The following is a 72,089-nucleotide window of genomic DNA, read 5'->3' as shown; positions in this document are numbered from 1 at the left end:
TGTGAGTGACAGAATTTTGAGTTAAGACTATACCTCTGGGTAATTGAGCATCTAGAGTGGACAGATTATATTGCCCTGGAGTGATGACAATTTTTTGATCACCAACTGCAATTTTGTTGTTGTGGTGTGTAATATTAGGGATCAAGTACATGCCATAAAATGCTCTGAGAGCTATTGTTTTGGGATACACTATATCATCATGTAATTTGAGTTTCAATATTGAATTTTGGCTGGTGAGATGGAATACCCCCATGATGTTTTAAATACCACAAGGCCCTTTGAAAATTTTCAATTGATGGTTTATTTATTTGAGACATATATCTGAGAACAGATAAACACAAATGTCCACAATTAACATCTTTGAAATTTTGAACATGGGCATTATTGTAATAACGATTAGCTGATTTTAGATATTTTACTAAATTTTCAGGTGGAACACCTCCAAATGAATCAAACACAAATGCCTCATCTTTTAAATATTTAAGATAACAAATCCAGTGAGTGCCCTGATTTTTGTACTTATCCAAATTAACAATGCCACACTCTTTGTTGAGTGGTTGTTCTGGTAAAGAATCAGACATGTACACACCTCTAAAATTTTTGATGCCCAGTGGCTTGATTAAAGCTTCAATATCTTGGTTTGTAAGCGGATCTTGGTTTTTTAAACTTATTCATGGCTCTCTTAACACCTTTGCCTTGTTTCTCCATGGCCAGGTTATGGCGCTTCAATTCATCTAATTCTGCTCTATTTTTCTTGGCATCTATTACTGTTTTTGCTATGGCAGCTGATCCCCCAGCCAAGCTCCCAACAGCCCCAAGTGCTGCTAAGATGGCCGGGATAGTAAATATAAATCCACCTACATGTGATTTTTTTCTAGATTGTTGTAATTTTTTTAATTGGGGGTGCTAAGCAACAATTTCATACCATGGCCCTTGGCAAGAGAAGAGCTTTTTTTCTTGCGCTGCTTTTTGGTTAAAAGACTATCAATAGTTTTAAGAGATTTAAGACCTGCATAAGGTATTTGATACATAACACCCTTGGCCTTCATTCTAGGTTTATTATATATATATTCACAGCCCCCACCCCAGTTTCTGTTTGGTGTTCATAGCTATGGTGGTCCCCAATGCTGCTATTCTCTCACTCAAAGAAGCATCTTTGCTTACAAATCTACCAAATGCAGCATCTTCTAATTTTTTGTCTGCAACATGTCTCTTGTCTAGATCAGAATGTGTGTTGTATGCTATGTCATGGTCTCTGCAAGCAGCATCTAGGGGATTAACACCAGGATCACCTCTGTTTAATCTATGATCCAATTTTGTGCCTGGACCACAATACTGATAGCCTGGAATGTGTAGTTCAAATGGCAGCTTGTTTATAATGTCATTCACCAGCCCCCGACCCTCAGAAATATTCCAAAATTAGGTGGTAGAGTATGAATAATTTTTATAAGATATCCAATCCCCTTAGTGTCATTCACTATAAAATTAGACAATTTTGTGCTTATCATGTCCATAATTCCAACCTTTTCATTGTAAAAATTATGGTTGCCAGCATTTTCCTCCCCAGCTATCACCAATAACCTATCTACAAGTTTCCTGACATCATCAACCCACACAAATTCTTTAGGCAGGGTGTTGTATTGTTTGATTCCACTGCCAGTCTTGATCTGTGACCATATGGGCTTGATTAAGTTGTTATATTTTGCTCCACTGCTAGACTTGACTCTTTTTTGTGTGGGATCATTGTTCTGGTATAGAGCATCTGATTTTATTAATATTTCTTTGTAATGCTCATAATCTTGATCTGTATAGCTGCCAGGTCTTTTCCTAGTCATCAGTTCCCACAATCCAGGTGTGCCGGGATATTTAACAAAACCACCTTTTTCTCCAAGATGAGATTCTGAATATACAATTAGATCATCTCCCATAAATGTTACTCTGAAATTGCCAATTCTATGTATGATGCTACCATCACGCTCTGTGTCAGCATATAAGCCAAAGACCTCATCTTTGTTGTCTTTAGGTGTGCTTAAATATTTTTGAGCAAGAAGACCCAATTCAATAGGATCCAGAGTAGCTTCAATTCTTCGAGGAGCAACAGGACTAGGTGTATGAATACTGGAAAGTGGGGTGATTGGATAATCTAATATGTTCCTTGCAGCTACAGGTACAAGCTCTGTGATCAAATTTTGATTTTGCTCTGTAACAGTTTTGATATTTTTACCTAATTCACTAATAGCATCAATAATAGGCTGTTCTGTTTGTTTGTGTTGTTCATAAATTCCTCGGTTCTGTGATTTCCATCCCTTAAATCTTTTTACAAGATAATCTCTTAATTTAAGATCATCAATGATTGGCCTTTTCATGGTTATTTATATATGTTTCAATGTCTAGAAAATTGTTGATTTTATTTCTATATTTGCCACTATTGGGTTTTCTTGTCATATCAATTGTGACAAACCCATAACTGTTTTGATTCCAGCACCTACTGCAAAACTTGGAAAAATCATTGTAGCTCAAGTCCCCACCTACATATTCATCATGTATGTGTTTGGGGTTGGTATGATCTTGATGAAACACACATATAAAATTGCTGTTGTCTCGGATCAGCTGCTTCGGTATTTTAGAAAAAGTGTGTGCCAGGTAGAAGCAATCAATGTTTTTGTGTAGGCCCTGTGTAAAGAAATTTCTAACCTTGTTTTGATTATCCAGTATAATGACATCAAACACAACAACAGAATTATCGAGACATTCATGGAGTGGCTTAACATCTGATTCAAAAGTGGCTTTATCCAATCCATCATATAGCTTCATCAGCTGCTGATATTTTAATTGTTCCAAGCTCTTAGAGAAGACATACAAGTGCCTGTTTTTCCAATCTAACCAGTTGGGTGCCAATAAAAAATTATCAATCATTAGTGTAGTTTTACCACAAGCCGATGGCCCAACAATAAGACATCTAATATTTTCAGGCAGCAACTTGCCATTTCTCTTAATCTGCTGTTCAGGTTCTGGCAGCCTTTTTATAACATCCCAGGTGCTCATATTATCACTTTGTCTGCATCGATCCAGCTGTGTTCTGGAAGTCCTAGCCATTTGACAAATAACTTGTTGCCTTTTCTGCGGATGATTTTTTCTATGAGATATGTGTCAGGCTGTTTAGTTTTGCTGAGTTCTTCTTCATAGAATCTGCCTTTGAGAATTTCTCCTCGGTGATCTTTTATTATATATGTGTTAAGGGTCCCAGGTTTAATTTGAACCACTGTAAATAATTCAGTGCTCCAGTTTCTTGTAAAGCCTCTTTTGAATAAGTGCTTATATTTGCTGATTCTTACTTGATCACCCACCTTGTATTTGGCCTTTCTTGTTGTTGGCTGGTATCTAGGATAATAAACAGTCCTGATCAATTTTTGCTCATCAGATGAAGTTACTTCAGAGGGTTTCATGTTGATTGTGGAATGAACCGAGTTGTTATATTTATGTAGAAGTTCTGGAAGAATATTAATCCATTTATAATTACCTTGAAGTGTAAATTGTTTATACATATGATTTTTTAGGGTTTTGTTGAATCTCTCTACAATTGAGGCTTTGAGATCACTGTAACTCGAATAATGTTGTATTGACTGGCTTTTAATAAATTGTTGGAACACAGAATTATAAAATTCTTTGCCATTATCTGTTTGCAAATAGCGCGGTGATCTTCCACTCTGATTGATGATTGTCGTGAAGGCTTCTGTAACACATTTTCCAGTCTTGGATTTCAGTGGCACAGCCCAGGCAAATTTTGAAAATGTGTCTATTACAGTAAGTAGATACTTGTAGCCCTTGTTGATTTTGTCTAAGTTTTTCAGCTGTCCACTTGCCATCTCAATCAAGTCGCTCTGCCATAAATCATCTATGCCTTTTGTAACTACTGGCAGTCTCTTATAATTATGTCTGGCTTGTCTGTGTAATTCATCAACAATAATTTGTCTAGACATAATATGAAAACAAGAATATTGCAACTATGGGGTGTTCAGCAGCTGATACTACAGGATTTTCTAAATATAATTTGTCTCCTATTTGTATATGAAATTCCAGAGAGCCTTCATCTTCAGCATAAGATGTTTCTAATGTATCGGGATCTGTAAAATCTTCTAACTCTACACTGGTGATTTTTGGTTTGTTGTCAGCATTTGCTATTGATAAGGTGGGGTTATTGGTGTGCCTGTGGTTGTAGCCAATATTTGATCTTGATTGGTCTCAGTGTGCCCCCAACAAAAAATTGGTAATAAAATTGTGCAGGGGACAGCATATATATTTTGCCACCTGGTGTAAATGGTGAATCATATTCTTTGTTGGGGATGCTGTACAATTCAAGAATTACTGTATGTTTTGGATTCTCGATTATGCCGGTTATTTCTTTTTCTGCTGTAAGCAATCTGCTTGTTACAGATTCAAGGTGCTCATTGATGGTCCTAACAACATCATCATGGCCTGGCTTGATTTTTATGTCCACAACAAGTTTTTTGTATTGTTGCACAATTTCTTGTAGCTGGGTGGCAAAAACAGACAGAGAATTTGCTTGATTGGATTCCATGGTCCCTAGCTGTTGCTTGATATTAGCTACAATTTGTTGCAAATTTTCAATAACTGCCAATTTTGAATTTTGAGCAGTAAGATCATGGACCTGTCTTCTGATATCCTCAAACAGGGCATGCAGTTCATTAATATGTTGATTAGTTGGTAGAGTGGCCACTGTCTGAGTAAGTTGTTTGATCTCTGTCTGGATATTCTTGATATCTTCTGATTTCAATATGCGATTCACAGCTCTCTTAATATTTTTAAGTTCCTGTGATGTAGGCAGATTTGATACAGTATTTTGCAAAGATTGAAGTGCCAATTTCACATTATTTAATTCAGAAGCATCAGCCACATTTTGCATAGCATTTTGGAGCAGGGCTATATCTGCCTGAGTAGGTGTTGATTGTTGTAAAATTTCAAGTTTTGTTTGGATATCATTGATCAAGTGATGAAAATGAGATAGCTTAGATTCAGTGTTGAGGTTTTCAAGTTTTGTGATCTGTTGCTGGACACTGACAAGTGTGTCTACAATACCAGGCAGGCGGGATTCTAGAGATTCTTGTACATTTGTCAAATCACTTTGCACTGCTGCTATTGTACCCTCAAGATGGGTTATGGTACTTTGAATTTTTCCAAAATCTTCATATGTTTCAAGTTGCAGCTTAATGTTGGCAACACTCCGAGTTATTGCACTCAAAGCATCAGAAGATGGCAAGTTGTTCATAAAATTTTCAAGTGTCTCAATTTTTTCTTTAACCTCGGCTATGGCATTGTTCAGAGGGTCCAGATTAGGTATTTGGAGTGATTGAATCTGTTCTTTTAGAGTGGAAATCACTAGATCAAAATCATCTTGTGATTTTATGCTTTTGACAATTGTTTGGAGCTGTGTCTGGACATTATTAATCTGCTCTTCAATTGTTGTTTCAATTGCTCAGAGTTGGTGGCCTGGGTCTTAAATTTGGCTTGAAGAGCTGCTACAGCTTCTTCTAAACTTTGAAAATTATCCAATGTTGCCAGGTCAGTATATTTCTGAAGCAGCACTTTGAGTTCTGAATCAATTTTAAGAAGAGGGTCCATGCATTGTGATTGTAAATTTGTAATTTCTAGTTGGAGACTGGCATTGAGTATGGTTTGTAAAGCTTGTAAATCACTTCTTAATTTCTTGACTCTGACATCAAGCATCAGAATCTCATCACTGTGATCTTCATGCCTTGTATGGCCAAATATATCATTAGGCATTTTGTTTTAGTGGTTATTTATTATTGAATATCTGATTCTTAATTCTATAAAAAAGGTATAAGCTTGTCATATGATCCCGGGACCTCAATATATAAGCAGTCACCAGCAGAAACAGTATAAACAGTGCCAGAAATCATGTTTGAGTGCTTAATTCTATAAATATTTCTCCCTACTGAAATCTTGACATTACCCTCAGGGATTGTAATAAATTGCAATTGACCACCTACAGGTAATTGGTAATGATTTAAATTATTGTTAAATATGTACAATGTTTTTCCTGTTTCATCATCAACATCTGTAAGTATGCTGTTCAGATGAATAATTAACAAAGCACTTAGTTTAGATATCATATCAGAAGAGGGTTGTGGTGTTGGCAGGTCCATAATAGCCTGTTTTTTGAACCCAAATATGTTCATAGGCATGTTTATTTATTTCAAATCATGCTCTGTAATTGGGCATTGATTACCACTTTTCAAATCACAATGACCCCATGGTAAAGTATGTATGCCACATGATAAAATGCATCTCTTATCATCATGTGGGTCCAGAGCCACTTTTCTTACAATATTTGTAGTCAACAAGTGATCCACACTCTGAATTCTGGATTCTGATGTTCTGATTGTGCTACATGATTTGAGGCAATTTTTGTAATCTTCAAATTCAAGCTCTTTGTCTACAGTCACTCTGCCAATGCCCTTGGCCTTTTTGGCAACAGCGCCACTACATGTTTCAAAACTGTACATCTTGGCCCTTAACCCAGCAAATGTCACAATAACATCACCAAGTGTCTCATCTTTTAACTTGCCAGGCACCTTTTTGTTGTGGTGTTTAATTTTTGAATGTTCAGTGGTATCAAAATATTTAAACAATTCAGGCTGTGCTATATCTTGATAAACATCTTCTGTTTGAATATCAAGAACGAAACTATCTGTGTCCATGTACATCAGTTTTACACGATCCTTATAAAAAGGCTTCAACACATCATAATACAATTTTAACATTTGTAATTTGGCCAATTCCAATATCACAGCCCCTACATAAATAGGCTTATCAAACTTAATCTTTGTTTTTTTCATGTTGAAAAGTGCCATATTCTCATCATAAATTCTTCTGTAATTGAAGTTGGGCTTTGCAATCAATTTTTTGCTCCGGCTGGGGTCAGTAATTATTTTAACATCAATATGTATTCTGACATTTTCTATTGTTTTGCCATACACAGAATTGACCATCAATTTAAACAAGGTCTTATCAAATTGGCTCATTGCAGATGTTCGAAGCTCTGTGTTTGTATCAATATATGGCTTCAACCATCTTGAGTGCCTGAACCTCAAAACTTTTCCAACTTTGGTCACTTGAACACCATGAATCATAAGGAACTGGAGGTTTTTGTAATATATGACATAATCCTGTTTCGGCTCTAGAGTCATCATCAATTTCTTCTGTTTAGAGCCAGGTGAACACTTAACCTCGGGAATTGGTGGCAGATCAGAAAATGTGTTGTGTAAATCATCAGGAATTGTCAGATCAACCTCTAAGAACAGGCCATAGTTACTGTCATCAAAATCCTTAAGATCTTCAATATTGAAATCTTCAACCCACTCAAGCCCTGCATATGGCAATTTATCCGTCATAGCATAACCATAGAGGCTATTGGCATCTACATACAGTATATAATTTGATGGCAGTGCTGGATCATAATCAGGAATATATTTGTTATTTGCTCTGGCATATCTCTGAGAACATTGCACCATGCCTCCTCTTATACATTGTTCCATAAACAGATACATATCTTGATCCTGGATCAGATCCAATTGCATTTTAGTGTTTAAAAACATTGCAGACCATGCTAGGCCCGGAGCACTGTAAAAATACATTGGATCCAGCTTATAATTTTGCATGGAAGATTTTCTAAATGCCTGCAGTATATCAGCTAAGAGGGTCACATCAAGTTTTAAATATGCCTTGTGATAATCACCAAATGTCTGGCATTTTAAATTGTTCCACATCAACTGGGCATGGTGATAATCATCATCAGTAATTCCAGATGCTCTGATTTTGCTGTAAAACTCTTGTTGTGGTGGCAGAGAACACTCATCAAATTTAGAAAAATCTGTAACATAATCATATGGATATACACCCTTCCGCTTAATTAATTTCAGGTCCTGATTTGGAAACAAAGCACATGTGATTTTGAATTGATCATCAGATAATTGAGTGGCCAGTGTAGCCAGGCTAGCAGACAGAATTCTGTATGAATCAAGAAATCTTAAGTGAATAGGAACACCATTAACTTTAATTATTTTGCTAATGGCAATATATTCTCATTATTTTCAGCTAAAATATTTAAATTCTGCTTGTCAAACCCCTCGTACCTGATCAAATGATGAAAATCATAATTGGATGCACCATGGCAAAATATAGGGACAAATTTTGGTCTCTGGATCTTAATATTACAGCTATTACACAGGGCCATTTTGAATTTACCATCTGTATGAGAATGGTGTTTCACCTTGATATTTGTATCTGAAAATTCAGAATCACATACCGGGCATTTTTCTGCATTGTTGAAATCTTCAATCTGTTCCTCTGTTAAAGGCAACATGGGTTTTGATTTTAATAAGACATTAGATGCTATGTCATGGCACTCATTTTCTATTCTATATGCAAATTTTTTGATGGCATCTGCTCCCATGTATAAATCTCCTTTACTAACAACACCATCCTGTACAACCACATAATAAAAACTAGAAGGTTCATGTAGCTGATATGATGTAATTGAAGATTCCTCAGGATCTGGGCTACAGAATGCAAGGGGTTTGAGGTTTGATTCAAAATCACAGACTATATATGCTGGGTGTTCCAACAAGGCTTCAAATTTTTTGAATTTGGCATTTTCATTTGGGTTAGGCATAAGCATATGAACAGGTTTATGGTTGCCACAGTATTTCAGATGCTCAATTAACTTGTTTTTAGCAATTTCTGCATTCTCTTCACAAACACCATTCACCATTTTTCTACCATCAAATACAATTAAACATCTTCTACACAACTTGAATATTGTATTGGTTTTGTTTAGTTGTGTTCTGACTAAAGCTTCAAGATTATGTATCAGAGTATAATGGTGTGTATCATCTCCTTCAATTAAGAGCAGATCAATCGGAACAGCAGAATCATCATCAAATGTACTGATTCTGAGAGGTGCTATCAAGCAATTGCCACGGCCAGTAGAACAAATAAATACATTAATAGATAATTGTTTACCATTAATATCCCGGGCCTTTTTTTCAAATTTATCAATATTCTGAACAGACATTGGATATTCTAAACCCTCCATTGCTTCATCAAAATCATGTTCATGTTGTTTATAATAAGTTATTCTCTCAGGATTCCTTGAAACTGGATACAAAGCAGCTAAAATACACCACAAAAAGCATTTCTCATCATTATTTTTTATATTAACCACGGCTGTTTTGTTTTTGATATTGGCAGGTAATGGCAGATATATAGATCCTTGTAATGGGCTGAATTCAGAAATATTAATATATAACTTGTGTGGAGATCCGCATAGGCTCCATCCTGACTCTTTTGCCGCAAATTCAGAGTGTTTAATATTCAATTGATCTATCAAACTGCTTATTATTTTGTCTGAATTTGCATTTGAATATACCGGTACAGTTTCTGTTATGTGGGGCTGTGTAAATTTTGTGCCATTTGGCTTCTTATATTGTGTAAACAATTTTAGGGACAGCTTATAAGAGCCATTTTGTGCATTTAGAATTGCCTGCACATCTGGATTTATACTGTTCAAAAAATTCTTAATACCACATCTTGGCTCTGATACAAACCGGTAATCCCTTAATTGGCCAGCAAAACTGCTATGGATGGGTTCATAGCGTGGCTGCTTTGCTGGTCCAGCATTAAAAGGTGTTTCATGCTTCCTTTTCAGACCAGATGTAGATGGTTGTGGGGGCAATGTTGATGACTGTGCAGAACAAGTACCTTTATGTTTATATGTGAAGTATTCCATGCTATATTTTCTATGGCATTTAGGGCATATTTTTGTGGGAGTTCTATATTTATCTGGATTACAATTCTTTTGATGCTTAGCCCAATTGGGGCTGGATATATTCTTTTTGCATTGATTACAATGTTTTTGATTTGGCATTTTTTATTGTTGGTTTATTATATATATTTCTTGGGGTCCAAATCAAAACTTTATGCCTAATAATAAATATCAGTTGGGTTCAGCAGTGTGCTTTGTGTGTGTTGGTGTGTGTGTGTGTGTGTGTGTGTGAATATTTTTGGCTTCGGTATTTATATAAAATTTCTTGGGGTTCAAATCAAAACTCTATACTTAATAAAAAATATCAGTTGGGTTCAACAATGTGCTTTGTGTGTGTGTGTGTGTGTGTGTGTGTGTGGTGTGTGTGTGTGTGTGTGTGTGTGTGTGTGTGTGTGTGTGTGTGTGTGTGTGACTTTTTGCCTTAGTTTTTAAGTGTAGCCAAAACAATATCAAGAGGGGCATATTTTTGACAAGTTTATGGACAACAAACTGAGAGATGTAGCTTTTACACACATGGGCAAATCTGTCTGAGGGGAGTTCTGCTTTTCTACACTAGAATTCAAAATTCTTTAGATTTAAATATGTACACACATGGCCGATTGGGCTATATGCCCCCTCTTGACTTAATTTTAAGTGTGGGCAAATCGGGGCATATGAACTCTTCTTTTCTACACTAGGATTCAAAATTCTTAGAATTAAGAGCATATCACACTTGAAGAATTGGGGAATATGGGCATCTTGGCATAATTTTAAGTGTGGGCAAATCGGGCTGTTTAATCAAATGACCTCTTCTTTTCTACGCTATAAGTGCGCCAGTAGTATATACTTTTATACTACTTGTGTGGGTGTGTGTGTGAGGGTGTGTGTGTGTGTGTGTGTGTGTGTGGGTGTGTGTGTGTGTGTGGGTGGGTGGGTGGGTGTGTGTGGGTCTTGGTGGGTGTGTGTGTGTGGGGGGGCGTGGGTGTGTGTGTGTGTGTGTGTGTGTGTGTGTGGGTGTGTGTGGGTGGGGGGGTGTGGGTGTGTTAATACGTTTGGTCTAGTTTTAAGTGTAGCCAAAAACAATATCAAGAGGGGCTTATTTTTAACAAGCTTATGGACAACAATCTCACAGATGCAGCTTTTGTAAGTGTAGCCAAATCAATCTGAGGGGGGTCATACTTTCCCGGGAAATTCCCGAGGGCATTTTTACAAAAATCTTGGATTAGACGGAGTACCACACTTGAGCAAAAAGCTCATATGGGCATGTTGAGCAAGTTTTAAGTGTAGCCAAATCTGCCTGAGGGGGGTTCATACTTTATCGAAATGGTTATATCACAAATCATACTACTAGTATTGGCGAGGGTGAAAAAAATTTCCGCAAAGATGGTGCCCCGAATCTTGACAGAAACCAGGAACAACACAACAACAACACATATCATCTGATCTTTTACAAAATACAGAAATGTTTGATTGGATCATTACCGGTTTCAGACCAAAGCGGCACACGACACGGTGGGTTCATGCCGAAGTGACAAGCGACACGTGACACTGGGGTTTCACACTCAAGTAACAAAGTACAAGCTATACGGAAAAACATTCACTGCGCATGCGCTCCCAGCAGACCTAGGCGACAAGATACACACTATTGAGAAAACGTCTCAGTTCGACAAGGGGCATATGTAGCTTGTCTTGTCACTTCGGTACGAAATGGATTCTGTTTCCAAGTGACACGTGTCGCTTGCCGACTGTCATTTCAATCTGAAAGCTACCTAAGAAAAGTATCTAAGTCAGAAACTATGAAAGGGAAGACTTTATTCATACAAAATTTTAGTAGATGCCTACTTCTTGAGCATCTAGTCTAATATCATTGGTGTATATGCTCATGACGATCTGCTTCCTCACTTGTCACGCTCCGGGTACTTTACATTGATAACAAAACAATTATGATTATTCACATATGCGCCAAGAACCATAGCAGTTGGAGTCCAAGATATTTATTTATTTATTTCGTCTTCTTTTACATGGCGAAGTTAAGGCTGTGGAGCCTTTTTATCCACTTGACCATGTTTACCAAACTTTTTGAATGTGGAATATTGAAATATTGAAAGAAGAAAGAATAAACATTACAGAGAAATAAAGAAAATACAAAGAAAAATACATACAAGAATGGTAATCTAACCTATAGATACGGGCACACACACTCACACGCACACATACATATTCTTGCCCTTACACATACACACGTACAAGCAAATACATAACAAACATTACATTTATATAGAAGGGTAGACTACTGACTACTGCTGGAAATCACACTAACAACAGGATTAATTTAGTTAATATACTATATAATTGATAGTTAAAGACAAACATGTAATACGATTACATCAATGCCCCTTGCATTCATTCATTCACACTCTCACTCATGCTTCGGCATTTCAAACATAATAAGATTTTTGATTTTGATTTGATTTAGTTTATTTTACTTCGCGTTTTGTGCCTCTTGGCTAATTTGCGAAGATGGGGATGATTGATGAAATTGATGAATGGACATTCACAAACCCGACCAGGATTCGAACCCGGGACCCTTGGCGTCGCAGCGCGATGTGCTAACCACTCGGCCACAGGGTCGGGCAACATAATAAGAAATACAACTTTGACTTCGTCATTAAAGTAATTAATACAGTACCGGTTATATCTAATGCATTCGCGTTTCTTTTTACATAACTTGTAATCAGGTTGTAGGTTATGCATGGACGAAACCTTGTAGTTGCATGGTTCGTTTTGTTTTCTTTTCTTTTAGTTATTTGACACTACTCCTCTATGAAACCATAAATGCACATTACTTATGATACCATTACATTATACTCTTATAATTCAAAGATTTTATCGCAGTTATTCTGTTTATATTAGCGATTGATAGCGCCGGACAAATCTGGAAAGTTCTTTTATGCAAATATGATTTTTACTGAAATTGCTGCTATGAGTAAAGTAATAATCGTCATCTCAAGTAAGATACTAACTGTCGCAATAAGAAATGCCAATTAACGGATGATAACGAACGTATCTCAGCGAGTTCAGCGGGCAAATAACGATGGGTAAAATAAGTTTTGATACGACCCTGGGGGTACGTACTTGACTATACTATTTATACCACGGCTACAGAAATCTTAATATCGGGGGATAGGTTCTTTATTCGAGAATTCCAAATAAGAAAGCGTTTTATAGCCAAGAGGATATAGTTAAATGCTGATCTATATTCTGAAAACTGTACACAATACAGAGAAAATATATAGCGAAGCTTGTATATACATTGAAATATATATATATGTTGATTCCAAATTTACATCGGTTATATTCTTCTTATATACGTATATATGTATAATTGAAAGGAATCTTCTTCTTTTCTTTCTTCTAAATTTTGGGGGAAAGGCTTCTTCTTTTCTTCCTTCTATTTTGGGAAAAGGCTTCTTCTTCCTTTCTATCGTTGATTAGTGAAAATACTTATCCTCCTTTTCTTTCTTCTAATTTATTTTCTTTCCTTTTTAAAGCGTAATCATATATGTGCTCGTTTTCCCCTTTTTTTGCATTATACGGCAACACAAGCTATACTTATAGAAAGATTAGGGGCATCTAAACTGACAGTAGCGCTACCTCCTATGTAACGACCAAAAGAGGAATAGCCCAGGATCGCTAACAGCAAGCTCTGCCTATGGCCCAGTGCGTCTAATAAGGAGCGCAACCGTAAGTGCTTCGGGGCGTCTAATTTGACACAGCTCCACCGAGGGACGGACAACCACAAAAGCTGACGATGTTCTCCTCGTCAGAGGTATTAAATCAAATTTTCGTCACTAGGATCAAAAAGGAGATACATTTCTGAATTCATTTGCTCACTTATTAACTCTCCTAATTGTTTCATATACGAGCATATTCTTAATTATCTTAATTGGCTATTTATAACATTTTATTCACTCCTTCTATAATTTCTATACTCTTCCTTTATGTACGAGGGTGAATCAAATGAAAACTGCAATTAATCTTTTTCCATTATTTTAATGCAGGGATAATGTTTGATTGTACATTATTTTTCTATATAGTCCCCTCCCAGTTCAATGCACTTACGCCATCGGACAGGTAGTGCTTCGATACCTCGTAAGAAAAATTCTTTCGGTTGACTGTGTAGTCACTCGTGCACCGCCGATAGGACGTCTTCATCAGACTTGAACCTCTGCCCACCAAGGTGCTCCTTTAATGGACCAAAGATGTGGAAATCAGATGGTGCCAAATCTGGTAGGTATGGCGGATGTGGTGGGCACTTGAAGCGTAGGTCATCGATGGTTTTCATGGCTGCACGAGCAGAATGAGGACGGGCGTTATCATGTTGAAGCAAAACATCTGCACTCAGCAATCCCCTTCGCTTTGTGCGTATCGCTGGCCTCAAATGGTTCTTGAGAAGGTCGGTGTAGGTGGCACTAGTCACTGTCGTACGTGGGGGCATGTAGTGTTCCAGAATATTACCTTTCTTATCCCAGAATAAAGTCAACATGACTTTCCCTGCAGAGGGCTGGCTGCGAAACTTATTTGGTTTTGCCGAAGACGAATGTCGCCGTTCTTGCTTGCACGTTTCGTCTCTGGTTGAAAATGGTGCACCCAACTTTCATCCCCGGTGACAATGTGAGCTAGAAAATCCTCATCCTTCTCTTCATAACGCCTCAGCAGCTCTTGACATGCGTCAACCCGACGGACTTTCAGTTCATGCGTCAGCTGTCGAGGAACCCACCTGGCGGACACTTTTCTGTAGCAGAGTTCGTCATGCACTATGTGTTGTACTGAACCGAAGCTCATATTCAGCAAGGATTCAAGGAAGCCATTTCAGCCAGAGTGACACGCCGGTTTTTCTGAATAAGCCGATCTGCTGCGGCTATGGACTCCTCTGTCACAACTCGCTGAGCCTGACCCGGACGGGGAGCATCAGTCAATAAAGTCGTATCTTCTGCGAATTTCTTGCACCAATCGTAGACTTGCCTCTGTAACAGACAGGCGTCCCCATACTTCGTCTGCATTCTCCGATGAATATCTACCGGTTTCACACCTTCACTCCATAAAAATCGAATAACTCCACGTTGTTCCTGCTTGGTGCAACTGCGTAGTAGTGCCGCCATCTTGAATCAGCTGTTACTCACATCCAACTCCACCCACCGGCACTGCTTCTTACTACCAGCTCGGAAAAACGTCAAGGACTGTGTCTGCAAATTTCCAAACGCCTAGAAAGAAAAAAAATATTTTTAATGGCACTTTTGCGGTTTTCATTTGATTCTCACTCGTATTTTGCATGTACTATAATATATATAATCTCTCTTCTCCGCTCCTAGTTTCTACAATTAACTCTGCTCTTCTTTATATGGCGCGCTGCCATCTATCGTCGCTCTCGGGAAACATTTCTTCCTTGCATTTAGCACGTGACAGTTTCTTCAATTCAAGCACATCACTCTCGGGCCTCTCGAGCCACTCTGTGGCTTACCTTTGCCGGAACTAGTCGGCATATCCATCCTGGGCGATTACGGGTTACTTGTCGGCAGTGGCGTGCCCAAAGGGGGGTTGGTGGGGGTTATAATCCCCCCTTTTGGTTCAGTATTTCTGAAAAAAAAAAAGAACGTCAAAGGCAGGAAAAATATGGCAAAATGAGGACTGACTACTTAAAAAATGTACACATAACCCCTCCCTTTCGAAACTCCTGTGCACGCCACTGCTTGTCGGCGTCTGTCGGGCTGCTGGTGGCGTGATGAATAAAGGAGACTTCCTGTTGTTACGGCTTCACACAAATGGGCAGGCATCTTTCGAAGGTATAACCATCGTCCGATAGGTGGTGTGCTCCAATGACTGTTTCTTTCTGTGGGTATGGTAATTTTGGGCATGATTTTTTTTCCCAGTAGTCACTCATTCGTCAGCTGTTAGCAACGTGTCAATTAAGTGCCCAAGGTGTAGTAGTTTTTTCAGAATTATTAGTTTTTTGGTCGCGAGTCGGAATATGTCACGAAAATCTACAAACTGAAATAACTCGAAACCCATTGATTTCCGACTCCCGGTGCATAGGGTCAAATTTGTTGCAAATGTGTTTTAGTATTACCCCTTTCCAGGAATAGGTCGAATTTCCAATCACCCTGTATATAATATATATATATATATATATATATATATATATAGATAGATAGATAGATAGATAGATAGTGTGTGTGCGCGTGCGCGATTTGTAATTAATACACTTACAAGGGAGGTCTAAGTCTCCCCCTCCGATTTCCATGAAACTTGGCAGGTGTATAGAGGGGCCCAAATGAAAAAAATACGTGTTTTTTTTTGTTTCGGCTAAAAAACTGTTTAGGAGACAACCCCCCTCAAATGTCAAGATGAAGAGAAATTGACGCGGGGATCTGACCCCTGTGTGCCACTATGATTTCCATGAAATTTGGCAGGTGTATGGGGGGGGGGGCAAAGGAACAAGATGTGTTGCAACCCCCCCCTCAAATGTCAAGATGAGGAGAAATTGAAGTGGGGATCTGATTCCGAAACCACGTAAATATGGCATAGGAAGAAACAGGGGGCATAGGGCCCCTCTATACACCTGCCAAATTTCATGGAAATCCGAGGGGGACACTTAGATAACCTCCCTTGTTTTTTCTTACACTTTGTAAATATATAACACTACATATATTATAATGTTATTTTTTTAATTTGTAAAACTGTAACTGTAGAACAATTGTATAATTTTTGTATAACATTTCTATCTTGTTAAATGTGTTAAAGGTTTCATCCTGGAATGGAATATCTCACATTTATGTGTGTTTCCATTTCCAACACATTCGAATGAATATATATTCGTTTCAATGGCATTTACGGTACAAAATCACCTCTGACATTTTATGTTAAACAAGTAAGATTATTTTTGTGCACGAGTGTGTTAGCCGATGCGTAGCAAAGTATTTTAGGAACAACACTTGAAAAAAAAATTTGAAGGACTAACTAATGAAACATTTCTTTGTAATCGAAGATCATAATACCTTTTAAGGTGTGGTAATATTATAATGGGATTGAGATAATAAACTCTCGGATCCGGATCCGGATCCGAATCCAGATCCGGAATTTTCGTACCCGGATCCCTTTGGCCATACCTAGTCTCGTCCGCTCGCCTGCCCGCGCTTTTTCTTTTTCCAGTCAACTTGTGAATGCGGGTTCATTTCTTGCTCTCTGATTGGCTGTTGGAAAGTTACGGTGCTCTGATTGTGAGAATATCTTATTTGCGCTGTACGTTACGTTACGTTAGGTTAGGTTAGGTTAGGTTAGATTAGATTAGAAAGCAGCAATTCTTACAATCAGAGCACCGTAACTTTCCAACAGCCAAACAGAGAGCAAGAAATGAACCCGCATTCACAAGTTGACTGGAAAAAAAAATCGCCGCCTGCCCGAGCGCTCTAGGTGGTCCGTACCTTTTTCTCGGTTGATTCGCCTCCTATGAAGTTGTGCTTTGGGAATCTCGACGAGTCTGATGTGATAAAGGGCTGTTCAAATTTTCATTTAAATCTGTTCAGTGGTTCAAAAGTTGTCTGGCCTCTTAGAACGTGAAATACTTCGTTAACCGCGGTGAACAGCCTATCTCTCGGGCCTTTACTGAAGTTTAATTGCCATTGTTTACTACGATGAAATTAATTTATTAGGTTATGTAAAAACTTAATGATATCTGATTGGCTTAAGCAAGATTTGATCGTTATACACTGTACTACGGATACAAATTCCGAGGCCAAAATTCCAAAACCCTATTTTTGACGTGAACTTTTTGTTACTTCCCTGTGTGTGAGAAATGTCTGAAAAATAACTCAAAGCGTTTCTTTTCAGGACATAAAATGGTTCGAAGATGGATTCTGCTGGGCGTTCTTGCATTTGTCGATTCTTCCAATACCCCGAGCCACATCATCTTCCTATTGGCAGACGACCTGGTAGGTATATCCCTTGATAATGAACTAAAAGTACTGAAAGTACAGGGTGAGTCCAAAGTCAGAAGACACCCCAGTAGTAACTTTAGACTCACCTTGTATTTATAACAGTATATTTATTTAATTTAAGCATAGAAGCTCTATCATCAAAGGCGGAAATTTAAAGCGTTTTCGATCAAAAGCTTACCGTAGGCTGCCGGTAAAGAAACGATTTAAAGCGGAAGCTTAATCAATGCGGTACTCCCTCCACGGGAAACGAACCTCTGAACCCATGATTACTCAGATACGAAATCATGCAGCTGCCATTTTGATTGTTGTGTAATAATTAGCTTACATGCATAGGCGTAACTTGGCGGGGGCAAAGGGGCACTTGCCCATCCCCTAAATTTTCAGGTTACTAAATTTAAAAGTGAAGGATAATTTTTTTAAACCTCCTGGAATCTGTGGAGTAAAGTATTGAAGAGTATTTTCTATGATTGAACAAATGTAAGTTATTTAGCAAAATAGTCCTGGATGTTATTCTTATGGATGGAAAATATTTTTATTCTATGGAAAACTTGTCAATTCTGCCCCTGAAGTTCTAAGTTTAATTCTGCCCCCGAAATTAAGTTCCAAGTTTGATTCTGCCCCCGAAGTTAAGTCCTAAGTTTGATTCTGCCCCCAAAAGTTAAGTCCTAATTTTGATTAAGTCCTCGAAGTTAAGTTCCAAGTTTGATTCTGACCCCGAAGTTAGGTTCCAAGTTCGATTCTGTCACTGAAGTTAAGTCCCAAGTTTGATTCTGTCAACCAAGTTAAGTATCAAGTTTGATTCTGCCCTCAAAAGTTCCAACTTTGATTCTGCTCCCCCCAAAGTTAGTCCCCAAGTTACACCCATGCTACAGTAATGTCTTCCCGTTTCGCGAGTGGCTAGAAGGTGTATTTCGCAGAAAGGGGGAATTCCCGTTTCGCCGAATATTTTGAAAGGAGGGAAATTTCCCTTCAATGGAAAATTTGAGAATACTAAATGCACTACTATTTGTGTGTTGGATGACCACTTATGCAAAAGTGAGGGTTCCCAAACTAATGGAAACTTTTAATTGGTTGCTGATCGTGAACGTAGTGTTGTTTTTCGTTTGGTGCGAAATTAAAGCACAGTCTGAATCGTGCATTGGGGAAGAAGTATCTTTCGTAACTTCTAAACTTGGCGGCAACCTTATGATTCACGAGTAAAGGGTAGATCCTATTGGAACTGTAGGAATGGTTGTAAGGAGTCAGGTTAGATTTCAAACCGTCTGAAATAATAATTTAGACAAGGGCATTCAAACATTGAAGGTAAAATTTGTCTACTAGCTCTAGGATTCACGCAATATGTGGATTCTAGGTTTGCATTTTTAAATTTACATGATTGAAGTAAATATTCTAAATGATAGATATCCATTACTCCGTTTCTATAAAGAAAACAATCTTTAGATTTTGAATAGAGCTTAGGAGTTCCCAACAGGTGTATCCATTCTCCCAGCACCGGCAAGAAGGATCAAAATTCTCGGATAAGCTTTCTTCGATAAAGCATCATTATTCATTACAGACTCATAGCATGGCAATCAACCAGACTTCGTTGAAATTTCCTTTTTATTGTAGTCCATGAAATTCCATTCCTTCAAAATATTAGGGGATACGGTAATTTCCTTTGCCGAAAAGTTTGCTTATATGCAGGGGCGCCGACTTGTCAAAATTATTGGGGGGGGATTCTGATCATTGAAATAAATGAATGAATGACTCTCTCCCTCCCTTTTTTAAAAATAAAAATTACGTCTTCGTATAGCAGTTTTTAAGCAGCTATTATGTTCCTCATGCAAATGAAATGTAACATGAAAAACGTTTAGAAAATGTTTCAGTCTCTTTATGTCTTTTGTGTCTGCTCATTTTTTTTTTAGATAACAATTAACATTTTTATTGAAAAGTATGTATTAACATTAAGAGACCATGCCGGCCTCTGTAGCCGAGCGTGTTGGGTGGTCGGACTCAACTCGCTTTGATCCAGAGGTCTCGGGTTCGAGTCCCGGCAAGGGGATGGGTGTGTTTTAATGTCCGAAACAGACATGTGAAGGGTTGCAAATAACCCATAAAATAAGGAATATTTAACAGTTTTATTTAATTATTTACATAAATGCTAACACAAATCGCAGGAAAATAATTTTACTTTTTGTTCTTGCTACAATATTTTACTTTTTAAATTTAATTTTGCAATAATAAAAAATAGCATGTACACTAAGATATAAAGTGACATACACAACAAAAACATATGAACATGATTTAAAAATAAAGCGAAATATGCTCTACACAGTGGGTTATTTTTTTATGAACTCATTAACGAGCGGTCTCAGGTCCAAATTATCAAGCACAGTTTGATGTATGTGGAGTACCGCTAAGCTGCTTAGTCTCTTCTGCCTCATTGTAGATCTCAAATATGTCTTTAGTAGGCTAATAGCATTGAATGACCTTTCGGCTGTGGCTGTCGTCACTGCCACAGTGCGGAGGACCATCATGAATTTGGCTCCTGGAGGGTGCTGTCTTCCAAGAGAAACTTCCTTATGTCACGCATTGTAGTTAGAACCACTTTCTTCTGTTTGGCGATATCACCAAGCATGGACATGTGTAAGGAGAGCCTATCGGCATCCAAATCTTGGCGAAAGAATTCTCGCGTTTGCTGAAAGTTTGTTGTGCAAATGTTCACAGCTGAGATGCATTCTTTCTCTACGGCTGTTACTTTTTGTAGTCCTGTAGATTCATGTCCTTGTTTAACACATGATTTTGCTGTGTCACACACGTCAGTGTATATTGATCTATAATGCTATTTTGGAGTGTAGAACTTGTGAGTTTTGGCAGCATCAGAATTTTCAAGTCTGTTAGGGACGTGACGTTGCCGGGGCAATTCTGGCTCATCAACGAGGCTCGGTTTGTCCTCTGTACATTTCAGCCAGTACTGTTCAAAACACATTCGCTTTTCTTGAAAGATGTCAGTCAAGTATTTTAGTTTTGATTCCACTTCTGTAGCACCAATGCGTGGAAACTGAATCTTACAGTTTACCTCTTCTATTGAACCCATCACATGGCATTGAGGAAAAGAAAGAAAAATGTCTTGAAGTGAAGCATTGTCTCCAGGTATCCAGCACATTTTAATGCTGTGTCAGTAGAATCTTCTTCAGAAAATGTCTCAAGGAAATTGAGAAGGTTTTCATAGTTCCTTAAGATCTGTTGCATACTGGAGGCTCTCAACGTCCACCGACCAGGGAAAGTGGTCGCAGTCCAGTATGGCCAGCCTTCTCATTCACATCAATAATACCCCTAAATATTTGCATTCTCTTGGGGGATTCCCAAACAGTCTTTAACAAAGTCTTTGTCTAAATTCATTATTTCATTGATTAATATATGTATAATAGTAAATAAAAATTATGTACTTAGTATATAGTAATAAGTCATGTGTTTTGCTGTCTCCGGTCATAGTACCCCAAAGTTGATGGTTTAGCGGTCTCAGCCCCCTCCCCCCCAAAGTTGATGGTCTAGAACATTTCAAATGTGTATTTAAAGTTAAGTTCATGTGGCACAGAGCAAACTTTACAAGAGAAGAAAAATAATACATTAGATCATCTTAAGCAAAATTATTTTGGGGGGCTCTGCCCCCACATCATTAACATTGGGGGGGGGGGGCTCGAGCCCCCCTAATCTCCATGGAGTCGGCGCCTATGCTTATATGAGATACAGTATTTTTGTCTGGGGCATTCGGCGAAACGGGAGTAAATCCCTTACGTACTTACAGATGTTGTTTGTGGTGCTTTAAGTTTGAATATGAAGTTTTTTTTTGTTTCACCGTCAGTTTCAGAATACCCTTGTGGCGTTGTAGTCGAAGGGATCTTCTTCTTCATTTCTTGGCTCATACCACCTTTAAGTGATTTCTAGCCAAAGGTACCGAAGACTGATTTTATTACCTTTGCTCTTGTTCCAAAAGCACAGTAATCTATAGGCTTATTCATGTTCCTCAGGAAATCACAAGTCGAAGGGTTCACTTGCACAAGAGAAGGGGAAGCGAGAGGAGAAAACAAATTACCGTGCATTTCAGTTCGCGCATTTACAGGGGCACTCTTATCTCGGTTAAGCTTAGAGCTATTTCCCTTGGTGAGACATTGGTAAGATCCTTAACGGACACCTTGTATATATACCCCGTTAACATAGCCTCTTGCCACGTTCTATTCGACACGAGCCAGCTTAGCTCAGGGTAAAAACAAAAGATACCTAGGGCTATTAGGATTGAGTAATAACGTTTGTACTTGAAAGAAAACACAAGGTTCACCCACTACGGAAGGTCTAAACCGAGAATATATTCTGGAAAAACATCTATACAATTTATATGCTGAATAGTATTATTTTTATTAATAAGTGTATCCTTCCTTCTACGTTGTAATGATTCTATGTATTATGCTGCTTCTTCTCACATTCCACAGGCTTCTAATTTAGGATTTTTACAATTCTGAAAGACTTCTTCTTCTTTCAATCAATCATTGAAAATTTCTTCTTCTATTGTGAAAGGCTTCTTCTTCTCTCAATCAATAATTGGAAACTTCTTCTTCTATTGTGGAAGGTTTCTTCTTCTTTCAAGCAATCAATGGAAACTTCTTCTTATAATGTTGAAAGGCTTCTTGTTCTTTCAATCAATCATTGGAAACTTCTTCTTACAACTTTGAAATGCTTCTTCTTCTTTCAATCATTGGAAACTTCTTCTTATAATGTTGTAAGGTTGCTTCTTCTTTCAATCAATCATTGGAAACTTCTTCTTATAATCAATCATTGGAAACTTCTTCTAAATTTCTCAATCATTGGAAAATTTCTGTTATGGGCATATCACTTGCAATCATATAATCTTTATATTATCTCCTAAAGATGAGTCTCTTTTCTTCTTGGGTCTTCATCATTACTTCCTTTACTATTGTCATAAATGTCCTGTGTTGACGTCGATTCTTCTATAGCTACAAGCTTAAACTCCTCTCTCCTTGATATGTCATATTGGAGACCTAGCGGATCTCGGCTAATAACAGGAGGTTGAATCGTCTCTCCGCCTTCTTGTCGTCGGCGTTCCAATATGAATTCACGTACTCTTTTCTTTGGCATAACGACCTAGTCAAAAAACTATACTTGAAAAAGAAAATTTTAGAGGCGTCTAATCTTAGAACTAGCGCCGCCTCCTAGGCCAAACCAAAGGGAATATACCACGGATCGCTCACACTGGCCCAGTGCTACTAACAGAAAGCACAGCCGGAAAGAGCTTCGGGTCGACTAACTTATAATAGCGCCTCCGGGGACAGACAACTTTCTCTTTGCCAGAGGTAAGTAAATCGATTCTGATTCACAAATCAGAAAAGGACAAATTTTCATAATCGTTTCCTCGGTTATCAACTTTCCTCAATTTCATTCATGTTAATATATACTTTTTCTTAATAGTTTATCATGTGCAATCTGTCTATTCTTTAAGATACATAATTTTGTATTATTCATTCATTTGTTTCCTAATTACTATTATATATACAATCATCCTTCTTCTCTTCTTATCTCTACAATCTGTTTCCGCCTTCGTACTGCAGCGCGCTGACATCTATTGTCTCTCCCGCGAACTATTTCATCTTGCGACTTGATTGTGCTTGCCGTTCTGGCACGTAACAATCTAGAGAGATGAAATGAAAAGAATAAATAAGTAGTAACAAATTACTTATTTTAAAGTAGCATCCCAACAGTTGCCTTAAAAGTATGAGGAGATCAGGCAAACAACTGTCGAGATAGTCTTCGCCGGTATTTGAACCTGCAACCTTCGTAATACTTTGATAGGTCGCATAATCTTTAAGAAAAAGACAGGGAAGAATTATATAGAAGGTTCTGCATGCAATTACTGTAGATATAAGGACTAAAATATATAACACTATGAGTTACAGGTTTTTTCTACCTTGTTAACCTTGATGAAATCGTGAACGTAACATTATATAATCTTGAAAGAATGGATCACCCGTTCGTTACATACCCAAGGCTACTCACGAGAGAGAGACAGGTACATTGCATCGGCCATATGTATCATGGAAACAAAAAATAACTTAATCGAAAAAGTTCACGTGCTAACAGCTATTAAATACAGCAATAAAACTGCCGGTAGTAATTCCGTTGCAGTCGAAGATTTACAATTTAGACAAAAGAATAGCAACTTACACGGAATGAATGGTATAGGTCTGTTTAGAATGCAATTGCAATTTCAGTGCATTCGTGCAAACCAAGCATTCTCACGAACTAAGTTGGAAAGTAGTTGGAAAGTAACTCATGGCTTCCAGCACAAGAGAAGAACGATTTAAACTTCTCAATTCAGGACTATTTAAATTTCAATGAAAACAGTACCATTTCAGGAACTGGTCTTACCAGTTGGAAATAAGTATCTATCTTCCCAACTCAGGACGTCCTACTAATTGCCTCGGGGAGGACGAATTGGTGTTCCAAATAGTTGACATTAGACACACCTGTCTAACAGTCAACCTAACCTACAAGCAAATGATCTGCAAGAGGAAAGAAGAAACTCCCCGTAATAGCACTTTCTTTGCAAATGGATATGTATATATACAGGGTGTTGCAAAATACCTGTTACAACGCTTGGGAGGTGGTTCGACAAGTAAAAACGAGGAAAAAATGTCATGTGAAAAAATGTCGAAATCGGCACCGTTTTCGAGTGACAGGCGTGCGAAAATCGCCTCACACCATGCGTAAAGTACAATAACTCAAGAAGGAAGAAAGATATCAATGTCGGAATAAAAGAATACAAACAAAATCGTGCCTGACGAATACAATGGTGCAGCAATTGAGGCCCAGTGTAAATTGCGCAAGGTGACTCTCAAAGAAAGTGGGGAATCCCGATGGAAAATATAGGAAATTTACTACTATTTTCTACATAATGTTGAGATCGGAATGTAGGCAGTAAAAAATGACGACGTATGTCCACATGTCCCACTACTGCTGGGACACCGTCCCACACTCGGGAAATAGGAAATTCACTCGAAAATGACGCTATGCCGTCAAATTACGCTCAGATTGATTTCAGCTAATTGGTACAGAAAGCTCCACTAGAGGCGCTGTTAGTGTAGGTCACCTGTTACGTATTAGTGTTGGTGGATACTACGTAGAGACTGTAGTCGACCGTTGTTTTTCCTGTCTTGTTCTGCGTCTCGCAGCGTGGAGTTTAGTCTGGCGTGTGTGTATGGTTGAATTGCGCTAAGGAATACTGTACGTAGAGTACGTATTCCCGTGTTCTTTCTCGGTTTGCAACAACTGCGTGGACACCTGTGTGACATTACGTGGGTGCTAATCACGGTAGTTGTGATCCGTCACTCGGAGGGAAAGTGCCCCTGTTTCTGGGCAGTTCTCGAACAAGACAATGGTGGAGTACTCTACCCACGAGCTTGCTGATATGCATCTCGTTTATGGAGAGGCAAACCGAAACAGCCGTGAAGCACGTCGTTTGTATCACGAACGTTTTCCCAATAGGCGATTACCAGCACATGCACTCTTTCAAAGACTTGATGCTCGACTGCGTGAAACTGGATCTCTACTACCCCGTAGGTGGGATTGTGGAAGACCCCGCACTGTGCGCACTGTGCAATTTGAAGAGGACGTGTTGGACGCGATACGAGACCGTCCTGACACCAGCACACGTGTCATTGCTCGTACTCAACAAACCCACCATAGCAATGTGTTCCGCGTTCTTCGAGAGGAGGGATTGCACCCATACAAATTGCATAAGGTGCACCACATACTGCCCACGGACTTTCCCCTACGCATGGATTTCTGCCAATGGTACGTGCAACAAACTCTTTCCATTCCAGAGTTCCCAACAATAGTTTTGTGGACCGATGAGGCAATGTTCACCAGGGACGGCATGTTCAATAGCCACAACAGCCACGTCTGGGATATGGACAATCCGCATGCAATCATTGTGCGCCATCATCAACATAGGTTCGCAGTGAATGTGTGGTGTGGCGTAGTAGGTGACCACTTGATAGGCCCGTACATTTTGCCATCTACTTTGTGTGGTGGGAATTATCGGGTGTTTCTACATGACGTATTACCTGAACTTTTGGAAAACGTGCCACTGGCAGGTAGACAACGTATCTGGTTTCAACACGACGGCGCCCCCGCACATTTCGACCGGGGAGCCAGAGCCTTACTCAACGATATTTTCGGCGATCGTTGGATTGGCAGGGGTGGACCTATACCGTGGCCACCTCGTTCCCCCGACCTCACACCACTGGATTTCTTTGTGTGGGGAGAAATGAAAAGGCTCGTGTATGAAACCCCTGTGGAAAGTGCTGAGGATCTCGTTGCTCGTGTTAGTGCCGCTGCTGGGACAATTGGTGACATGCCAGAGGTATTTGCACGTACCAGACAATCAGTGCTTCGCCGATGCCATCTTTGTCTTGAAGTCATTGGCGGACATTTTCAACAACGTCTCTGAGTATACCGGTGTTTGTGTGAGCCCCTATCAGCACCACATAGTGTCCTTTAGTGAAAGGTACGAGTGAAGATGCTGGATATCGCTGTACTTCATACCGTCGATCTGCATGTGCGGAGGTTGTGCGCTTCTCAGTGGAATCCCTTCCAGATGTGCTGTGCCTGGAAATGTTACATGCCATTGTGTGCGTTTTCTCGCCATTCTCCGTCTTCATTCCTTCGAGGATTACCCACTTTCTTTGGGGAGCTCTCTTGTAGTATATGTACAGCCTAACGACATGTGGCCATTGTTTAACTTTTGTTTTTCGTACTGCAAAGTAGTGTGTCAACATTAAGGGATTGAAAACTTTTTTTTATGATTTTCCAGTATTTTTTTCCATTTGGGATGGTGTCCCAGCAGTAGTGAGACATGCGACAAATTGGTTTCTTTTCTTCGAACCGCAATGTGAACCGTGTACAACAGGAGATTTGCAGTTATTTTCCTATTTCCCGGGTGTGGGACGGTGTCCCAGCAGTAGTGGGACATGTGGACATACGTCGCCATTTTTTACTGGCTACATTCCGATCTCAACATTATGTAGAAGATAGTAGTAAATTTCTTGTATTTTCCATCAGGGGATTCCCCACTTTCTTTGAGAGTCCCCTTGCGCAATTTACACTGGGCCTCAATTGATGCACCATTGTATTCACCAGGTACGATTTTGTTTGTATTATTTTATTCCGACATTGATATATTTCTTCCTTCTTGAGTTATTGTACTTTACACATGGTGTGAGGCGATTTTCGCACGCCTGTCACTCGAAAACGGTGCCGATTTCGACATTTTTTCACATGACATTTTTTCCTTGTTTTTACTTGTAGAATCACCTCCCAAGCGTTGTAACAGGTATTTTGCAACACCCTGTATAGGCAGCAGTAGCGTATACTGGGTTCAAAACGTGTGCTATCTCATCATATTATAGTATTCGAACGGACAAATATTTGCGGAAGGGGGCTTTTCTTCGATCATTTTGGTATTTTGAAGTGATGTGACATTGTGATTATAAATAAACCAAGGATCGTATTTCAAGTATTCATGTTTATTTATAAAAAATAGGGGCCCATATTGTGAAATATTTATGTAGGTCTACATGCGAGAATAGTATATAATATACAGGGTGTCTCAAAAGTAATAGCTCAAACTGACACAGGTGAAAGTACACGATAATAGAAGCAAAAAAGTCTCAGTAAACATGGGTCTGCAAACGAGCCGTTTTCGAGATAATCGCGAATGTGTGATTACAAACCGCCACTGACTTCATTATTTGTAAACCAGTAAACGTCGTTCTACTTGGTAGAATGCTAATAATGTGTGCGAATGTGTGGGTACGAAATCTTCTGTTTGATTAGAACGCCAACCTTCGGAAATGTACTGTTTTGTAAACAAAGAGCAAACCTCGGAACGCGCAAGGAGTAAAGCACTCGGTGTTTACGAAATGCAATCAGTGACGGCTTGTAACCACACATGCGCACACATCATTAGTATTTTTACCAACTTGGACGACGTTTACAAACAATGAAGTCAGTGGCGGCTTGTAATCACACATTCGCGATTACCTAAAAACGGCTCGTTTGCAGACCCATGTTCACTGAGACTTTTTTGCTTCTATTATCGTGTACTTTCACCTATGTTAGTTTGCGCTATTACTTATGAGACACCATGTATAATAATTTTCTTACCTTTAAAACTTCATTTGAACTGGAACTCTATTCTTCTGGGTAAATTTCAGTGTCACGCCTATAAAATGTTTCTCTATATCGTTAATTGTTGCACTCATTTTAGTTCACAACACAGCACATATACCATACACAAAAGTATCCATAATTCACGTACTAACTAACCACAATACACACACACACACACACTCACCACAATAAACGCACGATCCGCCTTTTAAAAAAAAACCACACTAAGGAAATTAACTTTCTTAAACATTCCCGCCGGGACGCGATTTCCACTCGAACTGACCTACTTGGTTATTTTTAGATGCAGTCACAAACCATTTCCGGTCAACTAACAAATCTCCAGAACTCCTCGTCATGTACTCTGGTAGTTTCAGAGGTCAACGGTAAGTAGAGTAATCATATTCCTTCAAAGTAATACTTGGTACGAGGCCTATTATTTTAATTAATTTAATGTTCTTGTCGATTTTTTACTATTGCAAATCTGTGTTTTTTCACCTCATACTTGGTACGAGTGGTACGAGGCCTATTATTTTTTATTAATTTAACCACAATGGAAAACCTATTTTGATGATGTTTTTGTTGATTTTATACTATTGTAAATCTGTATTGTTTCATCTCGTACTTCGTACGAATGTCATAATTTCTTACGAGTTAAAGTACGTAACGCCCACACCCACACCCACCCACGCACACCCACACACACCTACGCCTACACCCACCTACACCTATTTACTTCCGGTCTACTTCCGGTAAACTTCCGGTCTACTTCCGGTCCACTTGACAGATGATTGTGATTTTTTGCAGTTTTTTAAGTATACACCCACGCACACCCACGCCCACCCACACAAATTTACTTCTGGTCTACTTCTGGTCTACTTGGTTGGTTATGACGTAATGCGATGACGTGTTGTTTTGTGAATGGTTGGATTATGACGTGATGCAATGACGTGTTGTTTTCTGATTGGCTCACTGTTTCTGATGTTTTCAACGCGGTCCGCGCTTAGGTTATATAAATGCGAAAGTATTACAGGTCAGTCAGTATTGTGAGAGTGTTTGAAGAGTGCGGACGTGTTGTTGCAGTGCTGCTCATAATTTTTTTGATAAAAGTTAAGTATTTAATTTATTTGAAAGCTACATAGCGCATAGTAATTTCGATCAGCTTGAGTTTTGGTGTGGTCAGATGTTACTTGTTGTCTCCGGAAACTCTGTATAAATAACATAGCTGAAAATTTTGTCGTAATAGCTAAAATTATTTGATTTTAAAGTTGGTCAAGTTGTTTTTTCACACAGATTGAATTTGTATGAATTTGTATTTGTATTGAATTTTGTATTTTTTTCGGAGAAAATTTGTATATAAATACCAGAGCTGAAAAACAATTATTATAATTATAACTACTGTGTTTTTTAAGTTACATTCTATCAATTATCGTAAGTTTAAAATTGTCTTATTGAATCTTGACTTGATTGTGCGTCTTATTGTTATTTACTTAAAGCATATTTAAAAAAAAATGTCATCTACCACTTTCATCGAATGTGTCATTTGTGGAAAATTCATCTCCAAAACTAATATTAGCAAGCATAGGGCAAGATGTTGCGAAGCAGGTTCGAAAATAAATCGTTTGTTACCTACTAGGCCTTGTACTCAATGCGAAAAAATAATTAGCATTGCTAATTTAAGTAAACACATGAAAAGTTGTAAGGCATCAACCGGACATGGAACATTGAAAAGAAAAATTGATCATCCTGAAACTGAAGCTTCTACTTCTAAACAAATTAAGATGTCTAATGACCAAAAGCCGATTAGATCTGCATTCAACAACCAACTACAGGATTTCTGTTTTACTTCGAATCCACGCTGTGATATTTCTAGTTTCTTGAGTGAAATTAAAACATCTATCATAAATATTCTGAAGAATAAACTAGAAAACAACTGCATAAAAGTATATGTTGATCTAATTTGTGAATATGAGAAACCCAATGGTACAAGAAATATTTTCTTTCACAAAACGAGAAACCAAGTTCTTTATTTGGCAGACATTGATAATTTGAACGTTTTTTATTCTAATCTTACTAGTGAATTGATTAGGAAACACGATGAATTCGAGGCTAAGGGATCAGGTTGGTCTCTATGCGGAAGTCCTCACAGGTTAATCGCTTATGTAAACAAATTTACACCTTTTTCTGCTTCGAGCTATGTTCCACTTCCGGTAGAAATTCAGCATAAGAGAGCTGTGCTGAACATTCTTAACACCGACAATAAGTGTTTCATGTGGCGCATTTTAGCAGCGCTTCACCCGGTTCATTGGATAGATAATCCGGAACGAGTTAGTCACTATAAGAAATATATCGATGAGATTGAATATGCTATGACAGGCATCGAATACCCTGTTGCTATTTCCGACATAACAAAGTTTGAAAACAGGGTACGAAGCTATAAATGTATATTCGTATAGTTCAGTTAAGTATTTTGTGCATCCTGTTAGGATAACTAAGATTGTTGATGACGAAGCCATGGAAATCAATCTGCTTCTTATTGCTGACATTAATGTTCATCATTACACGCTTATTCGCTCACTTTCTCGCGTAGTCAGAAGCCAAACAACCAAGTTTCATGCACATATCGAAGTTTGTCCAAGGTGTTTAACCGTATTCGACGATCTTGACCAACGCAATTACCAACATTACCAAAATCAAGAAATTGCCAAACAAAAACTTGCTGAACATAAAGTCTACTGTGGAGTCAACAGACCGGCTCGCATGTTGATGCCCAAAGCAAATGAATTCGAAGAATTTAAAATGCACAAGTCTTTGTTGGAACATCCGGCCATCATTATTGCGGACTTTGAGGCTTTTCTCAAACCATTGTCTTATTGCGATCCGGATCCAGAATTGTCTTCCACAACACCGTACCAGGTTCATGATCCAAATAGTTTTGGATATGTTGTTGTTTGGCAAGATAGGATAGATAAACCATATATATTGTAGAGATATGGAGACCATTAGACCGAGAAAACCTCGTCATGTTAATATTCACACTTGTTCATTTCCTGAACTTGTCCGACCAGCGAGTGATCTCAAGAATGCGCTAGCTTGTAACTTCCGTAAAACCAGGAACTGGAAAGGCAAACGCGTGGATCTAAACAGGATCTACCGCGTTTGAAAGGTTTAACAACCTTTCGACGCCTAGAATGATAAAAGCAAGCTCCTACCCGGAGCTCGCTCTCTTTTGATTCTGACACTCATCGACGCTACATGGATAACTAGTCCGATTACTCTACAACACTTTACACTGCTAACTACGACGATGGAACACGGAGTTACCGCTGCCTAAGCATGCTACAAGGCGCAAGGGATCGCTTGGCTTGGTGAACTGAGGATCGCTGGATAGAACCTTGGAACTTTCACGATTCGGTCTGCGAGAAGCATTAGGACAAGACATCACACACATCTACCAGGTATGAACAAGCGTGAATAACCTTTTACACCAACTTTCCATATCTCTACCCTCCTACGGAGCAGGTTCAGCCATCAAACATTATTAAGCTCTACCTAAAATGTTTAAATGAAACTTCCCTGTACCTCAAAGCCCAGGTAAAACGGGCTTACAACATGGTGGAGGTGCTTCAGGCCCTTTTTGCAATTAAGTACCTTCCTGTACGAATTGCTTTACATTAAATTATTCTCCCCACCCCTCCCTCCCACTTTGGGAGCATTTTTAAAGTAAATTTTTAGTAATTCCAACTCATACTCCCACAGTACGCTTAAGATGCGTCAGACCCAGTGACATTTTTGTGTATTACCCTATGGAAAACAACCCCTCTTTTTCTTTTATGCCGAGCCCCCCCCTTTTTTCAACAAAATCTAGTTCTTCTGCATAACATGTATTCAAGCATCATTCACACAGGAATGAGAACACTTGCTTATACTTATTTGACCAGCGATATATTAATGACATAAATAACTGTATACCCATACTTTCATTTGTTCTTTGGTCAGCACGACGAACCTTCGTTTATGAATACGTCACAGATAGCGTTGCACGAACACCTAGATTCCTCCCTTGACCAAATCATAGAGTTAGCAACTGCAATCACGGCAAGTCCAATAAATTCACGACCTTTAACCCCAATTCCCTCCCCTCCACTAACACGGTTAAGGTCTGCTAATAGAAATTACCCTCAATTTGTCCTTGGACTACAAACACCCAACAAAAACCAACCCCAACCCTTAGCGAGTACCCCAGCTCCCGTTTCAACTTCCTCTAACACTGTTAATAATTCTGGTAACGTAACTGTAGAAATTCCCACGACTAACATGGCTACCCCAATTCCAACTGCATTATACCCGGCACCATTTAGCGGAAATGACCCTAAGGACATTGACTTATTTTTCCTCAAGTTTCAAAACGTAGCACACGCCGCAGGATGGTCGGAAGCTAAGCGTAAAGAGATGTTACCTTTATTTTTGACGGACACCGCTTTAACTTATTTTCATGACATACAGAAACGACCCAATTTTGTAGACTTGACATACACCCATATCAAAGACGAGCTAAGTACGCTATTTAATGGATCATACCTATCAGGAGATCCTGTACAGATAATTCTCCAAAAGAAACAGATGATTAGTGAACCGATCCATACCTATGTTATTGCTAAAAAGGCATTAGTCCAGCAATACTTCCCGAACGCCACTGAAGAACAAACTCTCTCTTACATCATCACGGGACTGCGAGCCAAATACATTGGCTGTTTAACCAACAAACATTTTGCTAGAACAGAAGAATTAATTGCCCACCTACAGAATTTTGAACGCCAGCAGTCATTAATTAATTCACGTATGTTGGAGGAGAAATTGGAAATAGATCAGGCAATTGCACAGGCAAGCTTACCCCAGACATTCACCCCGTCACCACTTCACAGCTGTTCGCATGCACAGGTCTATTCCCCCCTCCCCAGTAATTCTCACACCTTGACTCAGCACTTTGTACCATACAACCAGTGTCCATCTCTTTCTCTCCCACCATTGACACATCAAGTCCAAAGTCCGGCTCTCGTAAATAGTTCCCACACAGTGTATCAAGGAATGTATCATATACCGAGTTCTGATAATGCCCGCTGCGCGGCGACACCAGCCGTACCCAGAGTAGAACACGCTCCAAATGCTACCTCTGGTGACGAAATAAACAAACTTTCGTCACAACTCTCGACCTTAGCTCTGCACTCAACCGAACAGATGAACGCAGGGTCTCTCTTCAATCTTTGCTCGAATGTGCTGGAATTTGCGAAGACGGCTAATCAAAACGCACATAACAGAGGTTTCAACAAGGGGAATAATAAGTCCTCTTTCTACAGAAATAATAATAATTCTAGAGCTAATCACAGAGGTAACTTTCGATCGAACTCAAGAGGCCAGTTCAGAAGTAATGGTAACAAGAGGTTTCAACGTCGAGATCAGGCTAATCGCGACGATGCAAATACCTCAGCCTGCAAGTTTTGTGGTCGTTATAATCACGAGAGCGACAACTGCTTTTACAAGCCACAACGAGACAGTGTTTTAAACTAAAATCGTCTTCGACTTGCAGGAACGAAATCGAAGATAATACCAGATTAGATAAAGTTCCTATAATTGAGAGAAATGGCCTATACTTTATTAATAGTAGCATACAAGGAAAACAGGTAGATTTACTTATTGACGTGGGTTCCCAAATCTCAATTTATCCTTCCCATCTTCTCCCTACTGAAAGAAAAACATACAAGGTACAATCCACAATCCAAGGTGTGTCCGGATCGAAACTGAGTGTGTCTGAAATTGTAGTTCTTCCAATCATAATTGGAAAGCGTAAATATTCGCACCCATTTAGAATAGTAGATTCAACTAACGTCCCTCCCCTTTTAGGAAATGACTTTTTACGAACGCAGAGGTGCGAAATGTCGCTAAAAGACAATACAATAACTATTTATCATTTAGGACGTACTCCTAATTATAGTATTTTAAGATCAAAGTACAAGACTCACCAGCTGTCGCATGACATATTTACCCAAATTGAGAATGTAAATGTGTATGAGGGAAAAGCTACCCTTTCAAACACAGTTCAGTTAAGTCCACGATCCAAGACTTATATCAATTTGAACATTACCACTACGACACCTAATACCCATAAGCCTGTCCTTTTTACACCATCAGCTTCCCTTATGAGCCAGCATCCAGTAGTCCTTCCCAATGCTGCAGTAAACCCGCAGTCACCTGTCATTCACATACACAACCCTACGGAAACCACAATCACTTTGGAAAGTGACACAATATTAGGCGAAATATCGACATGTGAAATTTTAACTGACGTTACTTCCGTTTGGGAACATAAAAGTGAAGATGTTGCATTTTCATACTCTTGTAATGAAAATACTACAGTAAAGCAGCAACTTAGTGAAAGTCAAAAGAAATTTGACCCCTCCCTCCTCACAGTTAACCCTGATATTCCCCGAGAAGAAAGAGAAAAAATCCTAAAGCTCGCATACACGTATGCAGATATTTTTCTCTGGCCAGGGGATAAATTGACTAAAACTAATGTTTTGGAGTATGATATCAAACTGACAGATGACACCCCAGTGTATGCCAAAACCTACCCTATTCCTTTTCATTACCGAGAACCCATGAAACAGGAAGTTCAGAAATTACTAGACCAAGGTGTTATAGAACGCTGTGAAGGGAGTCCCTATCGACACCCAGTCTTATTAGTTAAGAAACCCAATGGGACCTACCGTTTTATTTCTGATTTGCGCGCGCTTAATGAGGTAATAGCTCCGATTTCCTTACAATCCCCAGACATAAAAACCATCATGACAGAGATGGCTGGAAAGAAATATTACTCAATTTTAGATATGTCCTCTGCATTCTTTCAGGTATCATTAACAGAGCGTTCTAAGGACATTACCGCCTTTTCTATTAACAATCTGGGTAGTTTTAGGTATGCTAGGTTATGCCAGGGATTGAAAACATCGCCCGGTGTAATGAACCGCGTAAGCGAACTTGCCCTTAGCGGAATAGACAGTTCAGAACTTTCTGTTTACACTGATGATATTATTATTTACAGTTCAAATCTCCCACACATGCTTAACATACTGGACAGAGTGTTTCAAAAGTTACGAACAGCATCCCTTAAGTTATCACCCTCTAAGTGTAGGCTAGCTTTTACCGAAGTAAAAGTCCTTGGTAACTTGGTATCTCAAAAGGGAGTTAAGATTTCAGAACACATTCTTAAAGCTATTTTGGAATATCCCACCCCTACCACCAAACGCAAGCTTCGTAGTTTTCTAGGACTTGTCAATTTCATTCGACGATTTGTGCAAGGTTTTGCAGGACCAACAGAATGTTTATTTAAGCTTCTTAAAAAGAATGTTAAGTTTCAATGGACTGATGAACACCAGAAGAGCTTCGAAACACTGAAAGAAATGATTACGTCCGCCCCTATCCTCCGCCCTTATGACCCTAAACGCCCCTCATATGTATACATTGATGCGAGCGGAATTGGCATTGGAGGAGCCTTGTTACAGCCTGATGAAGAAGGAAATTTACATCCATGTGCCTATTGTTCACGAGCCTTAACAGACACAGAGAAAAGAGCTGACACATTTTCACTCGAAATTGCAGGTGCATATTATGTATTGAAAACTTTCAAATTTTTTCTTATGAATCAACATTTTGTGGTTCTCACAGACAATAAAGCCTTATCTTATCTTCGTTCAACTAAACACCATAGTTCTATTTTAGGAAGAAGAGCCCTTTATTTTCAGAATTTTGATTTCGAAATAAGGCATGTCAGCGCTAGTAAAAATGAACTTGCGGATGCACTCTCCCGTGCAAGTTTACCGCTTGACAAAACTAATCATGACAAGAAAAATGATGATGATGATGATGATGATTTATTCTTTCATCAAGTATTTCATGCACAAGCAGCAGATTTTGATATTAGTTCAGAACAACGTACAGACCCCTATTTCAGAGACATTATTGATGTATTAGAAAACAAAGATAAAGCTAGTGACCCTAAACTAGAAAAGCTTTCGTATTCTTATGTACTCAAAAATGGAGTCTTATATAGGACTAATAAAATCAAAACTGGTAATAGGGATAGACTTTGTATTCCTCATGCAGTAAGAAATCAAGTTTTCGACCTTATTCATGCACACAAAATGAATGGAAGTCATCAAGGTGCACAAAAGACATATAATTTAATGCTTATGCGCTACTTTTTCCCCAATATGAAGAAATTTGTGTACGATAAGGTTAGACATTGCATCCCTTGTCAGATTTCAAAGAAACCACAAGGTTCTAAACCGCATACGCTGCAAACATTTCAACCAGCCCAAATACCTTTCCAACGAATTCATATTGACGTATGTGGTCCTTTAGTCTCTTCAAAAACGCACAAATACAAATATTTCCTATCAGTAGTCGATAGTTGTACAAGGTATGTAATTACAGCTCCTTTGGCTAATCACGATGCACAAAACATAGCAACAGCCCTAGTTGAAAAAGTCTTTTTAGTCCATGGCATCCCAGAGACGATCTATTTAGATCGTTCAACGCCCAATTCAAGTTTACTCTTACGAGAGTTAGCCAATATTACAGGCGTACAACTAAAATATGTAGATACTTGTGCCCATTTCACGAATGGTTTAGTTGAGAGTTCATTTAGTTACTTAAAGAAAGTTATGAGAGTTTTTGTGTTGGAAAAGAAAGCTTCATGGTGTGACTATTTAGCTAGCGCAGCGTTCAGCCACAACGTTACAATCCATTCTGGATCCCTCCAGAGCCCGTATTTTACTTTGTTTGGCTACAACCCAAGGATCTTAGCTGACGCAGTCCTTCCTTCGAACCCCGACAATGTTTCCCAGACGAACGCACAGAGACTTGAACTCCTGACCTCCATACGTAAGACCGCACATGACAACTTGAATAAGCGTTACGAACAGCAGAAAAAGTACGTAGACAGCACTTCTAGGAAAATACAGTACTCACCAGGACAACATGTATGGATTCTAGATGCCACTCCGACTCCAGGTGTGTCAAAAGCCTTTGCGTCCTCTTATAAGTACAAAGGAACTATTCTTCGCAAAGTTAATGAGAATTCCTACGAAGTAACTTACATCGCCGGCAGGAATAAACAAAAGACTGACACTATTACTATTTCTAGACTCAAAGCCCGCTACGACTAGTGCCATGATAACCCCACTAACATTCATTAACACGCCACTCCGTTGTCACCTGCTTTAGCCTCCTCGCTCCTCGTTGCGTACATGCTAGCATTCCCTGATTCAGCATTTTCTCACGCTCATCGACCCCCCCCCCCCCTCTTTCCACTTCCCGTCCTCGCACTTCATTTCTGCGTTAGAACGAACTCATTTTTATTTTTAATACAACATGATTATTTTTATTTTTAACAAGACCAGGATTATAGAATGCTATCTCAATCGTCGGAACATTTATAATACATCTCTTGCCTAATAATTAACTTTTTTTTACAGATATTTTAATGTTATTTTATAAATTGCGTTTAAACGCATAGTAATAGTCAGAACATATCACTTAGCTGATTTGACTAATAAGTACTTAGTGTGTTTATGATTCTAACTAGCAAATATTTTTTTTTTTCCCCATTTGCTGGTACATATACGCTCAAATGAAGAAAAAAGTACAAAGAAATAAAGAACGAATGAACTAAGATAGAACAAGATCAATGATTTAAAGAACAAATGAACTGCGTAGAACTTGCTTGAACAATTGGCTTTTTGCCCTTAGCAATTTTTTTTATTTACGCTTAGGTGTAACGCGAACTGCTTCTTTGAAAGCTGCAATGCACTAAATATGTTAATAAAGCATATAATAAAATAGGCAAATGTTCCCACTCTCTTCTTTAATATTATAGTTCCAATATTGATAGCATACAACATGGTATAGCTCATATCCCATGAAATTACAACCTACTCTATTTTTCAATGAACTATTACACAAACATATTACTTACTCTTTTTCACTTCTTTTTCAATTTTTTTTATTAGCAGCGAATCGAAGGCGCTTAAACCTTTGTCCACAAGACACGTAAAATTCTTGCAATTGCTTTTATAAACGACATTTACACATATTACAGAAGGAAATGTCTCGTAATCACTTAGTTCGTTCTATCATCGCTGAATTCTCCTTTCTTTTCTCATTTCATTCCGGCTAAGCCGAATATTCTAACTTCCCCCCCCCCCCCCGTTGCGCCCCGGCGAACTTTCCTTACAACATGGAATTATTCCACCTACTTCCCCCCTCGTTGCCCCGGCGAACTTTTCTTCAGGTAAACCTGTTAATCAAAAACAGGTCCCCTTAAAAACTCTACATCCTATAAGTAATAACGCCCCTTCGCCGTCATTCAAATCAGATATTACCTCCCCTCCCCCCCAAAATAATTCACCAGTTTTAACTGAAAGTCCCTTTTCAATCGATTTTATAACCCGTCATCATTTATTGTAACTCTGCTCCACTACCTTTTGCTTTTTCCTAATTTTTCCCTTTTTGCGCTTGTTTCATTTTCTCATCGCCACGGATGCTACCGGACCCATGACGACCACCGGCTTGTACCATCGAGCGACAGACCTAGGCTCATCGCAGAGACCGACGACGATTTTGTGGAGTCCCAGCCCCAACAAGGACCCGTTCCCGTCTGGACCCCATGGCTGATTTTTCCATCTCCTACGCCGCGACCCAGACGTGGAGCGCTTTACCCCGGACGTCTCTTGACCCACAGCGCCATCGCAAAGTTGACTTCCAGACTGCCTTCCCATGACGATCTACATCGACAAGGCCCCGCCCACTCCGTGCATCCTGCACTTGTTTACTGACGACACATGATACTTATTGTTATCTTACATCGGCTACAAGTGTTCCGGTGCTCAGCTACTTCAAGTACCGTAAGGCACACGCAATTAATACGAACATATGTCATTTACAGTGCCAAAGTTTGTGCCCATGGGTGCTACCCATATTGGATTAGAGATACGTCTCTTTCTTTTGTGTTTTTTTAATTATCGTCAGCTGCACAGAATGTCCAGCCTATAGCGACATGCAGTTTACAGAGTTGCCATAGGTAACATACCTTAAGGCTCCGCCCAGCATCGTGTATGTTCCGCCGAGTGTACTTTGAACTCAGCAAACAGAAAATACAACCGCTTGCGGTTCCCGGCGTTTCTTCACACTGTGCTGACATGTGTTTTTTTTTTATTATTATTGTGCAGTCATCATTCAATCAAAACTAGTTCAGTGTCACACTTATGTAATTATTTTCTCCATGCCTCAGAACTTAGTTATTTGTGCTCGTACTTTTTGAGTTTATAAGAGGCTATGACCTACAATTTAATTTTTTTATTCTACGTGTTTTTATATATTTTTTTTCTCAACGGTGTTTAGTGCCACGTTCTTTCGATGATATGACTATTCTGGTGATTTCAATTTTTTTTTATGGTGATGCGATTCTTCTAGTGATTTACTGTATTGGTTTTCTACGAGTTTTGATATGTTAATAAATCATAATTTTTAAATATAACCTACTCCGGACGAGGTAGTCGACCATCATAGAGTGGCTCGATTATTTCAACAAGGGGAATGTAGAGATATGGAGACCATTAGACCGAGAAAACCTCGTCATGTTAATATTCACACTTGTTCATTTCCTGAACTTGTCCGACCAGCGAGTGATCTCAAGAATGCGCTAGCTTGTAACTTCCGTAAAACCAGGAACTGGAAAGGCAAACGCGTGGATCTAAACAGGATCTACCGCGTTTGAAAGGTTTAACAACCTTTCGACGCCTAGAATGATAAAAGCAAGCTCCTACCCGGAGCTCGCTCTCTTTTGATTCTGACACTCATCGACGCTACATGGATAACTAGTCCGATTACTCTACAACACTTTACACTGCTAACTACGACGATGGAACACGGAGTTACCGCTGCCTAAGCATGCTACAAGGCGCAAGGGATCGCTTGGCTTGGTGAACTGAGGATCGCTGGATAGAACCTTGGAACTTTCACGATTCGGTCTGCGAGAAGCATTAGGACAAGACATCACACACATCTACCAGGTATGAACAAGCGTGAATAACCTTTTACACCAACTTTCCATATCTCTACCCTCCTACGGAGCAGGTTCAGCCATCAAACATTATTAAGCTCTACCTAAAATGTTTAAATGAAACTTCCCTGTACCTCAAAGCCCAGGTAAAACGGGCTTACAACAATATATTGCGGACCGAATGTCATTGAACTCTTTTTCAAAAAGATGGTGGAGGAGGTTGAGAACATTGGCAGCTTCTTATGTCAATCGAAATCAATGCTTCCACTATCAAGCGATGAACTTCAATCTTACAATAACATTGAGACGTGTCCAGTGTGCGATCAACATTTCACGAATGAGAATCGGAAAGTATTTCACTACAATCACTTCACCGGAAACTACATTAGTGGAATTTGTAACACCTGGAACCTCAAGATCCAGAAGCACAAATTCGTACCAATATTTTTCCACAATGGATCCAATTACGACTTCCATTTCTTAATTAGTAATCTTGGATGCGATACGCAAAGAATAGATATTCTTGCTCAAAACGAAGAGCGTTATATTTCTATAAGTAAAAAAGTTAAGATTCCAGCAACGAATGAAATCATAGAGATGAGGTTTCTAGATTCTTTTACATTCCTATCGGCAAGTCTCGATGCTTTAGCGAGTAAACTTACTGAGGAACAGTTTATAATTACAAAAGCTAGTTTTCCCAACGTACACCTAGAGCTGATTAAACGTAAAGGCATTTATCCTTATGAATATGTAACCGATGTATCTAAATTTGACGATGACACTCTTCCATCTCAAAAAGAATTCTTCAGTCAACTGAAAAGAACCGGAATCACGAACGAAGAATACGAACATGCGAAATTATTATGGAAGGAATTGAGATGCAATACTCTTGGCGATTATCACGATGCGTATCTCAAATTAGACGTAACAATACTTGCTGATGTTTTCCAAGTGTTTAGAAAAACAGCAATAAATATTTATAAATTAGATCCAGCATACTTCTAGAGTCTTCCTGGTTTGGGGTGGTCTGCTATGTTGCTCCAGACCAGGATCAAGTTGGAATTGATATCGGACGTGGACATGTTACTTTTTATAGAAAGGTGGATACATGGGGGATGGTGCAATGTTCGCAGAGATACGCAAAGGCAAACAACATTCACATGTCTGAGAATCAATACGATGCAAATCGGCCATCGAATTACATATTTTACGCCGACGTAAACAATCTATACGGGTTCGCAATGATACAGAAACTTCCATACGGAGGATTCGAGTGGCTGGATCCTATTTCAATTGATATTAATCGTTTCGACGATCGTGAATTTGGTTTGTTCATTGAGGTGGACATTGAATTTCCAAATACTTTGCATGCTACTTTTTCTGATTTGCCTCCGGCTCCAGAAATTAAATGTCTACCTGATTCTAATCAAAGCAAGCTTATGTTAACTCTAGAGAGAAAAGAGAGATATGTCGTCCACTACAAGAATCTCCAGTTTTTGATTGGGAAGGGTGTTCAGGTAGTAAATGTGAGAAGAATTCTCAAGTTCAAACACTCTTCATGGTTAAAATCTTATATTGAGACCAACACGAGACACAGAACAACTTCCATTTCAGAATTAGATAAAGATTTTTATAAACTAATGAATAATGTCGTTTATGGAAAGACAATGGAGAACGTCAGAAAGCATGTAGACATAAAATTGGTTTCGGATAACAATAAATGTAGAAAATTAGTATCTGATGCTAGATTCAAATCGCGAAAAATTTACAATGAGAATTTAACACTTTTTAATCTAGATATAAAATTGATAAAATTCAGAAAACCAACCTATTTACATTGGCTCAACGGTTCTCGACTTGTCGAAACTGTACATGTTCGAATTTCACCATAATATTATGAAACCTTTCTATAATGATAAGCTGTCAATTTTGTACATGGACACTGATAGTTTTATTTATGACATACAAACATCTAACCTCTACGAAGATCTTGAACATCGTTCCATGCTTGGGTATTTCGACACTTCTTCCTATCCTCAACCCAACAGATTTGGAATTTCTTCCCACAACAAGAAGGTTCTCGGCAAGTTCAAAGATGAGTGTAACGGTGATATTATTGTTGAGTTCGCTGGTTTGCGTTCAAAGATGTATACATTCAGAACAGAGAGCAGCGTCACGAAGAAAGCAAAAGGAACGTGCATAGATACTGTGGAAAACAAACTAACATTCCAGGATTATATTTGTTGTCTTTCTTCACAGTCGAGGATACTTCGAGAGGATAATAGAATACAAAGCTCAAACCATGAGATTACAACGAATAAAAAAAAAAGTAGCCTTGGATCCACATGACGACAAAAGGTGTATTCTCGAGTGTGGAATCCATACTTTGCCTTGGGGGCACTTTAGTTTAGAAGTTAATAATAATTGCAGTCTGCACGTAGTCTAATTTTTTATATATTATTCTCTACTATACTATTAAAATTTTTCTATCACTCTTTCATTTTTTACATCATAAATATATGATTTCTCCACAATTAAAATTGCACTGCATGTAGTATTTTCCGGTAGAGTTTCATGAAATTCACATATCAATTTTATATTAGTTCGATCATTTATAACTACTAATTTTCTTTTTGATGCATTGATTAAAATCATTGGTCTGTGAATTATGAACTCATCTGGATTATAATAAATGTCTATGCTACCTTCAGTTACTCGTTTAAATGCACTGTAAGCTTCATATAATTTTAAATAATCTTGTTCTGCAATGTTTAAATTGTAATTTTCACGAGGAAATACTTCATTTCTGCCATTCTTCAGATACACATTTTACACTTTACAATTATCAAACTGGCTACTATCTTTTTCCTGATTGTCATCTCTCCCTGTCTGAAACAGCACAGCTACGAACTCTGGCATGTCATATTGCAAAGATTGGAACTGATTAGTAAGATCAAATTCAAACAATTTACCCTCCACTGACCTCTGTATGCATTGGTATGTATAAAACTGAATTGGAATTTGGGGATTTTTCAAAATGTTGGCTTTGTATTTGAGAGCATAATTCGATTCATATTCAACTATAGGCATTCGCAACTCCATAGACTGGATCACACATTTCGCAGCTTCGGGTAAACTAGCCTCATTAGCTGTTCCATCTGCATTCAAAGTTTTGTATCTCATGATGGCATTATGATCATTGGGTGCTCTGCGAAATATGACACTCAAACCACCTTTCCACATAATTTCTTTATAATCAGAGAAAAATCCAAATAGCAATCTCATGGGGAACAGTACTGTGTGACTTGTTGCTTGAATTTTTGTTCCAGCTTCGAACCCACCAACTTTATAATCTGCATTCTCTGATTTGGACAGTTTCAATGTCCCTACTGTAGTGGATGTAATTCCAGGGCCATCAATCCTGTCAATCACTGTACCATGCTTTCTGACTTCAATTTTAGAAAATAAGAATGGAACAAAATTATCTATAAGTTTTATATTAGCCCCAGGGAGGGGATATTCTTCACCATTACTTTGTTTTACAATATCAAATTTTATATACAGATCAGATCTATGTGGATGAATGAACCCGTCCCCTACTGTGATGTCATACTGTATCTCTTTATTGGGCTGATTCAAATTTGCAAATGTTTTTCTGTTTGGAGGGAAGGACTGTAATTCATAACTCTCGATATTTTCCATCTTGGTATTTATTTATATATTTTAAATATTAATTTCTATTATCGCAGTGCTATTAGCACCGGCAAAGACGATGATCTCATTTTTCTCATTCGTAATAGTTATCTCTATGTAATTAACTTTATCAATAGAAACAGGGAAATAGACTGGTGGGATTGGGGAATAGAAGATAGGTTCCATAAATTCCGAATTCGGTTTAAATGTAGCAATGATACCTGTCTCCTTGTGACTGCCAATCGAATTTTCTTCTGCTTTGATAATCATACCTTTGGCAATGTTACAGTGAATATTCAATGTCTCAATAGCTAAGAATTTTGGTATATATTTACCTACGTGCCTAACACCTGGTTCTAATTTGCTATTGTTTTCAAATCCTAAAAGTTCCCCGTCCACTGTTTCATTGGTAGTTACAATCTCCACTCTGTGTGTTACAGAATTTTGAGAAAGCAAGACAGTGGTTGGAAGTTCAAATTGTAAAGTAGATAAGTTATACTGTCCAGGAGGAATAATTATTTTTTCATTACCTACTAATATAGTATTGTTGTAGGTAGTTACATTCGGAATCAGATACATACTGTAGAATGCTCTCAGAGCTATGGATTTGGGATAGATAATATCATTGTGAAGATGTAGTTTCAAAACCGAAGTCTCGCTGGAGAGATGGAAAATTCCCATACTTAATATATAATACAGCTTTTTGAAAATCTTTTAATTTGATGTTTGGTATTTTATTTAAAATTCTGAGCATCGTCATGCAAACATGGCCACATATAATTTGATCGAAATCTTGAATACGATCGTCGTTGTAATAAATTTTAACATGTTCAAGTAACGAATTAATTCTGTAGGGGGTTCCCCTCCGAAAGAATCAAAAATAAAAGCATTGTCATTTTGTTTCTAATAGCATATCCAGTGAGTTCCAACGTTCTCGGACTTGTCCAAATTCACCACGACACATTCTCGAGAGTGAAGACTACCTTTAGGGAGAGAATCAGACATGAAAACCCCCCTGAAGTGTTTAATTTTAAATATTTTAACTAAAGATTCAATGTCTTGGTTGGTAAGAGCTTCTTCTTTTTTTAAATTTTCTAAGTGCTCTAGACTTCACACCTTTGCCTATTTTTTCTCCATGGCAAGATTATGACGCTTTTGCTCTTTTAGTTCTGCCTTATTCTTCTTCGAATCAATCACAGTTTTGGCAATAGCAGCACTACTCCAGCCAAGCTCCCAACTGCTCCCAATGCAGCCAGGATAGCTGGAATGCTTAATATGAATCCACCACTGTGTGTTTTCTTTCTTGCATTTTGCAATCGTTTTAATTGTGACGTACTGAGTAATAATTTCATTCCGTTCCCTTTGGCTATACATTGCCTCTTCTTTTCTTGTTGTTTTTTTTAGTTAAAATCGAATTAAGTTTTAAATTTTTAAGATCATGATACGGTATTTGGTACACAACTCCTTTTGGTTTCATGTTGCTGTTATTATTATTATTATATTTCAGTGTATTTATATTACAAACACCACCCTAATTTTTGTTTTGTATTCATAGCAATAGTTGTACCCAACGCTGTTATTTTTTCACCCAATGATGCATCTCTGCTTGTTAATCTTCCAAAAGCTGCCTCTTCCAGTTTTTGATCAGCCACATGACGATCATTCAGATCTTTGTGTGTGTTGTATGCAATATCATGTTCTTTGCAAGCTGCATCCAGAGGATTAATACCCCTGTCCCCTCTCTCTATTCATTTCTCAAGTTTTGTACCAAAACCACAATATTGGTAACCAGGTACGTGTAACTCGAACGGAAGTTTATTAATAAAATCATTCACTAAACCTCGACCCTCTGATATATTCCAGAATCTAGCAGGTAGAGTATTGATAATTTTAATTAAGTATCCTATGCCTTTAGGATCGTTTACAATAAAATTAGCTAATTTGTCACTAATCATGTTTACAATACCCATTTTCTCATTATGGAAATTATTGTTCCCAGCATTTTCCTCCCCTGCTATAACAAGCAACCTATCTATAAGTTTTCTCACATCGTTTACCTATACAAATTGCTTAGGTAGAGTATTGTATTGTTTTATACCACTACCGGTTTGGAGTTGATTCCAGATAGGTTTAATCAGATTTTTGTATTTATCCCCGCTGCTCGATTTCACACGCTTTTGACTAGCATCGTTATTTTGGTACAAAGCATCAGAGAGTGTCAAAATTTCAGAGTAACTTTGATAATCATCTTCTGTAAAATGTTTTGGTTGTCTCTTGGTAATGAGCTCCCATAGCCCTACGGTACCAGGATATCTAGACCAGCTGTTTCTCCCACTCAAATTAATTTTTATGTTGTCCCCTTTGAATGTTACTTTAGACTTGCCAATTTTCCATACTACGCCTTCATTACCCTCCATAGTTGGATACATTCCAAATACTTCATCTTTTTCCAATTTTTCTGTACTCAAATAATCCCTTGCCAGGGGACCCAACTCGATTTTCTTTGATTCTTCTATAGCTGCTTTAGCAGGTGGTTCCTTAAGTACTAGAGGAGTGTGGATACTAGTTAATGGCGTAGGAGGGAAATCTGCATAATTTTTAGCAGTAAGAGGTACCAATTCATTGATGAGGTTTTTATTTTGTTCTGTCACTCTCTTAATCTCTTTACCGAGACCACTGATTGCATCGATAATAGGTTGGTCTTGACGCTTGTGTTGTTCGTAAAAACCTCGATTCTCTGATTTCCAGCCTTTGAAACGTTTGGACAAGTACTCTCGTAATTTCGAATTATCTTCTATTTTACGTTTCGTCATATCTTTGTTGTTTTGATTAATGGTTATTTTATATCGTTTCAACGTTTAAAAAGTCGTTGATTTTATTTCTAAATTTACCATTGTTAGGTTTACGAGTCATGTCGATAGTGACAAATCCAAAATCGTCGCTGTTCCAACAAGATGAACAGAATTTTGAAAATTTGATTGTAATTTATGTCTCCTCCCACATAATCATCGTATACATGTTTCAAATTAGTATGATCTTGACGAAACAGATTAAGTTTGTATTATCTCGTAGTAACTGTTTGGGAATTTTGGAATAAGTTTGAGCTAAATAAAGCAGTCTATTTCTTTGTGACGACCCTGTGTAAAGAAATTTCTAATCTCATTCTGATTTTCCAGAATAACATCATCGAACACCACAACAGAATTTTTCAAACATTGGTCGAGAGGTTTTATTGTTGATGCAAATGTAGCTATGCCCAGTCCCTCGTACAGCTTCACGAGATGTTGGTATTTCGGTTGTTCTAAACTCTTTGAGAATACATACAAGTGTCTATTTTTCCAATCTAGCCAATTGGGGGCAAGCAAGAAATTATCAACCAGCAAATTGGTTTTTCCACAACCTGATGGGCCTGCAATGAGGCATCTTATGTTATCAGGTAACAACTCTCCATTTTTCTTATTAGTTTCCACTACATCTGGTAAACGCTGTACCACATTCCATGTTGGTGTCAAAGAATCACCTGGTTTGCTTCTATCCAACTTTTGTCTGGCAGACCTAGCCATTTCACATACAATTTATTATTTTTCTTCTTCAATATTTTCTCGATTAGATATGTATCTCGATATTTTGTTTTACTAAGTTCCTCTTCATAGAATCTCCCTTTCAATATTTTGTTATGATTATATTTTATGATATATGTATTTCTATTCCCTGGTAAAACTTGAACCAGTGAGAATAACTCCGTACTCCAATTTTTAGTGAATCCCTTCTCGAATAACTGTTTATATTTACTGACCCTTACCTGATCCCCTATTTTAAACTTTGGCTTCTTGGTAGTGTATGTATATTTTTTACAATAAACAGTAGAAATCAATCGTTGCTCATCAGATTTGGTTACCTCAGCAGGTTTCATGTGAATAGTACTGTGTACTGTATTGTTGTAATCATGAACTAGCTCGGGTAAAATTTGCACCCACTTATAATTGCCCTGTAGAGTGAATTGTCTCCACATGCGATTTTTTAATGTTCTGTTGAATCGTTCCACTATACTAGCTTTCAGATCACTGTACGTAGAATAATGTTTAATATTATGTTGTTGCATTAACTTAGCAAATGTAGCATTGTAAAATTCTTTCCCTCTATCTGTCTGTAAATATTTTGGTATCCTTCCCTCACTGAATATCGACTTAAAGGCCTCGGTAACACAAGTGCCAGGGGAACAGCCCATGCATATTTGCTAAAAGTATCAATAACTGTAAGCATATATTTGTAACCATGATTTATCTTATCCAAATTTTATAAAGTGCCCCCCTTTAGGCGAGGAGCCATCTCGATCAGATCAGCCTGAAACAAATCATTTATACCTTTCGTTACTGCGTTTAATCGCTTGTAATTGCGACGGGCCTGGTTTGTGTAATTCGTGAACTATATCTTGTCTTGACTTCGAGTTCGAAGTGAGAATATCGCTTAAAATGGATTGTCCTCAGGGTATAACCGCTTTATGTCAAATACTAGCTTGTCACCAATTTCAATATCAAAAACTGATAATTGTTCGTCGTCATGTACTTTATATTTATTTGTAGACTCATCCCAGTATGCAATAGGTATTTGAACTGCCCTTGTGTATACCATCTTTTCGCACTATAGTAAACTGAGGAACTTCAATATGTTTTTCATGTTTTAGAAAACTAAACTTCAGAAATCGTAAACTACCATCAACAAAAAAATTCATGTACCTGAGTGTACGGATATAATTTGTAAACATTGCCAGCACTGGACCTCTGAATGTCGGCGATAAGATTATGGAAATGCGATAATTCTGATTCAGTATTCAAGCTTTCAAGCTTAGTAACTTGCTGTTGAACTATAGCTAGAATATCAGTAATGCCAGGTAGTTTCGATTTCAGAGTTTCCTGTACACTTGTTAGTTCATTTCTCATAGTTTCCATAGTATCTTCTATGTGAGCTATGGTACCTTGTATCATAGAATAGTTAGTTCTATGCTTGTATCTTCCCAAAATCTTCATAAGTCTCCAACTGCAATTTGATGCCGGCAACGCTCCGAGCAATAGCATTTAATTCAGAAGATGAAGGTAAATTATTGATAAAATCTTCCAATGTCTGTAGTTTCGTTCTGTTATAGCTGTATGCAGTTCATCTGTCTGTAATTCAGATTTCATACTTTGCAATGTAGGAACTTCGAAAGATTGAAACTGTTCTTGCAATTTAGCAATACTAGCATTTACCTGCTCATATTCTTCTTGAGTTTTGATATTCTGGATGATGGTTTGCAGTTCGGTACGAATACTATTTGCCTGGTCATTTAATTGCTGTTTCAGCTGTTCGGTATTCGTTCTCTGGATTTGTCTCAATTTATCAAGTTCTTTTTTCAAGTTGGCAATAGGGGTGTAAGGGGTATCTTCCACATAGGCGCCCAAAAGTCAACCTCACTTCCACGTAGTGCACCCTGGACAAGAGACTAACGAGGCTCTGGCGACTGGCACTATGGCCAGTATAATTTTGTGTGTGTTGTCCTGTTTTATGTCCTTGTGTGCTGAGTGAGCGTCTACAGCCTCAGCTTTTAACAGAAGTCAGAACATATTAGGGTTTTAAAATTTTAGTTATGCAACGTTAGAGTTGTTCTTTGTAATGGTAAGGGGCTGGACCCCGTATAATGTGCCGGGAGCAAATTAGCCTAAGTGCTGACGCTCCCAAAATTTTAAATTCAAATTCAAAAATTCAAATTCAAATTCAAGTTGGCAATATTCTCTTCTAAGTTCTGAAGATTATCTATTGAAGCTAAATTAGTATATTTCTCAAGCAAAGATTTGAGTTCTCCATCAATTTTTACTATAGGATCAATCAGTTGATTTTGAAGATTTGTAATCTCTGCTTGAATATTTAGATTTAGCGAATTCTGTAATATGTGTAAATCTGATTTCAGTTTCATTAGACGTGCATCTAAACTAGCAATCTCGCTTGAATTATCTGGAATCTCCTGTCGCCTTCTATTACCAAATATATCCATGTTTTTTTTGTTTTAGGTATTTTATATATTAATAAGAGGATAGATTATTCTTATTTCGACAAACAGTGGAATCAATTTATCATACTCTCCAATTATCTCAGCATACAAAAATTCACCAGCTTCCACATCATAAGACGTATCAGGAAGTAATGTACTATGTTTAATTCTATACAAATTTCGACCTATGTGCAAAACTGCCGCATTGGGTGGAGAAACGTTTATTTGCATTTTCCCACTAACAGGTAACTTATATGATGATAAGTTATTATTAAATACAAATAAGTGCTTTCCAGTATCCTCGTCAACATGAGACCAAATACTATTCAAGTGAACAAGAAGTAACCCTTTCAATTGATGATAAATTTATCTAAATACATCCAAGTTCACTTGAATTCTCTCTACAGGCTGATTATGTTGTTGCTTCTTAAACCCAAAAATATTCATGACGTTTTATTTTATATTTGCTATTTTTTATTATATATAAATATATATTTGTACTAAGTATAAAAAATATCACCCTGTGCTTAGCACATGAAAAAAAATTATGAGCATTACTGCAACAACACGTCCGCACTGTTCAAACACTCTCACGATACTGACTGATCCGTAATGCTTTCGCATTTATATAACCTAAGCGCGGACCGCGTTGAAAACATCAGAAACATCAGAAACAGTGAGCCAATCAGAAAACAACACGTCATCGCATCACGTCATAATCCAACCAATCAGAAAACAACACGTCACCGCATTACGTCATAACCAACCAAGTAGACCAGAAGTAGACCAGAAGTAAATTTGTGTGGGTGGGCGTGGGTGTGCGTGGGTGTATACTTAAAAAAACTGCAAAAAATCACAAGTATCTGTCAAGTGGACCGGAAGTAGACCGGAAGTGGACCGGAAGTAGACCGGAAGTGGACCGGAAGTGGACCGAAGTAGACCGGAAGTAAATAGGTGTTGGTGGGTGTAGGCGTAGGTGTGTGTGGGTGTGCATGGGTGGGTGTGGGTGTGGCCGTTACGTACTTTAACTCGTAAGAAATTATGACATTCGTAGGAAGTACGAGATGAAAAAACACAGATTTACAATAGTATAAAATCAACAAAAACATCATCAAAATAGGTTTTCCATTGTGGTTAAATTAATAAAAAATAATAGGCCTCGTACCACTCGTACCAAGTATGAGGTGAAAAAACACAGATTTGCAATAGTATAAAATCGACAAAAACATAGTCAAAATAGGTTTTCTATTGTGCTTAAATTAATAAAAATAATAGGCCTCGTACCAAGTATGACTTTGAAGGAATATGATTACTCTACTACGGTATCTTGTTGTACCGTCTGCAAGTGTTCATTGGAAAGTGATGTTCTTGGCCCAGAGGGGAATTTCTCTGTCATAAAAGCAACCCTTTTTCCCTTTCCTCTAATAGTTTCGTTCCAAAATTCCCCATTGATGGGAAGATGCCACGCTGGTAACGATGAGTTCGCAACACTAACGGCATCATATAAGGGGCCCGTTCGAAAGTCGCACGAGTTTAACGCGTTAAACGAGTTATGGTAACTGGCCATCCCATATGTGCTTTCGTGCGTTTCGTGAGGTTTATTATGCTGTCCCGAAAGTCGCATTCCGTGCATCTCGTGAAAGAACGAGATTCACCAAACGCACTGGCATGGAGGCTGGTTTGTTCGGTGAGAATCGTCTGCTGCATGCAGACAACGTGCGTGCATGATGGCTTCAAACTGCACTACTTCCGACCGATTTCTTCCTTTTCTTCTGAGCCTGAGCTTCGCAGGTAGCCTAGATAGCCTGGCAGTATTTCAGAGTAACGTGCAGTAACGTGTTAAGTAAAGTAATCTCTCCTCCTTCCCTAGGCAGCGGTTCCTGAGTTGGGAACTTCAAACATTCCACGTGAAAATATCGGTTCCTGAATTGGGAACTTTCGTCATAGTTCCTGAATTGGGACGTCCCGAGTTGGGGCATCGCAACTGGAAGAGCAAGAGATTTGAGTGGTGTTTGGGGGGTAGAAATCCCTCCTTCCACTCTGGATATTAGCAACGTTAATTTCAAATTAGAAATAAGCAAAAAGCTTATTATTTTGATAATGGCAGAAATAGAGTTTAGTGTTGTTAATTCCAGCAGAATTAACAAAAAGAAAAGTGGAAGTTAGTTCTAAAAATTTAATGTAAAATGAAGGAACTAGCTCAGAACTTAATATTCTACCATTTATTCCAAAAAATAAATGTCTCCATAATGTTTCCAAGTTTTACGAAGTTTTACGTGAAAGATCACACAGCGTAAACTTAATGACTGAAGTATTCCAGCAACTTTCAAAGGTTTTTCTTGTATGATGTGTGTAAATGTTAATAACAAACAAAGTAACTATACATTTCAGTGTATTAACAGAAAATTAAAAATGTAAAATTTTACCAGATATTTATTCATTTGGTGGGTCCAACAGAAGAATCCCCCCACGGAGATAATAATAACAAATTGGTAATTAAACTAATTTATAATAATAATAATGATTCCTTGGTAATAATATTTGAACTATCAATTTTTATATCAGCGGCCTGACCTCCCCCTCCACAAACATTTCTGCCCACGCCCATGCTATACTCTGCTAAATATAATTATATTCTCTTTTCAGGGATGGAATGACGTCAGTTTCCACGGCTCCAATGAAATCCCAACTCCAAACATCGACGCCCTCTGCTACGGGGGGATCAATCTGAAGAGGCACTACACAGAGGCTTTGTGCACCCCGTCCAGGGCCGCTTTGCTGACTGGAAGATACCCAATGCGCTACGGTAAGCACTTGTCCATGGTGAACATCAGCCCTCATACGGCCTTCTTTAAAAATGAATCCCCAAATGCTATTTTTAACATCATGCGTCTTCGTAAAAGTTTTTTGGCATTTCACACAGAATGTCACGAGAATCCAATGCTCCTTTGACTCGCTCATTTTGGTCTGAAAGAAAATTGCTAAACGCAATCAACACGTGATTACACAAATGAGTGTAACTTAACAAATGAAGATAGATGAAACTGCTTTCGGCAGATAGTGCACAAATCTTGCCGACAGAGGGCAGTCCAAGTTGCATTCAGATTCAACTTGACGTCATCACGCAGTGCACTTTCGGAAGAAATGGTATGAAGTCGGGCAAGCCTTCACAGCGAGAAATTTGCGATACTTTGTATGTATTCATTCCACATACCTTGAATCACTTCGGAAAAGTTCATACGTACAATTCTTGTCCGACATGTTTTGAACGCAGAACCTGACCTGTTTGCCCGAAATATAGCGGTGAAGCGTGATTTCACGCAATCAATTGTGGGGGAAGTTGTCGGTTGGCGCGTAATTAAAAAAAGTTCGCGAACTTTCCGGGCAGACCACGTATTCTGGTTCGGATCCCACTTTAACTGTAAGACCAGTCCCGATTAGCTCTGAGCATAACGTGTGCTCAAACTTTGAAAAGTTTTAAGTATAAATACAGTGCAAGACGGACTTCCGAAACATAGGCGTCGACAATGGGGAAATGGCGGTCGAGGCTGTCTGTTGACTTCCCCATGAAATTGGCATCGTTTATTTCAAGTTACAAAAAAACAGAAAGCTTCTATTTGCTTTAAAGATTTGGACGCAATTTATTCTTTGGATTATACGATTCCACAGTTTTCAAAATTCAGAAAGTTACAGTTTTATATGAGGGGTGACATAACATAAACTTCATGGCTAAAATATCTCGGTAATTTATAAAGATTTTTCTTGACCAAGATATGTAGAAGTTATTACCAAAATAAAATTAGTATGCATTTCAGTACAACTAGCTGTAAGACATATAAAAAATGATGAAATATGATTGTTGTGGATATTATCCCATCTGGTGGATCGAATAGAAAAGTCTCCGCACGGGTATAATAATAGTAGTAATAAATTTGGAACAGAATATTTTTATTAATTTATAATATTTATTATTGAACGGGAACCATAATCGTGATAATAATTACTTTTGTTATTTTTTCAAGTTTTATTAATGCCTAACCTACCTACAAAAATTCTGGTGACGTCCATGCTTCCAATAAAGAGTATAAATTATATAAATTTCAGTTAATGTTTAAGTACATGTAATTCCATGTAAACTCTTGACTATGCAGAGACGAATGTTGATCTCGCAATGAAATTCGAGACTATACTCCATGAGGCCTTAGAAAGATCGCTTCGCGGGCTTGCAGCAGACGGCAATGGTGGCGTGTCTGCGAGAACCAATCAGGTCGGCGAATGAACGAGCCCGGTTGCCACAGCTAGCTCGCTGCACCCTTCTGGAAGGGTGAGTGACCTCTGCCTCTTGCTACCTCGGCCTGTTTGTTCGGCTGAGGAGCAGACGACACGAGAGTATGGGCAACAGTGTGCGAGCGACGTCTGCTGTTGGCCCGCGAAACGCTCTTTCTAAGGCCTCCTACAATATAGTAGGTTAGAATGTAAAATTTCACCTAAGTTGATATTTTCATGCAGTTCCGTGTTTGAGTCTCGGCCTTGACATGGACATTTCTGTCCATTGATCAATTTAATTTAATCAGCATTCATCCTCAGCGTCACAATTAGAAAACTGATGTAAAGTTGAAGAAAATGTACACACACACACACACACACACCGTAGGCGTGCGCAGACCCTCTGATTAGGCGGGGGGGGGGCAAAAGCCTATATGAAAGTTCAGTCGGGAAAGAAAAATCTCATTTTTTCTCACTCTTTTAGTTTTATGGCATTGATGGGTATATATATATATATATATATATGTGTGTGTGTGTGTGTGTGTGTGTGTGTGTATAACATATTATTTAAATACATTACATAATCAATTCATCCGCTCCATAACAAACCACTTATATGGTGTTTCGGTGGGGCAAAATAATCTTACCACAAGATTACCAGACCTCAGCCCGTGCTATTTCTGGTTATGGGGGATGGTAAAGGAGCGCGTTTACGCAACAAAACAGCGGGACATACAAGACTTTAAAAAAAGAATTTCGACAGTGATACGCTCTATACCGCAAGACATGTGTTCAAGGGTCATGGAATCAATGGTTGACAGAATGCTCAAATGTATTCACATTTCTGGTTCACAGGTTGAAGGGGTATATTAAATGTGTATTATGTTTCCCTTTCGGTGGTAACATTGTTTTGCCCCACCCTGTATATACATACACAAATATAGCTATGTTTCCCTTAAATTTCTTATAGGACTGCAGCACAATGTTATCTTGGCCGCAGAACCAAAGGGCCTTCCTGTTACTGAAAAACTGCTGCCAGAATATTTGAAGAGATTCAACTATGTAAACAGAATTGTTGGAAAATGGCACCTCGGATACTCGAAAGTGAAATACACCCCTCTCTACAGGGGGTTCCACTCTCACTTCGGATTCTACAACGGATTTCAAGACTACTACACCCACACCAAGACATCACTGGTGAGTGCAGACCGATATTCCTAATACAACGCCTGGTATACTTTGTTACATTAGAATCGGCGGTTCAAGGTCATGCCCCGTTCTCGCTTCTTTCTCCCTCGGGCTTCTATTCTAGCCCCGTCTAATTCGCTGCACTTTTTGACTCTCTTTGCACTCACGCATTTAGTTGGTTACTAAATACAAGAACGAGTCGTTGATTTTGGTGTCACGTAGTGTGTGCACCGTTTGCACTACGTTCTGGAGCGGTGTACGGTATGGTGTATGGCCATAGGTGCGTGGTAGCCAATCAAATGGACGTTAAAAGCAGCAGACAGGCATTTGTCGAATGTTCTGAACTTCAACACCCTTTGCACCAGCCTCACACTGAAATGTACCTGCACTGCACCAAGCGTCAAAAAGTGTAGTGAAATAGGCAGGGCTTCTAGTCTCTGTTAGTCCAGAATCGACGGTTCAAGGTCAAAACTCTTCTGCGCACCCTTGGCTGCTTCTCTTTCTATTTTCTAGCAGTGTTGCCACTTAGGTATCTGTACTATACTCTGTCAATCAACTTGTTCATTGGTCGAGCCCTCTTGAATCACTACTTCCGCAAAGGACTTGTTTCCGTTCGCTTGCTCCAGAGGCAGAGTATAGTCCGTGTTATTCCACAATCGATGACTTTCTCAGAGGACAAGAAATCGTTCCTCTTCACTGACGCAAGTGTGTGGAGGAGATGCCATTTTTAAAATGACAAACATGGCGTTTTGCTGTTCACTTGATCAGTGTTACAGCCTTGAGGTAGTTTTGTAAATGGAAGTTGATAGCTCATGTAACTTTGAACTATACGTATATAGTCTGCCCTATATTTTTTGCGGGAGTTAAAATAATAATAGGCTGAAGGGCAAGATATAAAATCTTTTTCTCCCTCCCTCCGTGCTCCAAATGGACATTCCCGGCTGGGAGTGCTTTGCTCTGTTTGTGGAATTGTGGGGGTGTGCTTGTGTGGATCAACGTGGAAAGAGTGCATTGGGTGGAGGGATGCCTATGCAAATTATTCTATTGAGAGTTGCTCTGGGAGAATTTTCTTAACTTGGGGATAGTATCTCCCATGATCCCCCATTTTGAGTACTGCTGCCGCCCTCCCCCCTTCTTGAGAAAAATCCTGTGGGCTGCCGTGGATTCATTTAGCTCTACCTCGTGAAAAATTCTACCAGACATTGGTAGAAAAAAGAACAGACCTGCAACACTGAACGACAGAGTGGAGAAGTTTCTGGGAAGCGTGACCTTGAACCGCCTATTGTAAAGAAACAAACTTTACAAGAATATTTTCTTTATTCAGGACGGTCCATTTACTGGACTAGACTTGAGACGAAACCTAAATCCTGATTGGTCCTCACAGAAGAAATACGCCACCGACTTGTTTACTGCTGAGGCTGTGAATATAATAATGAGCCACAACACGACACGCCCTCTGTTCCTCTACCTGTCACATCTCGCAGTGCATGCCGGGAATCCCGACAACCCTCTGCAAGCCCCAAAGAAGTACATCGAAAAATTCTCGCACATTGAGGACGAAAGTAGGAGAATTTATGCAGGTAAGACGTCACGGAAATCGTATGTATACAGTCGTGTGCAAAACAAGGGGGCCCTAAATTCGGAAACAATCGTTTTCTTGTGATGTTATGTGTGTAGTAATGAACGAACTTGGCCGAAGCCAGAATTTCAGGATCTACGTTTCTCATTTATCTTGCTGTAAGTATTATCAATGGTTTATATATTTCTGCTGAACTTATTTGAAGACAAGGATTTTATTGCGACCACAAGGCTTTGAAAGAATGTATCTCGCATTCTTTTGTTATTCAATAAATATTCAATTATTTATCTATTTACCAGTAATTTCCTGCCAGTTGCTGTTATACAATTTTTGGCGGTCTTAACTACACGTAACTAGATAATGAATATGTGCTGTTTTATCTATCTTATACCGTCCTTTTACCTATTCGTGTAATAATAATACAACTAATTAATTTATTTACATATTTTATTATTATTATTATTAATATTAATTCTGATATATCTAGTTCGGACCCCCTATTTCTAGATATGTGCCTGTAGAGGAACTATTATGTAATGTTCTCAAAGTTTGTACTTTACGCTCACATAATCGGGACTGGACCTACAGTTTATATTTTAATTTGGCAGTTTTCTGAAATGCAACCGAGTTACAGTAATATCGTTGTCAAAATTAACTCAGTTACAATCAGTTGTTCGTTTTGAAAAGTACCTTGCAACAGTTTCTGCTACTGTAAACATTAAGTAACCCCTTCGGTCAGAACGATTTATTAAATTATATCATTCAAGCAAAGCTGATTGTTCGATCATTAATTGTTGAAATAATATGAGTATTGTTTACTTTATTACAATTATGATCAGTGATTGATTGTCTGTAAGTTGTTTGCGAAATATTTTCAGCAGAAACTCTAAGTTACTTTTTAAAATGAGTAACCGAAACTTTAAAAATTAAGTTTCCAAACTCTGGGTTACGACTAGAGCCCGGAAGTTCAGGATTTCTTTTTGTTAAACTAGGCAGGCAAAAAGGCATTTATAATGTTGAAAATAGGCACCAAGAAGCAAAAAAATAGGCACAATAAACCGAAAAAGGTGACAAATTTCAAATCACTTACTTCCATTCAAAATAAGATATCTAATTTAATTCCCTTAAAAAAATTAAAGTCCACAAAGAAATATTTTTCTTTACTTTCCTATGTTGTTTTGATTGTAGATATCCACTAGGTGTTATAAATTTTTCAACATTCATACTTAGCCGTCTGTTAGAAAGAATGTTTTTTTCATAACAGAAAATGATCTACAGAAGTAATTGGAGCATACATGAAACAGGCTATTGTAACCTGATTTATATTCTCAAGAAAAGAATTTTCATCTTTAAGAATGTCACAAATTGTTTTCAATGTTTCCAATTCCACATTTGTACTCATGACACGTTTGCACTTTTCTGCAACAGCTAACTTTTTCCTTCTGGCACTTCCATTAGCTGCTGCACCGATTACTCGAAGACTTTCGTGGGTGCTATTAGGAGTTTCGACCCTATTTCTTCCAGCTTTGTAATTGTCTCTGGCAACACCATAATAACGTTTTTCAAAGAAAGAAAAAGTCATATACAATTTTATAAAAAAACATTCTAAAATGTTATTGAAAGAGGCCAAAAATGCATTAAAATTAAAAATAGCGGAAATGAAAAAGCTTCTAAACCATTAGCAACAACATGAAAAATGTACATCGTGACGACTAAAAGTGGTAAACGTTGTAAGTGCCAAAAGCGAAAGTGTTGGGAAATCGCATCGTTCCGCACATCAGCCCGTAAGAACGTTCACACTAGTGACCTCTTTACACGCCCTTTGAACTACTTAGAGGGCTACCAGCCACATTTCACGTTTACCACATTATAAAGCATGGCACATTTCACAGTTTAACGTGAAAAACGGTGTTTGAATTATTGCGGCACTTACAGTATTTACCAATTTTAGTCTTCAATTGTATCAATGAATGCAGCAGGAAAGAAAAGGCCATCTTGCCAAACTTCCGGGCTCTAGTTATGACAATTGATTTTTATCACTTCTATTGTTCAATTTCATACTAACTTGACCTTTTACAAAAATTTCCAATTATGGTCATGTTGATAGTTTCTTTCCCCTTAGCTATGGTTTCCAAATTAGACGACTCTGTGGGATCAGTTATGGAGGCTCTGCAAAGGAGGAATATGCTGAAGGATTCCATCGTCGTCTTCCTGTCCGACAACGGAGCTCCAACCCTCGGGGTGCACGAAAACCATGGATCGAACTGGCCCTTCAAATCGGTAAGTTATTTAGCGTTACTTGTTTAAGGGCAGCCGTAATAGAGAGGGGGGTGTACTGTAAAGGTAAAAATTGGGTGGAATTCTTACATTGTAGCTGGGCGTGTTGACCCGAACTCGTTTGTCAATGGCAAAATTCACTGCAACACACTCCTTGAGGAATTCCACTTTCGAGTACCTATGCAACACAAGCTTATTTTATACAAAAAACCTTGACTACAAATTCAACAAAAGATCTCTCTTTTACAGATTTGCCACACAATCTCTCCTTAAGTATCGATATATTTTCGTCCGAGGTTGCCTTTCGGTCTTCTGTTAGAAGAAACGTTTGTAAATAATATCAAGTAGTGCTATCTTTTAATTATTTTTTGTTAATTTGCTATTCATTTTTGTGTTAGTTTGTTACTTTTAATTATTATTATCATCATTATTTTGCTTTTCATTGTCGACAGTTTCAGTGTAAAATGGCCACCTGTGCTGTATCTGGAATTTTCTCAGTAAATATATAAGCAACACTGAAAGTATACAAGTATACAAGTATACAAGCAGTATGCGTTTACACATAAGGTTTAGCATAGTGCGGGAGTAAAAGTAGCAAAAAGTGGGGGGCAACTTCCCCCCTCGCCCCCCCTAATCGCCGCCACTGCTGACAGGTATGTTTTAGCCCCCTCAAAGAAAATGGAATGGATAGCATATAGTATACCATTTCTAAACTATGGTACAAACAACTGAAAAGTCATTCGTGTCTATGACCAATCATCAAAGATTTCCGTGAAGAAAAGTATGCAGCATTGTGGATTGAAGGAGGACCATTCTCTAACTGACCAACTTCACCGAACAGTATAAAAGTGTTCATAAGAAAATTGTAGGTAGGTTAAATGGAAATTTAGTTTGAACCTGGTAATGGGAATTTGAATAACTACTTCGACAGCTCCTATTGTGTACGGGGTTTTCTTAGAATGTAAATATATTATTTCTAAAATAACGTGTAAATAAATATATTAAATAAGATATAATGAGCAATGTAGAACGGCAAGGTAATAGTTTAGTTTACTGACTGGTAACATATGTACCAAAATACCTACTTCCCAAAATAAAATCACAACTACGCCACTGAGTGAGCACAAGGTTTAATTCACACAGTGAGTACAAACACTAAAAACTCACCTAATTGAACACAATCAGTTTTAAGGGCCAGTACTATCGTCATTTGCAAGGCGGGTCCGTTGAACACATTTGTGTTAGGCATTTTCGTGTGACGTAAATGTAAGCCTTCACAAATATGCTCAAAAGACTGCTCTGGAGTGGATTTTTTTTTAGGTTCGAGAGCGAGACTAAGAACGAGATGAGACTGAACTTATACTCGTCACGCACCCAGTGTGTGAAGGAAGACAACAGTTTTCATAAGTCGAATGGAGATGGCAGTACATGCGCAAAGGGATAACTGAATTGGCCACAAGATGAATACTGATTAAATAGAAAGATATATAAATAGGAAGTAAACTAAATAATTGCAGTTAACACAGCAAATAATAATAAACTGAGGAATAGTATAAAACAATATTAATCTTTAAAAATATATCTGTACTCTTATTGTCAAGCAATGTAAAAATGTTTAGAAGACTCACAAAGTCACAAAGAAGAAGAATCTTGTCAGTTTTCTAAAAATGGAATTTAGGTACATGTAGCCAAGCTACGAGGGTCATCCAGAATATAAGGAACGCTTTGGTGTAAAACCCAAATGACTAAGGATGTGTGCAAAACGTTTATAGTACAGAAACTACATACATTACTCTATTTTTCCACATATTTGCCATACCCATTCAAGCACTTATCATAGTAGAATGATACCAGGTTGTTGATATCGCCATTGTACTCGATTGCCGCCAATGTATTAAACCATCCCGTTTGTTTTGTATGGCAGGACAGAGCATTTGAAGAGATTGACAAAAGGCCTCAGCATTTATTGTTGCTCCCCATGCCAGAACCTTTCGCATGCTGAGTGTTTGGCTTGGAAGGTGATCCGCTATGGTGCCACTCAATTGACTGACGCATGCTTTTGGGTATTGAATAGGCGACCCATGTCTCATCGCCTGTCGCAATAGAGAAATTTTCTAACATCACTTTGCCATGGTTGAAAAACTGAAATATACTCTCACTCAGTGACGTACGCAAGGGGGGTTTACGGGGTTTAATCCCCTCCCTTGAGCTTGTAAAATATTATGAAAAATGCTGTGGAAAAATATGAAAATGGCCAATTTATCACAGTCCAAGATCTGCGACAATACAATTAGTATTACCACTACTACTACTAATAATAATGATTTGAATTTTCCATGCAGCACGGAGAAAAGCACAGCATTCCAAACACACGCGTCTTTCAGAGTGAATGCCTTGAAAATAAACACGAATTCTTGAAAATAAAATATGAGCGCAACTATGATTTAAAACAGAAAAAAGTTGATTTGTATCTCAGTTGCAAGAATGTTCAATACATTGGCGTACGCAGTATTTTTTTTCTGGAGGGGCTGGAATAGTAAAAGTGGATAGAACATGGCTTCGTTTTGGAGGGCAGGGTGCATAATAAATATTTCGTATTTTTGGAGCTTTTCAGTCTATTAAAATTGTATTCAAAGACAAAATTGGTAATCGGGACTCACTTTAAAAGAGGTTTCGCATTTACATTTTGATCTTTTAAAGTTCGCAACGGATTTTTTTTTTTTTTTTTTGAAAATTCTGATTTTCTCAAAATTTGGGTATGAGCTGTAACCCCATCAGCCAGCCCTCTACATACGCCAGTGTTCATGAACATGTATTTTTTGTGAATAATGAGAATTAACTAAATAAAGTTCTTGGTTCGTTGTAAGCGGATAATGTATAGACAAAGGCTAGGCGGACAATAATACAGTCACCAGTCCGCCTTCCCATTGTTTACAGCAGCACGTTTGAATGTCTCTCTTTAAAATGTCTCACCTTGTTGACTAGACAATTATTCAAACAACAATAAGCTTAACTATTGCAAACTGTTTTGTTGGTAAGAACAGTCCAGATGTGAATTATCGGACACATTTATGTGGGGAAGAAACCGGAAAAATTCCAACCAATTCCGGGAATCGAACCCGGATCTCCCACGTGGTTGTCAGACGCTCTACCGACCAGACCATCGCAGCTCCTTGGATGAGTTCCATACTTTGATACTTTGATTATTTCAATTTATTTTAATACATTTTCTTGTTTTTGTGGATTTTCTTCACACCTAAAATGTCTCACCTCGTATATATAACAAAGAAACAAAAAAAATCTCCCGGAATTTGATGAAAATCGAATGACTAGAAAGTAATTTCGTTCTATTGCTTTCATAAATACTATATTTATATTTACTACTTAATAGTAGTAGTGGTATTAGTAGAATTATTAGTAATAATTCAGCTAATTAATTAACTATAAGTATTATTAATTAATTATGAATAGTATTATTTCATTAAATAATAATAAGACAATGGTAGTGTGAATTTGGAGAAAGTTTTAGAAATACCCCCCTTGATAAAATCCTGCGTACGCTACTGCTGTCACTACATGGTTGAATACATTGGCAGCAACCGAGTACAATGACGGTATCGTACAAACTGGTATCACGCTCTGATAAGTGCTTGAATGGGTATGGCGAATACGTATGTGGAAGATTAGAGTAAGAAGGTATGTAGTTTCTGTACCATAACTGTATTGCGCACATCATTGGTCGTTTGTGTTTTATACCAAGACGTTCCCTCTTTTTGGATGATCCTCGTGTATGGTTGGCTACTAAAAGATGAAGTAACAATCCCATTGCTGGGGTAATATCGTGCATGAGCGTAACTTGGGACCTAACTTTGGGGAGCGGCAGACTCGAGCTTGGGGCTTAAATTTGGGACGCCAGAATCAAAGAGTTTTATATCCCATACAAGTAGCGTCCAGGACTATTTTGCTAACTGTTAAATTTGAGAATTTAATAACTACTGACTACTTTCACTTTGCTTCTCATGTCCGAGGAGAGAAAAGTAAATTGTAATAACCTGCAATTTGTTTGATGCATGGAGGAGCACTTGCCCCTTCCAAGTTACACCTATGATATCGTTAGTTTCCTCTCATGCGCCGTTCCGTCCATTTCAGCAAAAGAATTCCCCTTGGGAAGGTGCCGTGAGGACCCCAGCTTGCATTTGGAGTCGAAGGCTGAAGAAGGTGAAAAGAGTGTCATCACAGCTAATGCACATAACCGACTGGCTTCCAACGCTATACTCGGCAGCAGGTAAGGAAGTGGGATGCATAAGTATTACCAAGCAAATTCTCCATCACCATGTTTATTCTATTTGTTTAACACAATGAAAGCTTCAAAGAAAACTCAAAACAAGCTGCTGACAACTTCTGCACCAGCATACATAAATTACTTAAAATCACATAGGATGTAAGAGAAAAAATTAATGAAAATAATCAGGGACAATTTGCCGAGCAATACTAGTGGATTCCACTATACGCCTAGAGGACAATTCAGTGAGGGTTGTAGTCTGTAAGGAAGTGACCTTTATTCTAAGACAGCCTTGGAACTTTTGTGTGAAAAGTTGTGGCATTTGTTATTTGTATTTGGGATCCGCATGTGAAAAGTGGCAAAAGAGTTCACTAGTGAAGAATTGGCCATTCACAACCCTGGAAAGAAAAAAAAATCGACATTGCTGCTACAATCATTTTCGTCGTCGTCTTCTTCTAAGAGAACCAAACCCAACCTGCCTAATCCAATGATGTATATTTATATATCATTGGCCTAACCTAACCACAGATTATATACTATCCCAAAAGCTACCAGCCAATGGGAAGGCTTGAAACAGTTGTAGCAGCAATCACTACCATAATAATAACCCGTGGCTATACAGCCATAGAAGGGCCTTGGCCGATCTCCCAACTACCAGCCTCCCTCCCACAATCGTACCTATAGGTGTGGAGTTCTTTAACCGGTGACGTGGGGTCAGCACGTCAAACCCCCAGCCGTCATAGGAAATATCCGTGACCGTATTACGCTAGTCACTCATAGCTCTCCAATTTCCTCACGATGGTGGGTTGCCACCGGCCCTATACACAGGCCGAGAACCCAGGCAGACTCGGATCCATGCCGTCCCGCAGTCGGAGTCCAAAGCACAGCGCCTTAGACCGCACGGTTACGGAGGAGGATTCTGGACAGAAATCTCAAATCGGAAACTTGACGACGTAGAGAAGTATCGTACGTTTGACGATTGTCACTGTTGAAACCATTCCAGAAATGTTTTCCTGAACGTGCAACTCAACCATAACACTTAATCAAACCAACAATTGTTGAAATCACTATTACTTGAAATAATTTTAAAGTGCGTATATATTTATGGTTTTGAGCAGTGGCAACGATTGGGGGGGGCAAGGGGGCAGTTGCCATCCCACTTTTTGCCCCTTTGCCCCCCCCCCACTATGCTAAACCCTAACTACAAAGTGAAATATACTGTCTTTGCTGCCCAATTTTGGCACCTTGCCCCCCCCCCCGGTTTTGGAACCCAATCGCCGCTACTGATTGATTGATTGGTTTGGTGTTTTAAATTCACTTTATGCACAGAAAGACTAATTGGGACTGGACCTACAGTTTAAAGTGGGATCCGAACCACTATGTGCCTCCACCCGGGACCCCTTGATTACAAGGCGACGACGCTACCACCGCGCCATCGGGGAGGCCCTAATCGCCTCTACTGAAATAACCTACTGGTATAATGGATAGTCTAATCTTCATTCCTTATTTTAATAACGTTATTTTCTTCACATGCTTCAATCTTTATTATACAAAAAGTAAACTTCAATTAGCAATAATTTACCATACATTGTTTCAAAAAGAGAGTACAGACATATTTAGGTAAGTAATTTTCAAAAATTGAAAATAGAAATCTTAATGTACAATAAAAATAATGAATAATAATATTCAAACAGTTAGTGCACATTCATATACATAGATATTGAGATTGCTAAAATGGAATTATTTAAGTGATTAACTAAACTCAACTAAAATCAATAGTTACTGTTAAAATGTACTATTCTTGGACCACTGAAAGTTCAACCTTTTATTATTTCTCTCTCTATACATATATGTCTATGATTTGAACACTGTATTATTATCTTTTATTTAGGAGGGAACGTGTCAGACTTAGGACCAATCGATGGGGTCGACATGTGGGAAGTGCTGTCACGTGATCTGGAGTCTCCGCGGAAGGAAGTGGTCATCAACGTGGACCAAAAGGTTCCCTACGCTGCGCTCATCGTTGAAAAAATTAAATATGTAGTTGGTAAGAATTCAGCACTTTCATTATGAGAAAAAACTAGACCTGGTCTGGGAGATTTCACACCAACCCTGCCAACAAACGGCAACGTTTCACTCGTAGGCGTGCGCATCGGGAGGCAAGGGGGGGAACAGTTGCCCCTCCAAATTGTCTCACATGGACTTTTAGTTTAGAGAAATCTTATTATAGGCGTTATTAAAACAATATTATTCTCTTTAATCCAACGAAAGTTCCACGCAACTACGGCGGGTATAGCTATTTCCTATTTAATTGGACTCTCACATCGTTCTACAGTAGTACTATTTATTATCACACATCGTACATACCTTTCTTAGGTATTTTTGTAGAGAGCGCAACCAGACTGCGTGCGTGCGCTCTTAGATATGAATAGAAACTTCCACTGCAGTGATGTTTCTCCTAAAACAAATGCGTCTGATTCACTCGACTTTCAATGTGGCGTTGTCCAAATTTCAACATGAACCTTTTTAATAGATAACTGTGCTAACTGGAGAATATTATCTGGCACAATAAGGTTATCTCAGCTAAATAATATCAAATTTCCTGTGCCCGAAATCGGAGATCTTAAGCCAATCCTTTCATCCCAAGACTATCTCAAGTTTCTTCATTACTCTTTTTGTTGTAGGTCTTCTAAAATCATTTTACGTAGCATGTATTCTTCCTGTGGTGAATGGAAGTTTCCACTCGTCGTTTTCTGACTTCTCTTTGGAAGACAGTAAAAGTCTGCGCTCTCAATCGCTTCAGTCAGAGATATGGCAACACTGCACGAGACACTCATAAGTTTATGTTTTGCAGCAAATTACCCAATCACCAACTGGAGAGACGGATACCTGCGGCGAAACCCATGAGGAGTGAAGGCGGGATTCGAACCCAAATCGTATCAACATTAACCACTTTGCCTTTCCCCTAAACATGAACTGTGAATTTAATAGAGCCCTCGCTTCCTCTGGGTTTTGATATATTTTATTCTTATAGTTAGGAAGCACATAGCGGGATAGGGGAGCAGTACTCCACACATTCACGATCTCTACCTTATAATTATAAAGCTATTGCTTAATATCTAGGAACGTCATCATCCCTCATCCTCAGTAACAACGTTCAGAAAAACAGCTACAAGAACACTTGGCACTACAACCTTAACTTGGCCATGGCGTGCCCGTGTTTTTCGAAAGGGTGGAGTTACATATACTTTTTAGCCAACCCTCATTTTGTCATCTTCTCCTGTATTTGGCATTTTGTTTCTTAAGAAATACTGGGCCAAAAACGGGGCTTGGCATGTCAGCCACCAACACATCGCGCTACGACGCCAGGGGTCATGGGTTCGAATTCTGGCCTGGGCATGGAAGTTTGTGAGTCCATTCATCAATATCATCATCATCATCGCTCATCCAAATTAGCCAAGAGTGGCACAAGAAGCGAAGTAAAATAAAGCAAATCAATCAATCTTTAATTAGTGGACTGTATACTATTTGACTGCTTGTTGTAGGCACCAGATATAATTAAAATAGGGCAATAATTTAAAAAAGCAGACAGTGAACACAATTTAATATTTTCTTAGTTTCACCTTGATTGACTTGAATTCTTCTGATCTAACGTATTTGCGTTTCGTCGCTTTTCTGTTCCTTTTGACTAATCACAACAACGAATGGGCGATTAGATAAAACTAATACGACACACATGAAACAAGATTAGCAATTTTAAGCAAATTTATGTAGAATGGACATTTAAAGGCACTATAAAAATGAGCTATGAGGCTCCAGACAATAAAACGAATTTATAACATTAACGTCTGTGTACCTTTCAATGCCACTATACTCTGTCTCAGCTAACTGTAGAGCAGACAAACGAAATCAAGTCTCTGCGCAAGTAGTGACGCGAGATGGCTCCACCAATAAACACGTGAGAGGAACGGAATTGCGTGGAGTGGTGGAAAGCGATTGCCTTCCCAGCAGCATGCACTGCTTCGCTCTGGCCAATAGATTTCCCTCGCTTCTCTGACTCTATGCGCAGCCTTGCTCCACAGTTAGTTGGGACAGACTATAGTCATTAGGCTAAGCGCGAGAATTAAGGGAACGGAACAAGAAAGTACCACCTTTGACATTCGCTTGGAGTGGCTGAAGAAAAGCATTGAGAAAGCTACTTACGTGTCAATAACCATGAAGGAATGGAGTGATGTAACACACAGTGGCGGCGATTAGGGGAGGGGCGAGGGGGGAAGTTGCCCCCGCCCTCTTTTCGCAACTTTTCCCCCCGCACTATGCTAAACCTTATCTACAATGGGAAATATACTGTCTTTGCCCTCACTAAGTTTTGGCATCTTGCCCCCAGCCCGGTTTTGGAACCCAACCGCTGCGAATGTTAGCACATAATAATAATAATAATAATAATAATAATAATAATAATAATAATTCCTTTATTTAGCGGGCGAGGTTCAGCCGTAGGCTGCTCTGCCACCTAACCCTTGTCATGAGCTACCTAAGAAAATATAAGTATATATAATATAATATGATAATATATGAGTACAGATGGAAAGCTTGATTACACTAAAGAGAAATAAAAAATAATAATTGATAATAGAAGAGAAGAGAAATTTTGTTGTAAATATCATTCTTTTCATTTCGTTAGGAACCAATGCAGTTGAAAATATCACTTTCTTTACATGAAACCCTTGAAAATTAATTTTAATGCACTTTAGATTGTCTACGTACTCTATATAAACTACAACCAATGAAATCTACGCGTAGATTACGTGTAGACAACGCATGTAGACGTAAACTTATAGTCTACGGCACATAACTGGACCGGACACACATTATAGATTATAAATATGTTTAGAATAAAACAGTGAGATAGAATGGGGTTTTTCTTTCTCCGACTGAACTTTCATCAAGTCTTTTGCCCCCAGAGGGCCTGTGCATGTCTATGGTTTCACTCCTTAGTGGCGTGGCACAGTATCGCAAGCGTCCTCAAGTGACACGTGTTGATTGTCGCTTCAGTGTGAAGTCTTCCTAAAATTACCGAATATACATTCATTTATCTCCAGCTATGATATCACTGGTCAGCACGTCAGACCATAGAGTGTGTGTTTCTAATAAAAATATTTCATGTTAAACTGAAGTATGCAGTCACTCATAGCTTTCCTGTGATGAAGCTTATTTTTACATACGTACACCATGACATCTGCATAACAATCCGTTATCGACTTCTGTAGCGGAGTGGGTAGCACAGCGCGCTACGACGCCAACGGGTTCGAATCCCAGCCTGGACATGGATGCTCTTTGTGAATGTCTCCTTCATCAGGATCATTACATCATCACTCATCATCACATTTGAGATTAAGCAAAAGTGGCAGAAAAGTGACGCTAAATAATTCAAGTTAAATCAAATAACAATCTTCCTTCTATCTGGTGGCTTTTTTCGAATTGTGTTTTCTATCATGCATGATCACAGTACAGAAAAATAGGCCTATCTCTTTCCTGTGTTTGGAATTTGAAATTATTAGGAAGAAAGGCCTAAATTTTGTTTTGGACTGAAAGTTCGGAATGTACTTCAATATCGCACCAAAACCACCAGTAAAACGATTGCTTTATTGAAATAATATTTGTAGTATGATGGAAGAAGGCTTCCTTGGTCGCGTTCGTGCAGTGGGAAACATCTCGATATCTGATTAGTGAGTAATAGCACAGACTCTTAATAAGTGGTCTTAACTAACTCACTAGCCTTCTTAAATCCAAAGGTTTTTGGCTGCAGCAACACAAGCCTTCCATCTGTCCCTCTCCTGGGCAAGATCAATCCAATATTTTCCATCCTTACCGGTTTCCTTTAGGTCCACCTCAACGTTATCCCTCCATCTTTGTCTTGGCCTTCCTATAGGTCTTTTACAATCAGGTTTCCCAACAAGAATCCCGTAAACTCTTCTTTCCTCTCCCATTCGTGACACATGGCCTGCCCACCAAAGTCTTCTTGATTTAACCATTCTAATAATATCTGGGCATTATGCAAATTATGCAGTTCTAAATTATGTAACCTTCTCCACTCACCTGTCTCCTCGTCCCTTTTAGGTCCAAATATTTTTCTGGGGATTTTATTTTAATTTTATTTATTTATAAAAAGCGACATTAAATAAGAAACAACACTAATTCGTTGTTTATGTATTTTAGGTACGACATCCTTCGAGCTCTACGATGGTTGGTTTGGAGAGGTTCCAAAGAACACTCCATCTTACATCTCCTCCACTATTCATTCCAGTAAATCTGCTCTGGCCCTGAAGTCAGTTGGGTCTCCAGTTCCAGACAACATCATAGCTTTGAGAAACCAGTCTCAGATATATTGCATGAAGAAATCCACCAATCGGGAATGTTCTCCGTTTTCATCACCGTGTCTTTTCAACCTCGATAAAGACCCATGCGAGTTTAATAATTTATTTGGAATACATCCGGCTACATCGTACATGGCAGAAAGGTTGAACCAGTATATTGGAATCTTTGTGCCTCCAACAAATAAAGAAATCGACCCAACGTCGAATCCTAAATTTTGGAATAACACGTGGACTTATTGGGAGGATTATCATCTTCTTTATCAGTGATATTATCCATTTTAACATGCTTTGAATATATCATTACACGGTGCAAGAAGACTCATATTTTTGTAAAAAATCACCAAAATATGCAAATAAAACAAATAAATATTCAGTAATATGTTCCCATTCATGATGAAGATAGATTTATGTAATACGATTTATGTAATAATATAATTTTATAACAATTTAAAGGATGGAATCAGGCCATAGAAGTACATGCGAGCATTTACGATTCTACAGACACAATATAACCACTGATCTAACGCATTATATATATATATATTGAAACGACAAGAATTTTATTTTCTTCAGTATACAAGATATGGTTACATATAACGATTATTATTTTTTATGTATATATGGATGGATCAAAAAAGAAAAAAAAAGTAGTCAGTACTACTTTCGGAGGTATGCGCTTATGCCCTGAAGATTAACCCAGGGCGTCAGTTTCGCGAATTTTTTTCCCCCCGCTTTTCTTTGATTCATCCTTTATTTTCCATTTTTTATTACAATAATTCACTGTGACATTGGCAAGAATTCCCCAGTGTGAAGAACCAAATTTGTTCGGTTTTCCTGAACAAAGTTGGTTTTACATCATTCTACAAGGTAAGAAGATTAAGATAAAGGTTAGTAATAGTAGGAAGTAAATATGTGTTAGTGTTTAACATTAATATTATTTATGATCACAGATACGAAATTACATAAGTGTGTAATTGGGTGGGAAATGTTTTGTTAGGATATGTTTTATTGTGTGTCGTGTGCATTAGTGTAGATGGATGAGATGAGGGATAGACATTAACACGATTCTATGAATGTTAAGCAGGGTCTATGTTCTAGTATGTTATGTTCGAGATAGTGAGAGTATTATTGGCTTTGAGATGTAAGTATTAATACTAGGAAGGGATATGAAAGAACGAGTGATGCCTGATACAAGGATCTTGGCGCGATTGCAATTGATGGTTATAATTGCAACTGGATATCTCTGCTAGATTCTGTGGAACAGCCAATCAGAACGAAAGTTTGGTCATGTGAAGATAATCTGTAACTTTGGCAGGGAACAGTTTTTGTCTGTCTTTTCCGAGAGTTGGTTGTCTATGTTGTCTTTCGATGAAAGAAAGAGCAGCAGAGATGATGTGCGTTCATTAATATTTACAAATTTATCCAAAGCGATGAAATTAGTACACGACAAATGTGATTAGCCGATAATGAAAATCCTTATTAAAACCAGTATATTAAATGTTTGACGTATTTAGTTGAATGAATCCTGCTAATCTCATGCATGAATATACATACCAGAGTTTGAAAAGCTTGTTGAGTGCACTTTGATCACCATAATTTCTTTCGAGCCAAGTTCTAGACTGTACTTTTCTTTAATTTCAATAACAGCAGTAGCTATTTTCCTACAATCGCTCGTCCATCTTTTCAGCTTGTCTGCTCTTCGCAATGCCTTGTGGGAACAAAGTATAGCCTGCCGACAAGTACGGTGACAAGTAACATGTGAGAAGAAAACTAGCAGATGAGCCAGTTCCACACAAAGAGTTCAACTGAAGAATCCAGCAGGAAATCTAGACTCGTGTGATTCAGGCATTAGGTTGCTCAGTTAGGTTAATCGGAACAGAACCTACAGTTTAATGTGGGATATGAATCACAAATGCCGCCAAACCGGGATATCCTTTGAGTAACGTCAAATCCTTATTTCTGATACGTAAGCGTGGCTATTTGTTTTAAGATTTTCAGTTCTGTAGACAATAATTAAGTGAAGTTACTGCTGCATAACATAATAAGTATATTGCAAAATAATGTAGCAGTATGCATTATACAATAGCTATACACTTACAGTTTTTCTTTTTAAAAATAATACTATTATTTTTCGTCATTAAAGCCGTAAATATATAATATGGTCTTGATTTTTTTATTGGAGGAATGTGTAAAGTAGGGGGGCCAAGGTCGAAAGTTGGTGGCAATGT

General features: G+C 38.4%; 1 protein-coding gene across 1 annotated transcript; it reads left to right on the top strand.

The window, feature by feature from the left end:
- The first annotated feature begins 17,731 nt into the window (after window positions 1–17,731).
- On the top strand, window positions 17,732–70,128 carry LOC145996774 (arylsulfatase B-like). The gene is made up of 8 exons (XM_083133307.1): window positions 17,732–17,832; window positions 52,539–52,698; window positions 55,129–55,355; window positions 56,671–56,926; window positions 59,048–59,205; window positions 63,352–63,487; window positions 65,376–65,531; window positions 69,704–70,128. Exons 1-8 carry the CDS (start codon window positions 17,740–17,742, stop codon window positions 70,126–70,128), a joined length of 1,611 nt encoding a protein of 536 aa, XP_082989433.1. The 5' UTR covers window positions 17,732–17,739.
- Window positions 70,129–72,089: the final 1,961 nt, after the last annotated feature.

The sequence above is a fragment of the Lepisma saccharinum genome, chromosome 13, assembly GCF_977018435.1.
Source record: "Lepisma saccharinum chromosome 13, izLepSacc3.1, whole genome shotgun sequence".
NCBI classification, from domain to species: domain Eukaryota; kingdom Metazoa; phylum Arthropoda; class Insecta; order Zygentoma; family Lepismatidae; genus Lepisma; species Lepisma saccharinum.
Note: the sequence above shows the minus strand (reverse complement) of the source record. Positions and strands in the feature narration are given on the sequence as shown.

What these genes read in the sequence shown, in the direction of transcription:
- LOC145996774 (XM_083133307.1), top strand. Translation starts at nt 17,740, where the DNA reads ATGGTTCGAAGATGGATTCTGCTGGGCGTTCTTGCATTTGTCGATTCT. An exon ending in CCCACACCAAGACATCACTG is followed by an intron (nt 55,356 to 56,670) that starts GTGAGTGCAGAC and finishes TTCTTTATTCAG; the next exon opens with GACGGTCCATTTACTGGACT. An exon ending in AAAAATTAAATATGTAGTTG is followed by an intron (nt 65,532 to 69,703) that starts GTAAGAATTCAG and finishes TATGTATTTTAG; the next exon opens with GTACGACATCCTTCGAGCTC.